This window comes from Rhizophagus irregularis, chromosome 30, assembly GCF_026210795.1.
Source record: "Rhizophagus irregularis chromosome 30, complete sequence".
In the NCBI taxonomy this organism is placed as follows: Eukaryota; Fungi; Glomeromycota; class Glomeromycetes; order Glomerales; family Glomeraceae; genus Rhizophagus; species Rhizophagus irregularis.
Genome location: NC_089458.1, coordinates 2,061,783 through 2,113,279, shown reverse-complemented (window position 1 = coordinate 2,113,279; position 51,497 = coordinate 2,061,783). Strand labels below are relative to the sequence as shown.

Sequence of the window (51,497 nt, the reverse complement as noted above, 5' to 3'; positions counted from 1 at the left end):
CTGGGAACTTAGAATTTTTCAGTGCAAAAAATACTATTTGTCACTCCCTATACATTACATGCTTAATTTCAGCCAAATTTTATAACGCTGGCCAAAATATCCTTTTTTGGAGCTTTAGGTAACGTTATACAATCCAAAAAGGAAATTCTATTTTTCAGCAAAATTCAAGTTTTTGTTACACAAACTTCCAAAAAAGGAACTTTATTTGACGATCTTTTAATTCCGGCCGGAATTATAAAATCACGTGACACTGGCGATGCATCGCCATGGCGATAAAAAACAAAACCCTTATTTATTATATATTTAATTTATAAAACATTATTATATTTATAATTTATTTTATTTTTATTCTTTTTTTAAAAAAAAAAATTAGTAATTATAGGATGATGAATTTTGACAAGTTTATTAGGATGTAATGGTTGAATTTATGCGATTTTGGGCTTGTTGAAAAGCCTTTGATTTGCTCTATCCAATAATATAAAAACTGCATATTTTGGTTGGATGGTTGATGAGAAATTATGTCTCAAAGTTTGGCAATAAATAAAATATTAATACAATTAAAAAAAAATAAAGTTTTAATATAATAAAAAATAAAAGCATTTTTAAAAGTTTATAAATAAAATTTTAATACAATCAATACAATGGATAACAATTGATAAATAATTTTTTTTGAATTAAAAGTTTGATTTGTGTAGAGTTTATATGTAAAAAAAGATGTGTAGAGTTAATAGTAAATGCTTGCTGATCATTTGTGAGTTATATTTATCAGGAAATTTAAAGATTGATAAAATTATATAAATTTATAACTTTTATATAAAGTTAATATAATTTTTTATATAAAATTTATATATTTATAAAAATATATAAATAATAATATTTTTTAATATAAAAGTTACTTATTTTTTTATGTAAAATTGCATATTTATAAACCTATATAAAGATTATAATAATTCATAATTTTATTTTGAAGAATAAGTAGAAAATTACATAATTTTACATAAAAATGTATGTATAAAATTTTGTAAAAATGAGTATAATTTTTAAAATTATTATGCAATATTTTACATATTTTTAACTAGTTATTAATTTATAAAATTATTCTTACCAGCTGATATATCTGTTTACAAAATATGTATTATTATGGTCAAATTATTGAACAATATGTATAGTTTTTATCAGTACTTCAATTGGCACAATATAAAATTCATTAATAAATTTAATATATGAATATCCAAATCTCAAAAACTTGCTTTCAGTTTGGTATTTATAATTATACAAACAATAAACTCTTTCTCACCAAACCAAATTTTTTGATATATATTTTCCATATACTAAAGACACATTTTCGCCTTAGGGCATTGCTGAAAGACCTTTTACACTTCCTCTATACATGTTAAAGAGTTTCTTTCAAGGTTTCAAGCACTTTTTTAGAAATTTAATTACCAACTTTTTTCTTTGCTTGTTGCACTATACTTAAACACTTTTCTTTAACTGATAACTCAAATAAATTTTTTAATATATTACACCTAGTCAAGAAAAAATTTTCTCCCCTCTTCCGATATTATAGCACTATTAAAATCTTGCAAAAAATCGTAAAAAAAAATTTTCTTATTGCTGTCCAATCAGAGAAATTCCACGTGAGAAACTGGATACACGTTGTTCAACAAAGTATACGTTGTAAAATATACTTAAAATTCCACAAACAAAGTTTCCAAACAAAAAAATTTGTATCTCAATTTTACTCAGCCAATTACAAAAAGTCATACCTAGCAAACAGTTCAGGAAAATTTACAGGAAAAATTACTCAATCGCATTCCAAAGATCTGCTTCTTTATAATCGTATCATTAAATATGTTAAATTCTCATACAAAAAATACAGATTTTATTTTAACTATACTTCCCAGCGTAATTAATTTAATTACACCATTATATTCGACACAATTTACGGTTATAGATTTTAAAAAATTAAATTGAATTAGCGTAGTATATCATATGATATACATGTAAGTTTCAAATTTTCTATTTATGATGCTGATCTACTGATCTGATCGGTTGATAAATTCAATCTTTTTTTTTAAATTATTCTTTTTAAATAAAATAATAAAATTACATTTAATATTAAAGATATAACCAAATTAAATTTGAATTTCGGCCAGAAATTCCAGGATTGTAAGTTAGACTGGAGAGTATTTGGTTCTTTAATTTAAGAATATTACTAACGTTCCTATCTAAAGCTGCCGCCCAAAATTAGGGAATTTTACCATTTGCTGAAACCAAAATGGTAAAATTAATTTAGGAAAAATATTTAATTCTGAAATGCCAAAACTATTCCGAAATTCTGATTGGCTGTTATAATATCACGTGACCAAAATTAAAATTTTTACCAAAATTATAACTATATTCTAATACCATAATTCTGGCTTCGTAGCGATCTTCCTGATATGTGTAACTTCGATTTAAGCCTATGTTCACTTTGTGTAACTTATATACTATATAATGAAATTATGCGTCTTTATGCACTAATATTACACAAAATGAATATAGGCTTAAAACGAAGCTAGCTACATGTGTCAGAAAGATCGCTACAGAGCCAGAATTACGGAATTAGAATACAGATAAAATTTTAGCAAATTTATAAAGTCATGTGATTTTATAATAGGCCAATCAGAAGTTTTGGACAATTTCGGAAGTTTTGGAAAGATTTCGGAATTTTGGAAGAATTTCAGATTTCAGAATTAGTTTTGGAAACAAAATTCTGGCTGAAATTATTTTGGAATTAGGAAATAATTTCAGGCGGCAGCTTTATTCCTATCTTTTTTTTTCTTTAGGGACATTCTTCTGGTTGTGGATTCCATTAGGACCCGAATAATACTAATATAACTCACAAATGATCAGCATGCATTTACTATTAACTCTATGCAACTTTTTTTTCATAGTAACGCTACGCAAATCCAAATCTTAGTTCAAAAAAATTTTTGTTACTAATATAATTCATTTCACATTTTTTCTATTAAAATATTAATAAAATCATGCAAACCTCACCATTTTATATTAAAATAGTGTGTTTCGCACTTTTTTCTATTAAAATATTAATAAAATGGTGCGAAAATCACCATTTATTTGTTAAAATGGTGCGTTTCGCACTTTTTCTATTAAAATATTAATAATATCATGCGAAACTCACCTTTTATTTGTTAAAATAGTGCGTTTCGCACTTTTTTATAATAAAATATTAATAAAATGGTGCGAAACTCTGTCAAAATGGTGCGTTTCGCACTTTTTTATATTAAAATATTAATAAAATAGTGCGAAACTCTCCATTTATTTGTCAAAATGGTGCGTTTCGCACTTTTTTATATTAAAATATTAATAAAATGGTGCGAAACTCTCCATTTTTTTGTTAAAATGGTGCGTTTCGCACTTTTTTATATTAAAATATTAATAAAATGTGCGAAACTCCCGATTTTTTTGTTAAAATGGTGTGTTTCGCACTTTTCTATTAAATTATTAATAAAATGGTGCGTTTCGCACTTTTTCTATTAAAATATTAATAAAATGGTACGTTTCGCACTTTTTTATATTAAAATATTAATTAAATGGTGCGAAACTCACCAATTATTTATTAAAATTGTGTGTTTCGCACTTTTTTCTATTAAAATGTTAATAAAATGGTGCGAAATTCACCATTTTTTGTTAAAGTAGTGCATTTCGCACTTTTTTTTTATTAAAAAATATTAAAATAATGCGAAATGCATTACTTTTTGTTACTATATACAATTAATTACCAAAATCCGTAATATTGCAAATTTCATAAATATATTACTGACCCATCCTTAATGGTTTTGCGCAACTTAATTTTTATCAATATTATACAATTGATCAACATATAATGCAATATATTTATAAACTCTACGCAAACGTGATATGTGAGTTATCCCAAAATTGACCGATCTACGCAAACTCAATTTATGGGTTTAAAAAGTAATTTCATATAAACTCTACGCAAACCCATTTGTGAGTTATATCAGTATTATTCGGGGTCCTATTCCATTAGAATGAAGTAAAGACGGCCTTCTGGACTTAGATTTCAGCAAAATTAGGTAAGCTGAGTTTGTTCTTTATTGTTTTATCTGGAAACGTTATTGACATTCTTTTTTTTTATATTTTTTAGGTTTTTGGCCTCTCAGAGTAGTGTAATATATGATAAGAGGAGTTTTAATAGGTGAATGTATGGTTATGAAATGGTATTATGAAACAAACTAACACCATTTTTCTTTTATTTTTTAAATTCTCTTGAAGTTGAATATACGGTAAGCGTTGTTTGGGTAGGTGGTTGTGTCACAGGTCAAAATCGAGGCTATCGGTTGCATATCGGGTACCAGATATATGTAGGATATGTATATGATATGTATACGATATGCAACAATTACACACATATCGGGTACCTGATATCTGTAATGTTTATGCAGAAGTTCGGTGATATATATTATAGATATCGTGCACATATTACACATATATCGGGTAGTATAATATCGGGCGCATATCTTATACATGTCGTATAAATATCATATAGATATTGGTCGGTATAATATCGGACGCGTGTTATATAGATATCGGGTAAATATAGGATACGTATCGTACATTTATCGACAATACGATAGATAATTTTTTCATATAATATTATAATTTAATCTGGGCAAAATTATAATTTCAGATTAATTTTTAATTTTAATTCGGGCTAAAGTAAAATTTTATTACACAAATTTTATTCTTATTTTCAATTAAATTAAAAGTTTTATTGTTTTTTAATTAATAATAAAAAAGATTACAAAAAAATATATTATTCTATATAGCTATATAAATAATTAGATATCTGTTATCTACAAATGGCGCTTATTTTTATCTGTTTAATATTTAAAAAGAAAGAAATAGTATTTTAGTAATAAAGATATTAGTATGAATAATGTATTCGTAAAAGAAAAAGAATAGTATTAAAAAAATGTTAGTAAAAAATGGTTAGTAATAGAAAATGTTATTAGTATGTTTAGTAGTAAAATATATTAGTAAAAACAAACGTTAGTAGGTTAGAAAAAAAGAAAATATAAATAAAAATTAGTAAAAAAATATACCTTTGTATTTATTTCACCTCTTTTTTGAAGTTTGCTGTTTAAAGAGAAAATAGATTTTGTTAATTATTTTTCTTTAATAAATAAAAAAAATAAATATTTAAATTACCTTGATGTGCGTTACTCTCGTATTCTTCTGAAGATATATGATTAGATCTTCTTTTTCTTGAGTTTACTATATATAAACCAAATTAATTTTTGATTAAATTTTTTTAAAAAGAATGCTTAGATTACCTTGATATGTGTTGCTTCCAAATTCTTTTGATTTAGAGTTTTTTTCTTGAATTCGCAGATATAGGATTACCACCTTGACGCACAGTATCAAAAAATGTCCGCCCTTGATGTGGAAGGTACTTAGGAACCACCTCATCTCCCGATTAATGAGACCACTAAAGTCAGAGGAAAGCTAGCCTATCGGGTACAAGTACTCTACAACTTCATCCCTAGGTAGTCAAAAATCTCAGGTGGTTCCAGACGCGTACTACGTGATTAGTCTTTGGACGTATTTGGGTTGGGATTTGATAAGTGAGAAAAAATACTCGCCTTAGCGTTTTGTAAAGAATAATAAAATAATATTTTTAAGTTAGTTCTTTCTTTATTAAATTTTTGAAAAAGTTTTGTTTCTTAAAATCGTAAAAAAATGCTGGTTGCTACAACTGACGGACAACGACAAATTGTCAGGCTACCCCGACAAAGAATAATTGGAAGGCAGTAAAATGTCATAAAATATCCAGCCCTATTTCATAACATTTTCCTCCAGGCTAAAGCAAATATTACAAAAGAAATTGCAAATATATTTAACAAGCAATAGATACATGGCCGTTGAAAAATATATTCACACTTCATATTGTAATACCACAGTCTAACAAAGAAAGACAAGAAATTGCAAATATATTTAACAAGCAATAGATACGTGGCCGTTGAAAAATATATTCACACTTATACCACAAAGAAAGACTCAAACCACTATTGTAAAGAAAAATATGAAAAATACGCGTATATCCTATTTTCATACCTTGCTTAACAGTTCCACTATTTATTTAAAAGAGAATTTTCTCTTTTTTGTATGTGGGTAGGGGTACATTTTTTCCTTTTTTTATTCTTTTCTTTTGTATATAGTAGATGAGTATGTCTTACTATATTAAATATATAAACTAAAGTGCCAAAGTATTGTTAATATTGTAAAAGATAAGTAAAGTATACTTGGATAAAAGAGAAAGAAGAGACGAACCGTAAAGCGTTAATAAAAGATAAGTAAGAAGAGAAAAGTGTATTTTTGAAAATAAACAAAAAAAATCGCGCATTAATTTTAGATATCACATGTAATCAAAGCGATTTTAATTGGTTATTAATATACATGCATAAATGTCATGTGATTTTAGTGACGAAACTGTAAACCTGCGTAATATTACGGTTAAAATATTTCAAAAATTTACGAGACTGTAAACCTGCGTAATATTACGGTTAAAATATTTTGAAAATTTACGAGACTGTAAACCTGCGTAATATTATTACTATTTGATCGTTAAAGCTGCGTATGCAGTAGAACGTATACAAGGGCATGTGATACTATTGAATAATCAAAAATAATATTAACACCTTTTCTTTTAAGTTTGGGAAAGCAGATTTTTTTATTATTTACAATTTTTATGTTAAAAATTAAAGTAAATTCTAATTTTTATTATAACTTAATAAAAAATACACATTTGATACTTGTTCGCTACTATTTTACTATAAAATAGTATCCAGGCTGTACGGCATGAACGTCAGTATCAGTTACAGCCCAAAAAAACGTAAGTCTCCAGCTGATATTTGGTACGGACTGGGCCTAGCTATTCACTTAATAAATAAAAAAATAAAAATAATTATCTTCTTCTACGATACGTAGGTAAGTTTCTCCTTCTCCTACGATTGTCACGCGTAACTAAAATTGATCAAATTTATCAAATTTAAAATGTGAACGTAAAATAGAATGTAATATTAATTATAAAATTTTATTATAATATAATTACCTGGCCTCTTCCAAAATCTTGTTCTAAATTCATAATAATATTTTTGGCCAGTACTCATTCACAGCTACTGCCAAATGTGGCAAAAAACTGGCTTTCTGTACAAGTTACAGCAACAGCTTTTGATCTGGTTTTGGTGAAGTGATGAATTTGAAAAAAAACCAATATTTTTTTGAATTCATTTATAAACATTTTTGGGAGTTTATACAAATCTTTACAAAAAATATTATATATACGTATTATTGTATTACGCTAATTTAAACCTTTACATGTAAAACATTGGAAGATATCAACACTACTTAGATTTGTTGGTAAAATTGGAGTAGACAGTAAAATAATAGATATTATATGAGAAAAATTTCAAATAATAAAAAAAACCAAATAAGAAATATACACAAAATATTAAAGATAATTTCTTTTTTTTTAAATATAATTAAAAAAAAAACTTACTAAATACTCGGCTTAATATTTAACCAAATGGTTTGTTTCTCTATAGGAGAAATAGGTTTTTTATAAGAAATTTTTATATCTTAATAATATATATATATTTATACAATAATATCATTTTGATATTTTTTTGTAAAAATATTATCAATAATACCGGTTGAAGAATATTGTTAATATTGGTCATGAATCGTCACACTATTGACCAACGGTAACGAAGAATCGGCTGATCGGACTAGTCAATTATGGTTTGTGTGCCAAATGATAATCTTTTTTAACTTTTTTCTTTTTTACTTCTTTTTTTTGTAGATATCGGCTTTTTGGATTGGTAATTTGAACGACCAGGATCTTAAACGAACGAACCAAAATAAAGTTCGTTCTTTTTCTTTGTTTTTACTTCCAGGGGAACGTAATTAACGTTCCCTTTTCTTTTTTAGTGACCTGGACGAACGAACAAGCCGAACACCCAGGAACTTGAACGAAACAAAGGTATATTTCGTTCTTTTTTAGTTTTTACTTCAAGGGAACGTAATTAACGTTCCCTTTTCTTTTTTTTAGCGATCTGGACGAACGAACAAAAAAATTGGTGTATGGCAGTCTGCCAGATGATCAGTAATTGAAAGGGACCAATAAATTAATTAGCATAACGAAAACAATTTTTAAGAGCATTGGATATCATTTAAGGATCTTATAGAAAAGGCTTTAATTTTTAGCGGCGCTGAAAATTTTGATGAATAGTCGTGTTATCGAATTATTAAGTATTATTTGATTCTTGCATCAAATCATACTAATTTTATATAATTACAGAGATTTGTTGGGAAGATTTTGAAGCTCCGGAATGGTGCGTACCTATTAAAGCTAATGTATTAACATTTGAATGGGACGTAAGTACCAAAATACAAGATATTCAAAATTTTAGAATTACCACAAATATTTTTTGCTTGTAATTCTTATCAAAGTTACAGTTGCTAATAGAGCTCAAATTATTAATAATTATACATTTTAAAAATATTCCGCATTAAGTTTAGCATTATTTGAAGACTTTTTTATTTGGTAATACCCTCCCTTAACTTTTCCTCGCCACTTTCATAAACGATAATAAACGATTGTGAACAATAATAAGTGATATGATAGATTGAGGGTTGATCGGGTGGTGTGTGTATTAGTGATATTATAATCAATGGTGTATAACAAAAAGCTAACAAATGATAATAAAATGATAATGATAATAAATGATAATAAACAATTGTGAAAAAATGATAGAAAATAAAAACTCATTCATTATTATCATCATCGACTAAAAAAGGAAAAGAAATTAATAAATTTTGTATTTACGACTAAAAAAGAAAAAAAAATTAATAAATTTTGTACTTACCATTTCGATCTTCTGTATTTTGAGTATTCGTATTCGTATTTTGAGTATTCTGGCTTCCACGTGCTATAAAATATTAAGAAAATCAATAAAAATTTATAATTTGATTAAACTTTTATACTTTACATACCATTCCTTCTATTGTTTCGTCTGTGTTGAGTTTTATTAACACCAATTGAAGCCTGTACAAACTGATCATCTAGAAACATATTAAATCATATTAAATAAAACAATTTACCTCTTTAATATAATCATTTTGTTGATTATGTAATGTTGTTAGATTTAAAAGTTAGCTTACCTGGTTTTTCCCAAAACCGTGTATTCAAATGACTTCAAAATAAATGGCACCAGCACGGCTTCTTGCCCCTCTCGGATCGTTTGCAATCACTAATAATTGATCCTAAAGTATTAAGTGTTAAATAAGTATTAAAATTACTATTACAACAAATTTTTATTAATATTTAACTCACGTGATAACTGGTCACTAATCCATTGAATTTTGTTTGGCACTGTTTGCCCGAATAATTGCTTCCACACCTCTCATTTACTTTATTCGCAACGGAATTCCAGAATCTTTTTCTACTTCTTCCTGCAATTTGATAATGGTACTCGAAGTTTCTTGACCTCCGCTGCTCAATCAAAACTGCGATTTGGTCATCCGACCCACTCCACCCGGCCGGAAGAATAAGTTATAGTGTCGAAAATGGAGGTAGTATTGACATTGATGGTATTGGTATCATTGACGGTGGTTGAATCAGTTGAAGATGAGGACATTGTTTGAAATTTTGTTAAAAAATTGTTTAGAATATTTGGAAACATATTTGATAAAAAAAAATATGTATTGATTATAAAAAAAAATATGTATTGATTATTAATTAGTATTGATTATCAAAAAAATGCGAGAAAGTTCTTGTAACAATTCTAATTATGCCATTCAATTATCATGATATTACATCATTTCATTTTTTAATTATTAGTACAATTTTTAATGTAACACCATTTCAAAATGATTTTGTTGATTCATGATATTATATCATAAAATTCACAAAACAGAGAATTCGTAAAACTCCGTCTCTTGTCCATTAAAAGTGATTAAAATGTCGATCTTCCATTGTTTTCCATCGTACAAAAAAAAAAAATTAGCCATTAAAAGTGATTAAAAATTTTGTAAATTAGGCCCGGTATTATTCTTACGTAAAAATTAACATTTATTTATTACGACTTACTAATGCGAAAAAAAATTAATTAATTTTATTAATTTTACATCTTGGATTGATTTAATGTTAATTTTCAAAAGTTGAATTAATGTTGAGCGCGTTAAACGAATTCGTTGAGCAAAAAATTATGCTTATGTAATACGCGATTAATAATTTTTCATTTGATGAAAATCACGAGACATACTATCTTCTTGCTTATATTATACACGATTATCACTAAGCTTGAAATGGAAATCAAATGTGTCATCATTTTCTTTATTTAGTGTGGCATACTACAAGTTAAATCTTCTATTCAAAGGTATAATCGACAAATATTTTTGTTTTCCTACCGTAATATTTCTAAATTTTGTAGCTCGACATAATATCCTATGAACCGCTAACAGGAATCACAACCTTCTTGAAAGTATTCAGCTTTCCATAATTCGGTATTTGATATTTCTGGCTCCATAAAACTATGTTTAAACCGAATACTAAAAGAAGGTGCAGGTTTATACCACTTGATATATGCTAGGAGGTGAGTTTTCGTTCCTTCTGGAAATCTAAGGGAAGCATGCTCGAAATAATATTGGACTTCACCCGGATAAGCGTCAACTGAATCATCATTAGCTGCTTTCCATTTTGCAAATATATTCGCATTTTTTTCATGGCGACCAGAAATCATAGATCCAAATATTTCGGCGCCAATTTGTAGTCTCGCATGCTGATTCATATGCAAATCCATAAATCCTAACACATCTTCTTTTTCCTTTTCATATAATATTGCATACCATTCACATAGAAATCCTCGCAACTCCAAAGGCATAACGACATTGATATATGATGGGTTAAGCATTTGGCTTGAGGTAATGGTTCAGTGCCATATATTTTGGAAACCATAGACGTATTATGTCTCATGAATAGAAAATGCTGCAGTTCCTCCCTTTCTGCTGCGATTGCTAAACTTCTTACAGCTTTTTTTGGTACAAGAAGATGGAGAGATTCATCTAGAAGGCCAGATGTCCATTTACGTGATAAGTGATAATCCACCAAAGTGTTTTTAAGAACAATTTTCATTAATTCGGGTTCTATTTGTCGGTTACTATTAGGATATGATCCTAAATAACAGGAATTTTTTTAATAAAGGTACTAAAGACAATTGAAAGACACTGAAGTAAATTTACCTATATATTCATTAAGTCTTTCAAACGGGAAAAGCCAAAAACTATATATAGGACCATAATCACGACAGCAATCAGGGATATGAAGTGCGAGATGTATATTGCTTGTTATAAATTCTGGTCCATATGTATATTCTATAAGGTAGGCCATATCTTTTAACCTCTCTTGCGCCTCCTTCAAATCATCATCTGTAATAAATCTTGCTACTAAAAGATTACAAGCTCGAACAAAATGCCCTAAGATCTTTCTATCATTATCATCTAGCATATCCCATAATATAGATGTAGAATAAATCATAATAAAGGTCTTCCATTGATCAGCAGTTAAGTTAGAAAACCCATCATTTCCGATTGCAATCTTTGGAGGAATTCTACCAATGTCAGAAGGTAAATCAATATTATCCATTCTGTTTTGTGCTACACGAAGTTGTTCCATAGTTAATTTTTTTTGGTTTACAAAAATGGATTTGATTATCCATTTTGCAACACCGAGAAAAAGACAATGCATAGGATCCACTACAGCAAATCGTATAGGATCCATGTATGAGCGAAGCACTTCAGTCCATCTTATACCACGTACTTTAAAATGCGCTTCTGGTAGGACTTTCGAGCTTACATTGCAACCATTCATGAGCATATTGTCATGCGTAATAAAAGATCTGCAGGCTTTGTTACCCATTCATTATAGTCTTGCATTCCTCCGTAATGAGTTTTTCTAAATTCCTCGCTATAAGTGGTACGTTTATCACACCTATAGCATTTCATTACTGCAGATCCACGACCAAATAACTTTCGTGTAGCTGGAGTATCAGATGATCCAACAATTAACGCAACTTTTATTTCTAAACCATTGGAAAATTGTGAGTTTTTGGTACTTTCCACCCCTTCCAAAGTTCTAATAACTCATCTACAATGTGGAGCTAGATAATGATTAATGCGTTCAACCCTCTTTCTTTTGGTCCTGTAAGAAGCCCAAATATATAATATTTTCGGGCTTATTCCTTTCTGACCTTGGAAGATTGCAAATAGACGCATAAATAGCGCCAGTACTATGCTGCGTGTAGGAGAATGGTTGGAACCAATCAAGATTAAGGAGAAGAAGACTCAGATGGGTTGTGGCAGTGCTTTGTAAAAAGGTACTACTATCAAATGGAAAATTTTTCCATACCTTACCATCGTAAATATCTGAATAGATATTATTTTCATTTCTTTGAGTCTGATAATTTTAACATGTTCTCAAAATCTGGTCGTTGATATAAAATGCTCAATTGCTGACGAATGTTTGGCTTAGGATAAAACATGCGAAGTACGCAATTGTTGCATCTTTATTTTTTTTGAGAATGGAAAGTGGATTATTGCATTGGTGATTACGACTTGATATTGGATTATTTGGATACTCTTTATACGGGCAATTCATTATAGCAACTTTTCCTTCTTCCTTATATGCAATAATATCTTTAACATTATGCAATTTATGGCAATCGGTACATGCAGCTAATTGCATTTTCGGTTGAAAAATGTTTAACCATATTTTTGCCATATATAATGAGGTAGGAAAATTTTCAAATTGCAACTTATCAAAGCGCATAAGAATTATATGAAAAAATTTTATTAAGGATTCGAAGTGCAATATCAGGCAATCGAAATCTTTGTTGAAATTTAAATAGCCATATTATAATCTCAGTATTAATAGAATCACTTAAGCTTTCCACTATAAATGCTTCTTCATTGTCATTGTCAATCTTAGGAGATGCGAAAAAATCTTCTACATCATCATTCTCCTCTCCTTCATCCACATCATCATTCTCTTCCTCATCCATATTATCTACATCATCATTCTCCTCTCCTTCATTCACATCATCATTCTCTTCCTCATCCATATTATTTACATCATCATTCTCCTCTCCCTCATCCACATCATCATTCTCTTCCTCATCCATATTATTTACATCATCATTCTCTTCCCCCTCATTTATATTATCTACATTATAATTCTCACCAAAATAATTGATTTCATCATTATTTTCAATTTTCGATTCAATGTAGTGCTGGAATACGAAAACATGAAGGTTTTGATGAAAATAATGTTATATTTTCTTCAATATATTGGAAAGAAGGACCAGGATGGGAAGATCCTGATCTGGACTAGATGTACCGGAGTAATTATTTCTTTCGCTTTTTTGATATATTCAATTTTATTTCTGTATTTATATATGTATTATTAACAGATGATGTTTTTTCTTCTTATCATGATGGTATTTTCCTGATTTTTCTAGAATCTTTTGATCTCGATTCCCACAAACTATCATCATACGTATGTTTCTCTTGAGTGCGAGAATCAACTTCTGCACCTTTGCAACGAGCACAATTGCAAATATACAAATACTTTTTTTTGGGCTTTATTAAATCAGCCACAAAGGTTTCAGAGGCTTTCAACTTTACGTTTTTTATTACTCTTTATTAATCCAGATACAGAGTTACATTTTTTATTACTCATTTTTATTAAAATGTATAAAGTATATTTTTTATTCTATCACTTTTAATAGTTAGTAATCAAGACGTTCAGAAACGAGCTTTTAATAATTCTTATCATACATAAGAATTGCACAAGAATTTTATGAGCGCGTTACTTTTACCTGGTGAGAATTGCGCAAACGCGTTGCTACCTCTGAGCCCTTGATCTGCATCCTGAAATCTCTGAAATCATTATAAATTTGCACACAAACAACTTTTCTCGCGTTCTGAAATCTCTACTTTATACGGGATTTTTTTATTTTACAAAATAACAAAAAGATTTTATACTTCGTAACAATGAATAGTGATAATGTATCATCTAGTGATGAATCATCCTCCTCCTCCTCCTCCTCCTCTTCTTCTTCTTCCTTTTCTAAAAGTTCTTATAACACGATAAAAGCAAGTATTTGATTATTTTATATATTATTTCTGCTTTTATCCTATTTACATTTATCTATTATTTTACAGAAAGAAGTGTTTATTTGGAGCGACTCCGAGCTAAAAGACGTATACAGTATTAACTATGAGCTCACATGGGCTGAGCAAAAAGATAACATAGTCACCAAGTTGCTTCCACCACTTTACAAACTCGTAAATAAAAAATATAAAGTCTCGAAATAGTGATTTATTAAAGATGTTATATGGACGTTGGCGATCTCGCCATCGCGTTAGTAATATTAGAAAGCAAGGGGAAGCCCAAATAAAACGTAACAAAAGAAGAGCAATGAAGAATTCAAGGATGCAGGATGTAAATTATTTAATTAACAGAAGCTATTAAATTTAGTTTTTTTTTTAAATTAATTATATTGTGCTTTATAATTAACATTGTTAGAAAAAAAAAGAAGAACAAACGCGGCCAATTACCTAATACAAAACAAAGATAAGTACATTTGCCGATATCCTGAAAAGGATCTAGTTCAAATTTTAAAAGATTCAGGCTACCATTCCGAAGAATGGGAGGAAACCGACGAAGATGATGAAGATGATGAAAATGATGAAGAAGAAGTAGTCACAAAAAAATTCGATATATATTTATGAAAGATGGTGGAGATCTCCTGCTGTATGTATATTTTATTATTTTTTATCAAAAGTATAAACACTAATTTATAGTTTAATTTCTTTATTTAAGCTTCAACGTTTATTACATAATCGTATTGATCCAACGGTAGAGTTATTAAGGAAAAAACCACCAAACTTAAAATGTAAAAGAGTTCTAGACAAAACAGAAACAGTTAGTGTGCCACCTGCCGGCGCACCAAGCTGGTGTTTGAATAGAGAAGCACTTGAAAAATTCAACCGTTTAACCAAAAATATCCCGGATTTATGATATGATACTGATGAAAGCATCATTCAAGACAACAATGGTGCCGATGATGATGTTGATAATAACGTCGTAAATAACAAAAATAACAACAAAAGGAAAAAAAGAAAAAATAAATCTAAATCAAAAAATAAAAAATCAAAAAAATAAATTTTACAATTATTACACTTTTGCCTAAATAGGTTTATCGTCAAAAATACTAATCAGACTTTAATAAAAATCAGAATTCAAACATTTTCATTTAATTTTTTTAAAAATTGATTGATTAAATTAAAAATATCATGGTTTGATAAAGCTATAGATTACAGTTTATTTTTATTAATAAACAAGTTACGGTATTGATTACTTTATTACAGTAACAATTTAATTACGGATAAGGTATTTAATAAGATATCAAAAACTGATTAATAAAATTTTCTATATTAACATACGATAAATTAGATTAATAAGCTAAATACGATAATATTATTTTTTCAAAAAAATTAAAATGAAAATATACACAAATTTTTGTTTTTGGTATGTAAGTCAAATTAAATTACTATACGCTTAAATCATAACTCATAACCCAAAGTTGAGGATTAACCGGGTACTTGCTTTAGATTCAGCGACACTTCCCAAGTCAGATGAGGTGCCACAGGTACGCTTTAAGAAAACTCGCTATGATAATAAGGATAAGTATATTCGAAAATACCAGATATGAATAAACATAGGATACGATGAATAATCTCAAATAGAAAAATAAAAAATAAAAAAATAAAATAAAATAAAATAAAAATATAAAAAATAAAATAAAATAAAAAAAATATTTTCAATTAGACAAAGCATCCTCGTTCCTTCCTGGAATTCTCATTTGACTAAATTATTATTGTTTGTAATTTGATCCATTTGAATCCACCATAAATTGCCAGACAGGGCGAACCCTTATTAGACAATTATAGCTTCATCACCAAATGGCTGCGATGTGTTTAATGATATGGCAACCTGTTTAATTCATTTTTAAATGAGCAAACGTGGCCATAAAACTCATTAAAAAGGTAGGCTACAGAGTGCAATGCAACCTACCTAACCTAACAAGTAGGTCTAAGCGGTTAGGGAATAAAATACACCCTAAACCCATGCAGTTGGTATGGAAATAAAAGTTTACAAACGGAAGTTTCAGACTGTGCCTGACGACAAAATGGGTGAGGTGCAATCAGGATTTTTCCTCTAATCCAGCCCGGAATTATAGAGGCAACATTGTTATCGTACAAAGCACATCGACGAAAACGTCTCTCAAAGAAATTAATCAATAAAGAGTATACTTGGGCAATAGCCGATCTTCATCGTCACCCTATAAACTCCAAAAGGACAGGGATCAGCGCAGGCATTTTGGCTTACGTATCTCTTTAAAGATTAATTAAATTGAAAGATAAGATCCAAATTCAATATGACTGAATCGATCGCCTCCGGTTATCAAACTTCCATCAGAAGTGATCGCTAGAATCAAAGATACCAATAATCACCCTTATCAGTAACGATCGAACTAAAGATGTTAGAGAAATAAAATCCGTCATTTATATGGAATTAGTTTGTATTACAATTTTATTACGATTTGGGTAAAAAAAATATCTCCTTAAAATTTATTTTTTTTCAGGTATCCTGGCTATATGGAAAGATTCCTAATATGGTAATAGGACAATACACCTTATACGCCATTTTGCAAATTCAGTGTAATAGTTTACAAAGAAAAAAAGGGGAACGTATTTATTTTTTTGCCATGAGAAATTTAATTACAATAAGTGGATTTCAGAAAATCGCGGTAATTTGAATAATTTGTATATGCTTTTGATAACGGGTTTGAAGTTTAGGTATTCTCTGGCCGCACTCTTGTATTACTATGATCACTGAGAGTTGGCTTATATAATAATCTTATCATTCAATATTTCCTAAAAAAGTAAATAAACATCATCTATTTATAAGTATTCATGATTTGGAAAAACTCCGTATGAAGTTGTGAAGATAAATGATACTTGGATCAAGCACTCCATAGCAATTATCTTTTTTCGTACACTGTATTACATTTTTACAAAATACAAAGCGTACAAAGCCAATACCAAATAGACAGAAATCAGTAGCTGTTTTCTATACTACGATAATATTAAATAAACACACAAATTTTTTTAAAGATCGTACAAATATCGGTGACCGATATATATTAGATAACGGATCGGTGACTAATAGTTTGGATATCGGACACTTGGTAATTTACATTTTTTTAACCATATTTGAAATTTGCGCATTATGTGACAAATCGGGTACCCGATATATTGTTAATATGTAAAAATGCCCGATATGTACCTAATTAGTCACCGATATATAGGTACCCGATATGTGTGAGATAGATCGTTTTTTGACCTGTGTGTAATGGTGTTATGAAACAATAATAATGCTATTTTCTTTTATTTTTTAGATTTTTAGCATTCTCTTGAAGTGGAATATGGTAAGTATTGTTTGGATGGATAGTTGTGTAATGGCTAAAGATGTGTCAGCAATACCCTAATTGCGGATTAATTGCGATTTGCGATATTGCGGAACATTGCAGATTTTGAAGAATAATTATTCACAAATCCGCAATCGCAAATAATCCGCAAATAATCCGCAAATCTGCAAATAATCTCAAAAATTATGATTGACTGTAGATCATTTTCACATGATCATTTTTTTTGTAAAATATTCCCACTGAAGCGAAAAAAAATGTTCTCGCCAGAATACGGGAATATTATTTCCAAAATCCAATTAAAATAATAATAATATATCAGATTATTCAGCCATAATCAATACATTATTTTAACAATTATATATATCATTGTATCAAAACTCATTCTATCAAACGTATCACAATATACAATTACGTATCAAAACAATCGCTATTATTTGATCAATTAAATAAATATCAGTTTTTACAGTTTTTAGTACTCCAATTGCTTTCTTCCCTCTTCATTTTAAAAATAAAAAATAAAGTATCAGCTTTTAAAATATTGAATAAATATATTAGAAATGTCAAAAACACCCTGTTCAGTTCTCAATTCAAAAATTCGTAAAAAAGTTTATTTACCTATCTTACTAAAGCTTAATTTCAACAGCACTTTCTCTTGTTTGGACAAAGATGGATAAAAAAATTGATTCGTGTACTTTTGAGCAAGATAGAGTAAGAATGTTATATAAAAAAAAGAAGGTTGTATATATTTTGATCTGGAGGAATCGTTGTCAAATTTTACATTTATCGATAAGGTATATGATAATTTTGTTCCCTTCCCCTTTATTTTGTTTCTGTCCATTTTTCAGTTTTGGACAACTTTGTCCACTTTTTTTTTTGACTTTGTCCTTTTTTTTTCGTACTGGACAACTTTGTCCATTTTTACTTCAGCTTTTTTTTTTTGTACGGACAACTTTGTTCACTTTTTTTTTCCGTGTTTTGTCCACTTTTTTTTTTCGTAGACAACTTTGTCCACTTTTTTTTCACTTTTTTTTTCATCTCTGGACAACTGTAATTTTAATTTTAATTTTATTTTTGTTTTTTCAGGATAATCTGGCTGAACTTAAGCATTACAAGTCTCTATATGAATTATATAAAAGTAAATATGAATTAGTTTTGAATCATAATGTTAGCTTAGAGGTAAAGTATAAAAATGATATTAATTTTTAATTTATAAAATTTATATCTTACCTTTTCTTTATTAATTTCTAATAATAAAACAAATTGCAAAAGTACTCTACTCCAGTAATGGCAGAAAATACGCGTTCAAGTGACACAGCTGGTACAGCTAATACTGATTCTAATATTGATGAATCCTTAAAACAATTGTTAAATTATTCAATACCCGAACATGCCCCCTTTGAATCTTCAACATCAACTTCTCACTCATCATTATATCGCGAGTCTAATAACTCAGAACTTGCCTGCATTATAAACTGTGATTTGGCAATGAACAATCTCACAACTTTTGATACAGCAGAAAATATTTGGGCAAATTTAAATCTGCGATGTATTGAAAAATTTGGTAACCAAAATCACATAAAAAATAATATACTATTTCAGATATTACGTGGACCAGCATGACATTACCAGCTTATCGCAGCTGGAATGCGATGAAAGATTATTTTTATTATATTGATAACTGGATGACAAAAATTAATAATTTCTGTAAGTCATATTTGTCAATCATAGAATTATTTTTGATTACAAAACTTTATAATAATTTACATCTTAATTTTATAGGTAATAATAATTCTCAGACTGCTGATATTTCAAATTCAGACTCTATAATAGGAGAATCGAAGCTACCATAAAAGTACTGAATTGAATTCACCTCTACGCAAGCGCCACAAGTAACTAATGAAAGTGCCAAATTGAATTCACTTTCGCAATCGCTACCGGTAGCTAATAAAAGTGCCGAATCAAATTCTCCTCCACAAGCGTTACCTGTAGCTAATAAAAGTGATGAACTGAATACGCCTCCAGTAGCTAATGAAAATAATGAATTGAATTCACCTTCACAAGCGTTACCGATGGCTAATAAAAGCGCTGATAATGAAAGTACCAAATTGAATTCATCTATACAAGCTCTGCCGGTAGCAGTACCAGAAAAAGTATCAGTAGAAGCACCGACAACAAAGGCACCAGTAAGATCACCCACATTAAAATTAGCAGAAAAAGTACACGGTGCAGAAGTGTTTGTAGTAGTAGAAATACAAACTTCAAAAATGAAAATGCCGGTGGAATCACAAGCATTAGTTTTAGAAGTGTCAGAAGAATCTCAAGAACTAGTATCTACATCAACATCATTAGTAAAAAAACGTAAACTTAACTGTGTTGAAATTTCCTTGGATGAGGATGTTGATGAAAGTGACCATGATGATAAAACTATTATGAAAGAAAAGTTGAATTCTGCCCAAATGCTTTTGTTTAAAAAGAGAAAGAAACTACGTGATATTTTGTTAGCATCAAATGATGAGTAACTCGTTACCTTAGAACTATCAAAAACTTCAAGATATTCAACGCCTTGGCTGAATTGTCAATGGCTGAAAAAATTACAGTTGTCGACGAAAAGTCCGCTATGGACAGAATTAATCAATGGAAAAAACTGGAGTTATGTTGTGAAAGCCTTGTGATAGCGGCAGAATCTTTCAATTTGCTACATTTAGCATCATTAGTTCAAATTTATAATGATCTTTCAATGCTTGCTGAAAGATTAGAAATTAAAAATACAAAATCCTGGGTGATCTCTTTTATGCGAAGTAAGCTTAATATCGATCAAAAAGCCGAACAAAGAAATAGGTTGGGATGCGACATATTGTGCAAGTTATTTAATGATGGAATAACACCTGCGCAGTTTGCGCAAGCAGGTTGTCGCAAGTATGATTTTTTTGTAAAGCAAAAATATTATGATATATTTTTGTCTCAAATTCCCACTCATCAATCAATTACTTTAAGCCAACCAGATGAACGTATTTCTGAAATTATGTTGAATCAAGATTTCACCATACTAGAAAGAAAAAGTGATGTTGTATTTAAATTGAGTTTAAGCGAAGAATTCAGAGATTTAAGGGAGAAGTTTAAAGGAAGTGAGTATATCGAATGGGCATAATACAGATTATTGTTTTTATTAATTATAATACAGATTATTATTTTTATTATTTAGATTAAATTGCAGAACGTAAAATTAGGTATACGCAGTAGATTATGAAATGCAAATTGCAAAATTTTTATTACAATTAAAAAGTTTTATTTTGGGATTTATAATTCTTTTTTAATATTATGTAAAGTGGACAAAATTGTCCAAAAGATATATTACGTAAGTTGGGATAAATAATTGTACGCAGCATATAAGATATAACAAATGATTTAATTCTAAAAAATAAAAAGATATATTACGCGAGTTGATAAGTGGACAAAATTGTCCAAAAAGGTATATTACGAAATAAGTAGATAAAATTGTCCAAAAAGATATATTACGAAATAAGTGGACAAAATTGTCCAAAAAGATATATTACGCGAGTTGGGATAAATAAGTTGGATAAAATTGATATTTATGCGAGTTGAGATAAATAAGTGGACAAAATTGTCCAAAAAGATAGATCGACTTTATAATATTTAGTATAAAACGTACGTATTTTCAAAGTTCAAACTTTATCTATTTTTTTTTTTTTGAAAATACTTTAACTTACTTTTTCTGGTTAACCAAAATTCATTAATATTCTCAAAATGTAACTATGTAAGTACGTGACTCAACATCCCTGAATACTCCTAAATTTAAAACTGAATTATTGTTGACGAAATATTTCACGCTTATTTTCATCATTTCATTTTTCGTTAGTCATTTATTTTAATATTTTAGGTTCCTAATTTTTCTTTGATAAATGACAAGTTCAGAACCTTCAGAAAATCCAAGAAAAGAACGTCATTTTACGGAGGTGTGGAATGGACATATGATAAAAGGAGTACAGAAGACAAGAGGACACTACACTGCAACATGTAGCTATTGTAACTTTTATTGGAAGGATGGGAAACCTCACGTTTTACATGAGCACTTAGCAAATCATTGCCGAAAATATCCGCAAGAAGTGTCATTACAGTTCGCAAAAATTGTAGGTAATGAAATAGCAGAGAACGAAGATGATGATGAAAGCGACTCAGAATTAACAACTAAAAAACAAAGGCTCAATGATGGCCAAACATCCATCCGATCTTTTTACAAGAATAAAGAGTTAGAAAAAGGATATAGTAGGACCCCGAAAAATACATATGGAAGTCATAAATGATCGGCAAGATTTTGGCCTAAAATAAGCAACTTTTCAGGGCCAGAATTATGATAATGCTGGCCAGTATCAAAACGGACAATAAAATTTAGGCCAGCACTATCTAAAAAAGGCAAGATTTTCATGAAAATTTAGGTTCTTTTTAAGCAAACTCAAATGTGACCTTTTTATGTATTTTTTGGGGTCCTGAACTCCTGATATAGTGATGAAATATATCGTTCAATAACGAAAGCATTCGTAATGTGCAATATTCCTTTTAGCATAATTGAAAATCCTTAGTTTATCGATTTGATCAAAACTTTACAACCAGGATATGATCCTCCCTCAAGGCAAGTTTTGAGTGGTACTTTATTAGAATCTGAAACATCTCGCGTAAATATACGCATTATGAATGAATTAAGTGCTGACAATAACTTTACTATTGGTAAGATTTTTAATTTAAATTAAAATGAAGAAATTTTTGTAAAATATTGACAGTTTTGATATGTATTTATATTCATTAGCGATGGATGGTTGGACCGATCTACATGGGAATAGCCTTTAGGCATTCATGTTAATGACTGGGTCAAGGAAAGAATATCTTTTAGTAAGTCTTGAGGATCTTTTAAATATTCGCCATACAGGAGAGTATTTATCTAACGTTATTGAGGAAGTTATCAATAAAGTGGAAGCCAAAAAGTTTGTTGCTATTGTGTCAGATAATGGCTTGAATGTTGCAGCAGCACGTAAGATAATTGCTAACAATTACCCAAATATCATTAATGTGCGATGTATCGCGCATTGCGTAAACCTGATAAGCACGTCTATTGTAAAAATAGATGAAGTTAAATATATAGTGAGATGTGCAAACATTCTCACAAAATATTTTAAAAATTCTACCCTTGGATCATCATGGCTCAATGAAGCAATCAAAAGTAAAAATATTGAAGGCGGAGGGCTGAAGACTTACGTAGAAACAAGATGGACGACTGTCTATGAATATGTACATTCTGTGTGGAGATTAAAAGATGCTTTACAGCACGTATGTTAATAAGATGAATTATTTTTTTTTTAAAAAAAAAAAATTTAATTTTATTTAAATTAGGTTCTGGAAAATCACGAACACGAAATTTCAAATCAAGCTATTAAAACTATTTTGAAAAAACAAGGGTTTTTTGATGATGTTCACGTAATATCGGATATTTTTAAACCGATAAAAGAAGCAATTCTTATGCTTGAAAGAACGTATACTATTTTTTTTTTTTTTTAAAACTTTATTATAGATGCGATCATGTCTTATTATAATCACGCTTACTTACATATATAAACTTACAAAATATAAGATAAACAAATACATATAAGAATTAAGCATTATGAAACAAGACTACTTTTCATAAAGAACAAGTCGACCTGTCACCTAAACGATCACATCGTTGTTAAAAACCATGATGCGACCACAAATTCAAAGGTGACTGTCATGATCTACCTAAAAATTTGCCCAATGACCACCACGATGGAATGCCAAATCATTCCATTTATTCCAATTACTTTTTAACATATTACAGCCAACATTTTTAACACCCACTTCAGTGCGTTTACTATGTGACTTAGCTTTTTTATCTTTAACGCTAATACCACACCGCTTTTCTTCCTTTATTTGTAACTCATTCCTTGGTTCCCAAATAAGCACTTTGAATTCTAATAAAACTCTCCCAGTTATTTGTTTCAGTACCTTATACAACAATTTTTCTTCAGTTATTTTATAGCACCTTAATAATTCTATTAACTGACAACTAACTTGATTTTTTATTAAAAATGTAAAATTATATAAGCGTCCAATATCCCACATACCAAGCTCATTGAAAGAACGTATACTACATTGGCAGATTGTTACCTTTATCTCCTTAGAATTGCAACCTTTTTTAAACAAATGCCAATGAATGATTACCGCTCATTAAAGAATTCTTGTATTAAAGCCTTTAATGAGTGGTAATATTCAAAATAATTTTAGTTTAATAAAAACTAAATAACTGAAGTAAGTAATCAAATTTCTTTAATAGATACAAAGAATTTGACAAAGATATTTACTTATTGGCTTTCTTTCTCCATCCGCAATATAAAGGTATTACTAATATAAGAAAAAATAATTAAATAAGATAAATAATTTATTCTTTATAAATATTGTAGGAGCGGGTATTCACAATACTCAATTTGAACATATTCAAAAAACTGCGCTTAATATTTGGAAGAATTTGGGTCATAAGAAAACTTCTGGTTTAGAACTTAAGGCACAGCTTCGCAAGTATTTGGACCAAGATAACCCTTATAGCGCACCATATTCAAATAATGATGGGCCTTTTCAGTGGTGAAACTTAATAATTGATGGGCGCAGCTCATTATCTCGTCTTGCAAAAATTGTTTTTTCAATAACGCCACATTCAGCCAGCTGCGAATGCCTTTTTTCAGCCCTTGGATGGATGTTTGGTAAAAGGAGAACAAATTTAAATGTGCAAACCATCGAATGTATGTCCAAAATTTATACTCATAATATTTATTCACTTGCAAATAGTAAAAGATCCTTGAATCACATTGGAAATAGCATATCAAATGACGATGTTCAAAAAATGATAGATAATTTATTTGAAGAGGGAGACATATTAAATGAGAATGAAGATGAAGAGGAGGAATATGAAGAGCCACCCAATATACAAAAAGAAAGTGTTGACGAGATGTTAAATATCAAACAAGTGATAGATTTGGGACCGTGGGTGTATATTGAATCTTCCGAGATTCCATTCATGTTTAATAATAAATATGATAGTGAAAATGACGACGACTGGAATCCAGAAGAGATTGTTTAGTAATAATAAATTGTAATAAAAACAATTTTATTTTGTAATTACTAATAAAATAAAAATAATGATGATCCTCTACTCGATAAATAATAAAAAGTGGACAATTTTGTCCATTTTGAATCATGTTAATTTAAATATAACCAAATTTATTTATATACTAAAAAGTGGACAATTTTGTCCATTTTGTAAACTCATGAATTATGTTAATTTAATCTTTGCAATTAAATATAACGAAATTTATTTATATCTTAAAAAGTGGACAATTTTATCAATTTTGTAAAGTTCATGAATTATGTTAATTTAATCTTCGCAATTAAATATAACGAAATTTATTTATATACTAAAAAGTGGACAATTTTGTCCATTTTGTAAACTCATGAATCGTATTAATTTAATCTTCGCAATTAAATATAACCAAATTTATTTATATCTTAAAAGTGGACAATTTTGTACTTGATTTAAATTTGCGATAATGTAAATTATTTGCGGATTTGTGAATTATTTGCGATACTATACGGATTTGCAGATTATTTGCGGGTTTGCAGGTTATTTGCGATACTATAAATTATTTGCAGGTTTGCAGATTATTTGCGGGTTTGTGAGTTTGCAGGTTATTTGCGGTACTATAAATTATTTGCAGGTTTGCGAATTACTAAGCGCAATTGATTTTCAAAACCCGCAATATTGTGGATTTTGGAAATCAATTGAGGACCCATCTTTAGTAATGGCATTATGAAATAACAACTAACGGCATTCTTCTTGCATTTTTTAGATTTCTGGCTTTCTCTTGAAATGGAGTGTGCAGTATTTTATTTTCAGGTAAAGATGTGTTACTGACTGTTACATATTTTAATCTATAAAGAAACATACTAACTTTTCTTTTCTTTTTTTTTCTTTAGGCTAAGATGAACTGGACTTTGAATGTAAATTAAAGAGAAGGGAACTATTTCTTAATATTTTTTCAGGTTGTTAGACTTTTGAATGAACTAAAACCTTCGAGAGAAGATTGAAGCAGGCAGATGATGGTAAAACCAATAACAAGAAAGGTTGAATTCAAGTCCAGGTACCTGAAGGACATGCGAAGTCAAAAGAAATTTTTGTAGGATATGTAATTCATGTTAAGAAGGCGTAGTAATAAGTAGGAAATTTATAACATTGTTGATAAAATTAGATCCAACTAAATTAGTTATAGAATTTTTACTTATTTTTTACATCCATGTATATATAATTTTTATTTTTATTCTTTATATTTTTTAGTATGGTAGCATATTATAAAGTAAGACGTACTGTTTAGATAATGATGTAGATATTAATGACGTAAAATATTCAATAATCTGCCGAATAATTTAATGGATGATCTGCAACACACTAAATTATCCGGCAGTTATTAAACTTTTAAAGCTTAATTTAGACTTTAGTGTAACTTTATAGACTAAAAGTTTAAATATGACCATTATTAACTGATTGCGTTTATATTTTTCTTTTTTTTTTACTTCATAAAAGTTTTACTGCTTGTATATATATTAATATTCTTCAATATAATCTCTTTAATTTATATATCATAATATATAATAAATTTTTACATGGCTAGTCGAAATCAAGGTCGAGGCAGAGTTAGAGGCCAAAGTTGAAATAAAAATTTCAGTAAAATTCAGTGTAAAAGTCATAGTCAAAGTAAAAATCCTGATTTAATAGAGGTAGTGGATAAAACAATAAATGATGAGACTTTGAATGATAAACATAAAAGGTCAATAGCATCAAGTTCAGATGATAGTAGTAAGGATGAGAAAACCAAAAAGAAAAATCATCATGATTACCATTATTAGAGCGAAATAATACTGGACCTTTTCATTTGTCACTTTCTACTCCTACTTTACAAAAAAATACATTAATTTTCACTCCAAAATCAACTTCTTTTCCTAAGTTACTTTTTTCATCAATTCAATGTAAAAATACTACTAAAAAAACTTTAATTCATTATGTTCTAATGATAAGTTTGAAGAGAATGATGGTAACCAAACTGATGATTCCAACAAATCTTCTCAAGTTTCTGCAAATGAAAAGGATTCAACCTTATTACACACAAATACAAGTATTTTTATTTACAACTCTTTATTTTTTTTATATTTGTGTATATGTATTATATTAGAAATTAATTTTTTTAGCATCAGATTCTCGCATATTAATGAAAATCCTTGAAGTTGTGATGCAGAACCAAAAAGACCTTAAATTTCTATCAACCAAGGTAACGGGATTAGAAAATGATAACAAAACTTTCCAAAAAGAATTAAGTGAAATTAAAGATGCTATTTGGTCAAGTGATAAAAGTTTAAAAGCAGTATCATCAAACAAAAAAGGGCACGGTTGGATTGATGTAAGTAATACTAAATGATTATCATAATGCATATACGTTTTCTCATTAATAAACATTTTATTTGTTAGGTTTATATTTCATATATTACTGAAGACTATACAAATATCCAACAAAAGAACAAGTTAAAAAGGCTTCCTTGCGTATATTGACAAAATTTCAAAAATTAAACTAATAATGATATCTAATGAGTGGGATTTATTATTTGAGAACGGTATACTTTCAGCAGTAAGTTATCTATTTATAAGTTAAGTTGGTCTGAATGAAAATTCAAGTGGAATCAAAATAGAAAAGAAGTCTATTTTAATCAACTTCAGGTATCTTATTTAATATTTTAATAAATATTGTATTTTGAATTTGCGCTTAATTCTTAACTTATTTCATTATTGTTATATTATCATAGAATGGTATGCAGAAAGATTAGGTATAATAGAAAATTATTATATAAGAATATATAGAAAAATGTATAGTGGTGCTAATTAAATTTGTATTTTTAAATAAAATTATTTGCGATTTTATATATTTTTAAATAAAAATATTTATAATTGAAAGTGTAATTTTACGTATTTTAAAATGAAATATTTAGTGATTAAAAGTGTAATTTTGTGTATTTTGAAATAAAATATTTTATAATTAAAAGTGTAAATTTATATTATTTTTAATATATAAATATATACAATATTCTTAAGTTTTGCACAATATTTTACATAATTTTATATTGTTCATGGTCCCTATCACATTAACGTAATTTGCTCCAAAAGCCTATTCAAAAATCGATCCTGCGAATCATATAAAAAGGTGATGTCCTGGTTAATGAACTCTTTTATCTGTCTTGCGCAACTAAAGCAAAAATCAAACGAAAAATAAAACTTACCATTATTAACATCATCAAAATCAACAATCAAACGAACTCGCATATTCCGCCAAGTTATAATAAGGTAGGTTGGCGGTTAGCTTCTTGAAACATGTCATCACGATGTTAATCTATTTTTCCTCCTCTATAGATGTCCCAAAATAAAACGGACATATTACATTTCTTACTATATATCAGCCATTTTGATCTTCGCCGAGAAAATCACTGACCATCATCACGCGTATAATAGGCGCAGTGAAATCACTCACATAAATCTCGTCACATGCCTTAACATCACGCTCATTTGGCGCAGTGTGTCTAATGAATTTGGCGCAATAAAAAAACAGAATTACCTTTATTGTAATGCATTAAGTAATAAATTTCAGGCGGAATTGTTAATAGTAATGGTTAGTGTGAATCGGAAATAATTTTTTTACCTCAGTTGCTAATCTCCAGAACTTATGCCGTAGATTCGAAATTACTTAATTTCGGAGAAGTTTCATTACGGGGAATATTATTCGGGGAATATTATTTTACATAAACTGTGTGTTTGGGAGAGATATAGATAGACAAAAATTCATTTATTTCGAAAATCTAGTGTAGAAAAAGAGTATAGGGATGAGAATCTCATAGTTAGAAATATTAGCAATAGAAACAAATTTGCTATAGAAATTTATCTGAAATCTGAGAGAGCAAAGAAATAATTTGATGCTGGGACTCGCATTAAATGGCCTAATCGCTTCCGGAAATTTTTTTTCTGAAAATGCTCATATTAATTGATATTGTGTTAACTTCTTGAACGTGCAAGTGAATAAATAATAAAGTGTTTTGTTACCAACATCAGGCATTTATTTTTTAATTTCATGGAACGCGAATGCGCTGTAGTATGGGGGTATGTGTGTGTGTAGACTACTGTTTTTTGTTAGCTACAGCAGACGAGTGACGATACACCTCCCGGAGTCGAAAGTCCATAAGCCTTGGAGCCGAAGGTCTGTTGGCGTAGGGAAAGTGTGAAAGACATCGCAACCACAACCACTTCAAGAGCGGAGGTTATCAAGCAAGCAAAAGCCCTCAAGATACAAAAGTTACAGTGCCCCTCGTCAATCTCCTTTCATCGATACACCTCCCGGAGTCGAAAGTCCATAAGCCTTGGAGCCGAAGGTCTGTTGGCGTAGGGAAAGTGTGAAAGACATCGCAACCACAACCACTTCAAGAGCGGAGGTTATCAAGCAAGCAAAAGCCCTCAAGATACAAAAGTTACGTGTCCCTCGACAAAAGGGCTATGTAGCGATGTTCGTTACTGTATTATCGTATTATCTCGTATTTTAATTTAATATACAGTATGGGATCATCTTACCACTCCCTCGGCTATATGTTTATGGTAACACAGGTGACATATTATGCGGGTGACAAATAGAGATCAGACTACAAAAAAATTCAAAGTCGCTGAGATAAATATAAACAACGCGAACGCGGCAGTTACGTGTACGGTGACGGTTAGGCATCACACCTTTCCGATATTTCCGATACAAGTCACATTTCAGAGACCCGGGAAAATTCCATTTTTATAATAAATGAATAAATCAGAATTTTTGCTGTATTATGGAATAAAACGGAATTTTTATGATTTTTAACAATTTTATTCCGGCACGTGACAACTAGCCAATCATTATTGCATATTTTATTGACTATATCGTGATAGAAGTCTAACTAAAAAATGTGATTTTGCAATTTTGTAATATCTATACAGTTTTTGACTAAAAATTATTGTCGTGTCACTAGCGCAACCTAAGTTGGCCTGCATTAAGATGTAGGCCGGCTAGAATTATCAAATGTTTCTTACTATAATTGGTAATTTTTTATCGGAATAAAATCGGAATTTTTTTCGTTATCGTGATAAAAATTTGCGATTTTAATATCGGAATAAATCCGGGTCTCTGTGACACATTTGCTGCCGAGTCATGTGTGTGAATATATTTTTCTTAAATGATCGTCTGAACTTCGAAACGCGTACTGACTACTAAAATTTAACTCTTGACATTCGGATATTGTTAATTGCTACAAGTTATGGATGTAAAGGATTTCGTGGCACCAAAAAGTCATCTGCATGATGTCTATATCACTTAAAGTCCAATGAAAGAGTGGCATAACATAGATTCTTATGTCTGCAAGTTACTGGAGGATAGTCTAGGATTATCAGCAAATGATTGTTTCGCAATTTGTTGTCGGAGCTTGAGTTCGTTATCAAATCAGGTTTCGAATTGGCCAAACAGTGTTTCCAAATACGCCTCCGCGTTACTTTCAAAATGGAAAGGTTCTGAAAAACAACACTGGCTTGATCTCGCAAAAAAAGCCATCCAGCGTAAACGTGACGATGAGAAGATTACAGCTAACAACGCTGAAATTCAACAGAAAGAAATTATTCAGCAACAACGAACCACTGTTTCTGCTATTAACTTAGTTACCAAAGAAATCGATGAACTAGCATCACGTGGACAAGAGACACGAACTCCGGAAAATAAGGTATTTGGTAACGCGTAATAAAAATGTCTACTCACCTTTCGGAGGTACTACAACAAAGCCATCACGCGCAATAAATTAACTTTTTCTTAGATCTGTAACAAAAGTATTAAAGAATCGGAAAACAATTCACCAAATCATGACGAGTTTGATCCATCTGATACAGTTGACGATAACGATGACGACTCTGACTATGCTTATAGTTCGGAATCTTCGTCCTGTGAAGAAACAATGGTTACAAAGTCAGCTCGTAAGTTGAATAGTGACGAAGAAAGTATTAAAGAACCAGGGAGCAATTCACCACTTTACGACGAGTTTATGAAAGAGATGAATAATACCGAAGAAGATTATTCCGATTCCGATGAATCCGTTAATGATAATAATGAAGATGATCCTAATGACCCTGATTATGTTTATAGCCCATCTTCGTCCTGTGAAGAAACAAAGGTCACAAAGTCAGCTCGTAAGTTGAATAGCGACGAAGAAACCCCATCAGCCAAACGGGTGAGATTATGAGACCTTTAAATTACTTCTTGATAGCAAGTCATTTACTAACATACATGTTTGCTGTGAACTTCCAGACAAAATTAAATGAAGATACAACTTCAGATACTGTATCTAGTTTAAATGAGGTTAGAGACAATAAACAATTACTGGACCGTTTTTGTCTTTTCAACCATTTTTTCAAAAGTTAAATTATTTTCAGAGTGTGAATTTTGATTACGGGCTCAGAAATTACGAAGAGGGAATAATTATTGATTCTGAGCTGGCCCTTCAAGAAACAGATGCGTCTCTTTAACGAGGATATTTGGAAGAAATGGACACTAAAATCTGGTGCGGTTATGGCTGATCTTTTGGATAAATTTGCTCGTAAAAAAGGACATCCTCTTAGGTAGATTGTGGATTATTAAGATTATTAACTAGTATTTGTGACTGTGCCAATTCTAATTATTTAATTTTAGACCTGAAGCTTGGAGAATCGTTCGGTGTGGTTATAAAATTGCGAAACCGAAATGGTGTAGCAGCGAGGATTATTCGGAAATCCAAAGATATACAAGACGTGCAACTATTTATAATCGTACGGAAGCAATATCTTGGCTTCAAAGACAAGTATGCCTTTCTTTTTATGCTAGTTCCTTACTTTATTCTTGAAGAATTCTAAAACTTACACTTTTGCAATAGAAGTCACTTGAATCTTTAGGACAAAGCATAGAGGAAATTCGACTTCTGAATAATATTCATGAAACAGTTAAAGATGAAAATGTTAGAAAACTTCTCTTGGAGGGGCTCAAAATACCTTGCGTTATGTTTCCTCTGCAAGATGCTTTCACAAGTTTTTATATTAACATTTTGTCTATATTGTAAGCATCTTTTGTTACAACTTGCCAGTTTTCATCCGCTAAACTTTTTCCTTTTCTCATAGTCATCAAAAAGTGTTTCCGGAGTTTTCTGTGATGCAACAATCAGATGTATCGGAATCAGACTACGGAGGTTACGCTATACATCCTTCAATGCAAGCTGTGATTTTCGGTTTAGAGAAGAGCATACACTATCATGTGTAAGTAGTAGCTTCGATTTTCATTAATTTTCTAGAGATTCTATTGATTGTTACTTACGCATTTGTACTTTTTACATAAGAGGAGAGATAATACTCTCTTCAGTTAAGTCATGTCGCGAGAGACGCAATGCATCACATCATTTGAGCAGAAGGCAGATGGAGTCTTCCTTGTGCGGCTAAAGAAATCTATTATTGAGGTTGGACATTTAGAAATGAGCGGTGGGTACGCACACAAAGATCTTCCTAGATCAACGTGGGACGGATGTTGTAAGTTGCCGATCGGAAATTCTTACATGTTGGAAGAGATTGGAGAGCGATTTCGAGAAGCTTCGACTGAAACATTCTCGAAATTAAGCGTCTTTTCTATACACACCTATGGTGGGTGTTTAAAGCGTGTTTCTTTTAAAGTGCATTGCTTCTATAATTTGTTATTCTAACCTTTGCGTTTCATAGCAAACCGGATTGAATTGTGGAGAATGCATGTTCCGTCCTGCGGAGTCCTACAATACGAACGGACACATAAGACAGTCGTTCCTATCTGCTTTGAGGAGGAGCGAAAGTGCTTCTTTGATTTTGTTATTGTCTTGTGGGATCTCAGGGTAATATATCCTTCTTTCGACTGTTTTGTTCTACTATGCTTTGTCATTAACTTGTCTTCTCAATCCATAGTGTTGGTTGCTGGAAGTTGCCGAAGTTATTTATAAACTACAAGAAGAACACAACGATTCAGATACGAATGTGTCCAATCTTTCTGGTATTCTCCCATCACACCCATTTACTCCGCAAAAAGAAAAACACAAAAAAGGCATCACAGCTACTTATGCAGATAGCGATCCAGGTAGCTTTCCCATTCGATCTAAATTATAATAGCAGAAAAATGTTTGTATTTTTCTTATTTATGTTTTTTTGTACAATATAAAGTCAGTTTTCTGCGTGATTCAATCAAAAGTTGGTAATAAACATTTGAATTGCACAGTACTAAGTATATACCTATTTTTCGTAAAAATAATGAAAATGTATTTTAATAAAGTTTCGTCCACATTGGGCTTTATCTTTTAACGCGTATGCGGTGTAGTGGTGGGTGTAAAATTTGCATAGGAAAAAATAAAAATGGTTATGATTGCATGAAGTGATTAGCGTTCCAAAACAGAACGCGCACGTGATTTTTTCATCATCTCGAACTTACATAGAAAAAATGGTAGCCGGATTAATTTGCAGGGTCGCACGTGACTTTCGGATACTGATTTCCGGTTGTTACATTGTGTACATCATGATTTCAATCAAGGCTTTCGTTAAATTATTTATTCCCTCTACTCCTTTTACTACGCCACAATGTCAAACCAACAAAATAAAACTTGCAAAGGGTGTCATGTTTCTCAAAAATATGAAGAATTTCTAAATGAAAATGGTGTTGTCTTAAAAAAGTGCTTAAAATGCCGAAATAAGCTTAAAATAACTCGATCAAAAAATAAAAAACTTGAGCTGGATAAGATAATTTGCTATACTGATATTACTGAAACCATATATAACTTTCTAATTTCTTTAAATAATACAAATGAATTTTATGAAGGAGAAAATGAGAAATTAAATATGAGTTTTTATATTGAACTTTCGTCTTTTCTTGATTTTATTTTAGAAAAAGATGGATCGTCAAACAAAGAAAATCATGAAATAGAAATGGCCCATCACATAATTACATCTATCTCAGAGGGTGATGAATATTCATGGGTTTACCGGGATAAAAATCAAAAAAAAAAATTCTGTACTCTTAATATATTATTGCAATTGCCGAATTGAACTTGGAAAACGACAGGCCAAACATCCTATAGTAGATAACTGAAACAGAGGGATACACCTACCTTTTAAGAACGATACAATTGTGAAGGAATAATAAATATAGAAATTTTTTCTGAGTCAGATTTAATCATGGTTAAATATTCTCATAAAATATTACATCCATGACCAAATCACATTAAAACTTATCCAGAAATCAAAAAATTTATTTAAGAGAATATTAATTGTTCTGCTTCTGAGATTTGCCACCAGGTTCGTGAATGTCAAATTAATGGATATGAGAGTATAACTATTCAACAAATCTATTATTGGTGGTCAATTGAGTCTCACAAGATATATTGTCGACATTCAGATCCTTTATTATCAACAAAAATTTTATTGGAAGAATCCAACTTGGAAATCATAGTGAATAGTCTTGATTCTTCTTTACCTGCTCTTGGATTTCTGACAACATTATTTGATCGATTGATTTATAATAAATTTGATGCTATTGTAATTGATACAACCTATGGAACTAATAATTTGTCATGGGAATTGTATGCAATCATGGGTGTAATTGATGGCACTGGATTTCCTCTCAGCTATCTCTTAATTTCGGCTGGAAAAAATAGAAATATAACAGAAATCCTTACATATTGGATGCAAGCTTTAAAAGAACGAAATTTAAGATATTTTCCCTTTATTTTAACCGATAAAGATTTTTCAGAAATAAATGCATCAAAAACAGTATGGCCTGAAGCTCATTTACAATTATGTATGTGACATGTACAACGTGCTATTAAACAGCGGTTAGCATCAAATAAAAAAGGTGTATATTATTCTTACAATCCCAAAATTGCACATGAAGAATGTTCATTAATAGATCCTAATTGGGAAATTGTAAATAATTCAAATTCAACCATATTTTGCCTCTTAGATTTGCGAAAAACAGTAATTAAACTTGTAGAAAATCATTCAAGTCGGCATATGTTACTACCAAAATCTAATGGTACCTTCATTATTGATGCAAATGAAATTTGGAAGGAATGTATTAGTGAAATGTTTCAGTTCTGCAAAAACAATAATTTGCTTCAACTGTGGATATACCTCTGGAAAGAGTAGTATACAAAAGAAAAATGGACTTTGTGGGCACGTTCGATTAATGAAAATATTAGCCATATCAAAACAACAATGATCATTGAATCACATTGGCGACATATTAAACATGATTATTTGTATAAATTTTACAAGCCCTGAGTTGATCATTTATGTTACATTCTCATTAAAAAAGTTCTTGTTCAACAATTATATCGGATTCAATTACTTCAACAAGGCCGATATTCAGTACCATGGAGAAAAGAGTTTAAAAAAGAATGGAAACAACATGAAAAAAAAGAAATAAGATCAAATAACAATTATTTTACTGATTCAATAAAATGGATATGTGCATGTCTTGCATACATCCATAGTCATTTTTTTTTATGTAAACATTTGATCAACTCTGTTGAGAAGGCTGATGCAATATTCTTTAAAAAAGTAAGTAAGATGTAATTCATTTTAATATATATATGTGTATGATAGATTATGAATTAAAAATATTATTTTACATTACAGGTACAACGAAATGGAAATTATCCATTAATTTCGTCTTATGAAGGTAAATTTGTGAATGTATTTTGCTTGGAAGATTCCCAAAATCACAAAATAAGCATTCCATTAATCCAAGATTCAATTGTTGAGCATGAAAATGATTATATTATTGAAAGTGATGAAGAAGAAGATATGTATGAAGCAGATTTAACTTATTTGCATGGAATCTTGGACAAAGTAATTATAATTTTATATATAATGAGAATTTTGTATGTAGTTCTAATTGCATATTAATCTTTATTAATTCATATTTTCTAATTGCATTTAAGGCCAAAGAGTTGTTAGAAAATTCACGTAACAAACCAAAAAGACATTTATGGTTGAAAAATGTTTGCCCAAATTTTAGATCATTAGAACGAATGAACAATGACATTATAGCGCTAGAAAATAGAAGAACGATGCCAAAAACATAGCAAAATTTTAATAATAATACAATGTATTGGGAATAATAAATTCTATAAGTGAAATAAAATATATTCAAACTATTTGCATTCTTTTATATTTAAAATTGGAATCATAATTACAAATTATTTATTATAAATTCTATGATTTTTATTGGAAAAAAAAATGTGATTTTACCCAATAATCAGCATCTGAAAGTCACGTGTGGCCCTGCAAATTAATCTGGCTACCATTTTTTCTGGGCGATGCTAGAGTTGTTATCATCTTAGCCTATTCTTAATAAGTTATTATATATTATTTACATATCGTTCATTACCCGAACATATCAAATTTTGTTACACAAAATATTGTATAATTAAAGAATATATAATATGGTATCTTAAAAAGTATGTGTGACTAAAATAATGTAATTTGACACGATTTTATTTTCTAGCTGGAATTAACATAATTTCGGCCAAATTCTACATATCAGCTTTATCGAAAATAATTTCCAATCTAAAAACTACTTTTATATATAATCTTCTGATTGTTATTAATTTTTCAATTTATTTATATTAGAATCTCCAATTATTATTAATTTTTATTATAAAATTTTCTGATTGTCAATTTATTTATTAAACTGAAATACTATATTTTATTTACCAGTAATATAATTGATATTCTAACAATCTAACATAAATCAATTATCCGCTCTAACTCGATTCATTAAAGAATAATTAATAGCCATGCTTATAGATTAACCTGAATAATAATACCAACCGAGTCCGTATACTCAAAAGACCAGAAAATCATTTATAAAAGAAAAAAACTGGACTGTTAATAACAGTTTGTTGAAATGAAAAAAATAAAATAAAATAACTTCCCTCATAAATGAATTAAAAAAACAAAAAAAAATCCCAACATATCAGCTAATTATCGAAATTGGATCAAATTTTAAACCCCAAATCATAATAATTTTGATCAACGTTACACTACACCAATTAGTAAAAAAAAAAATCAAATGATCAAATTTAGCGAACTTACCCTAAAATAAAAAAAAACATATGAAAAAATGCGTCAAACCGATGAGCAGAGCCAAAACCCAATGAGCTCGAGTAGCAGAAGGTAACTGGCGTCTCGCGATTTCAATGTTGACTATTACTAATGGTAACTTTTAAAAATTTATAAAATAATATTTATAAAGTATTTAAAAAGTATTCTTATCGTTATGCTTAACTTTTCAGATTATTGTAGTGGTAATATTAATATGTCAAGCACTATTCCACTCATAACTACATCAGAATTTTCCTATTCCGCTTGTCAAAAAATATTCAAGAAGCAAAGCGGACTTTCACGGCATTTGACTATTGTGAAAAAATATAACATTCCGCGAAATAATTTAGATAATTTGTCAGAAACAAATAATAAGAATTTTTAAAAATATCCTAGTTTATTTAATTCATTGCAAACTTCCAAATGGGTTTAAAAAGGGAGGTCGCCAATTAGTATCTCTTATGCTTTTGTACTGAGCATCAGTTTTTTGATATTTTCAAAGGATATATTCACCATCGTAGCAATAAAAATATTTACAAATGTATTTTCTAAGGCACTATTGGATATCAAACATTAAGTGAAATCTTGAATAATCCATTATGGGGTCAAAGATTTTATGATGAAGAACAATAAACCTACGTTATCTTGTTTGATGATCTGCCTCAACATTTAAAAAATAATCCATTAGCTATTGCAGCTAATTGTGCTGAAGGTATAACCACTAAAAGGTGCAAATTAAAATATAATCCTGGAGAAGTTACTATATATTGAATGGAAGATTAAAGCTAAAAAGAATGCAAAAGAAAATTATTGTGAAGCGGGTTTTATATATATGCATTTTTGGGTAAAACAAATTTAAATAGATATTTTTATAGAATTTTTAAATTGTTTTATTAGTGGAAAATTTATTAAAATTTTTTATCACACGTATGTATATATAATAAATAAAAATTGATTTCTAAATATATTTTAAGTACAACGGCAAAAATAAATTTAAACTTATTATAGAGTGATGCGAATTTTGTCATACTGATTTATAAATAAATACACAATATTTTTTTTTTATCGCAATAATTGCCAAAAAATATTAATATATTTACAAAAATATTCTATATAAAACATTAAAATCTATAAAATATGAATATATTGAGGTTTAGGATATGAAAGAGGAATATTATTTTGAGTATAAAAAAAAAGCCGATTTTCATGTTCCATAATCTCTCGAATAGCTGAAGTTTTATTTTAAAACTTTCCACCATTTTTAAGAGTTTTACGAAAAAATAAGAAACATGATTATGATTTTTCTTTTCGACAGCACTGCACGAAAAAGAATTTAATCCCCACCTTTGATGTTTAAGCATAAATTCCCAAATATGCGACACTAAGATATGAATATAAGGAGTTAAATCTAAGGATCGGTAAAGTCCTTGTACTAAAATAATATTAGTCTCAGGATTCACCACAGTTTTTTTTAAAAATAACTCATACCATTCTTTTGCTTTTAAGCGAAAATAGTGTGAATTTGTTTCTCTTTCTCCCAAAAGGTCATACAATTCAGCAAATCCATTCCATAAGCTTCTAATTAATGCAGCACGTTTTGGATCAAAAAGCTTAGCCAAATTAAATTTTCGAAGAACACAAAGCTTATCATTTCCCATCAAGGAAGTATAACACCAATTATCAGTATTACGAATCTTCCAAAATTCAAAACGGATTTTTAAAATTTCCATCTCTTTAATTATAATATTTCGAGTTATATCATTAAATAATCCCTCATTTTTGATTTCTTGTAGCACTAATTCCCATAAACAAACAGTAATATGCAATATAATATGGAGTTTATCTGGCACATAATGGTCAAGTGGAATCATATTAAAAAGTGGAGGTGAGTGATGACCTGGATATGCTTTTGGATTTTCATTCAAAATACTCATCTTTTTACTAATTATCCATTCAGTTTGCCTATCTCCACGTTGATTCTTAGCTATCTCACACCATGGACAAAAATAATTGGAGTTTGCCACATTAAAACCCAAGCAGGTGGCAAGAAACTTCCAATCAGAGCTAAAATAAAGCTTAAAGTTCCAAACTATATTATCAATGACCATTCTAATACTACTCAGCTCTTGCAATTCTCGAATAAGAGTATCTGCTGCAATTTAGTTTTTAAGGTTGAATAATTTTCAGTTCCTGGAAAAAGAACAACTGTATAATGGTAATTTGGCTCAAAAAGTTTTGCTGAATCATCTAATAATGCTACAGTGATCATAACGTGTTTTACCTTTCATCCAACGTTACGACCATCACCAGAGATACGAAGATGAATAATTGGCGATGCTGGATCTAATTTTTCATTTTGAATATATGCTGGTACTATATATTTAAGAATTTTTTTAATACTCCGATATGCACCTTTACCAATTGCACTGTTAACTTGCTCAACAATTATCGGATCAGTTATATCAGGTTCTTCTGAAAAATCGGGTGTAATAGTAGGAGTTAAGTCAACAAAATTAATTGGTATTAATTGTTCCTATCGTGCATCAATCTCGACGAGTTTGAGAAACAGCATACTTCCAAGGTAATTTTGATTCCATAGCTGCAAAATAGCGATATGCATCGCGTGGAACATTTTCTACATCTTGTATACAAACCACTGATTGCAATTTTTGTTTTTGCTTATTAGGGGTTTTTTCTCCAAATGTTGTATAATAATCCTTATTTTGTACAGTAAATTCCAATGTCTTTAAGACAACGCGGTCTTTAAAATTGTAGTAATTTTGAATTGAATTTTCAAAGTTTATTTGTGCACATTTTGCAAGACCTTTAGTATGTCTGATTTGTGTAGTTTTACTTGATTCATCATGTAGTTTTAGGTTTGCTTTTGCGATTTCTATCAATACATTTTAATTGAAGTCCATAGAGATGAACTCCAGAAACTGCAATTTTCTTATTTGGAGTTATTATCTGATAAAATAATTACATATTAAATCATTTTCTTTGCGAGCTTATACAAAAAATAAAAATATAATTGAATTAAAACTTACATTATGTAATTCAACAGAAGCATCAAATGTATACTTGTGTCCGAAATTATTTTAGTATTACGGAAATACGTAATTACGTAATTCTGTAATTATTAAGTAATTCATTAGAAAAACTCCGTATTCCGTAATTAATTTCGGACTCCGTAATTAATTTCGTATTACGAAAATATTTGGCCAGAATTAGCCTTAATTTTTGCCGATTTATATATAAAAACTTTAATAAATAATAACTCGGCACCCAGTGATCCGTTTTGGATGATCTTACTACCATTTGATTCGTCTCGATAAGGCGATTCTAATGGTAGTAAGATCATTTAAATCCAATCACTAGATCGCGCTCCGATACCAATAACTTTTAAATATTTATAGCATAATAGCTCCGTCAATTTCAATGCTAGAAAGATGATCTTACCGCCATTAGAATCGTCTCGTCATGACGAATCGAATGGTGGTAAATTCATTCAAATCTAATCACTAGATCGTGCTCCGACACAAAAATTCATTAAATGTTTATAGTAAATTAACTCCATCAATATCGGTGCTATAGAAATGAAACACATATTATTAGATTCGTCTCGATGAGACGAATCGAATGGTAGTAAGATCATCAAAATCTGATCACTAGATCCCGAGATATTCGCAATTTCGCACTATTATGCAAATTTCAGAATTTCGGAATACGTAATTAATTACGATTTCGTAATTTCGGATTTCGGATTTGCCAATTGAATTTCGGAAACAACTATAATCAAATGTAGATTGAACTGAAACAACTTGGTGCTGAAAATTATTTCCAAAACAAATTAAGTAATGTGGATTACCTTCTATATAATATATGGAACATTGAATAATTTGACAGTTATTAGACCAGCCCCAGGTAGTTTTAATAATATAATTGTCAGGCACAGGAAAATAATTAGGCGCTTCTGTAAACTTCAATTGCGCAACTGGTGGGTAGACACCTTCTTGAATAACAGTATAGTTAAATTTCCGGTCACCATAATATATTATTTCAGGTGAAGCAAGATAGTTTTCCTGCTCATAAGGTCTTTGCTTAGAATTTGACATTGAAATACAGTAAAACGCGTAAAATAAAAAAGTTGACGTTAAAAAATTGTGCAACAGATCGCTTTAGTACTATGAATAACGGAAAATCTGAAAAATACTGCATAGTAACTTTTGGTGACGCTAAATGTGTCAGATGATTGACCATCATTATTATTGGCTATAAAAATTTGGGGTTATCTCAAAAATTTAGGGTTACGGTGTAGATTAGCGCATATGAGATTCATGTTTAAGAAGACAAATACTCACAAATTTCAAGTTCATTAAGAAGTCAAAGTCAGGTTATGTTAAATTACCAAGTACTGAAATTGAGGTTTACAAAAAAAATCAAGAATTGACTGTCTAAAAAAGGAAAAAAAAGAACAATTAATAATAATGTATTTTAAAATTAAAAAAAATGAAAATATTGTTTCTTTTTTACCTACATGATATTCCATGTTCAAATACCCGAAAAATGTGTCTAAAAAAGGAAAAAAAAAGTCGTTAATGTTCATTAAAATATAAAAAAAATTGAAATATTTTTTTTTTGTTTTTTACTTGCCGATATCCCATGTCTAAATATTCAAAAAATCGTCTGAAAAAAATAAACAAAAAAATGAACAATTAATAATTGTTTAAATATAAAAACTAAAGAAAAAATACATTTTTTATTACACACTGATATAATATCTGGAAAAAAATTGCCTAAAAAAAGAATTGTTAGTAATTCGTTAAATATTAAAGCAAAAAAAGCCTCACAAAATAATTCAAGAATACTAACTAATTTTCAAAAACTTGAAAATAATCTAGCTGAACTAATACCTAAAAAACGAAGTTGTAGCCTGCGTGTTCAAAAAGGCAAAGACCTTGAAGAAAAAAAACTGACTAAAGAAAGAGAAAAACAAAGTAATTAAAAAAATAACCCCCTTACCAAATTCCCATGCATCCAAGTATCCTGAAAAACAAGTTGTCTATAAAAGAAAAAACAAGCTGTTAGTATAAAGTTCGTTAAAATAAAATTAAAAGTAAAAAATAATTTTTTCACCTATTAAGATCTGAGTCTAAACTTTAAAGAGATTGAGAAAACTACCTAAAAAGAAAAAAATGAACTTTTAGAAACAATTCATTAAAAAAAGTTAAAAAAAAAAAATGACTTACCAAAATTTCGTGACCAAGTAGTAAAAACCAAAGAACCAACCATAAAAGGAAAAGGAAAAGAAAAGGAAAAAAAATAGAGAGAAAAAGACAAGAAAAAGGGAAGTAAAAATAAAGAATTATTATAATTGTTCTATAATGAAAAACAAATTTTTTATTAATTTATTACAATGAGTCAATGATAAATTATTAATAAAGCATCTCAAAAATAAATTACAAGCAACCCGTATACATAAAATTTCTATCTAATATATATATATGATTATTTTTCTTTCAAAATACTCTTAAACTCGTTATTTCTTCATCACATCACTGGTTTCTTCTCAACATCTACCCTATCCTTCAATAACCTAATAATAACTTCCATCACTCGCTTCACATTTTTACACAACTCTTTTTATTTCTCTGAATTCTCTTTTAAAGTAGACTCAGTAAATCAGATATTAAAAGGATTTTTACTTGTACAGTATATTTTGTCTGAAGCATAAAGGATGAAATACCAGTCCGTAGCTATTATAACGACTCTATGATAGATATAGTTGAAGTCATCTTTGAATGCATCACCTGACTTACGTTTTCTCTTATTTTTATTTACTTGTAACACACTTTCGCATTGGACCAGATTCTGAGCAAAGCCAATGACCACTTGATATAATTTCCTTTCTGTAATGCAAATAAGTTCCTTAAAAGCCTTGATTGTATAATCGACTCAACCAGAACTCCACTTACTTATAAGATAGGCACCCTGCGGGCTAGCGTAAAAATCATATATAAAATTCTTTGCAGATTCTACTATAAAAGGAAATTTTATGTTACATTATTATGATTTTTTTCCTTTTTAGCTAATTAACCAATAGAATTTAAGAAAAAAGTAAGGTAAAAACTATTAGTAAAAGGCTAATTTTTTATAGTGACCTTTATTATGAGTAAGCATGATTCTACTCAACCGGTATTTTCTTTACCAACAATTTCTAACTGGAAAGCCAAAGTAATTTCTTTATTTGTTATTCTTTTGACAATATAGCAAAGTATGAAAAATAACCAAAATATATTTGCACTGCATGGCTTCATTGCCATCGGCAAGAATAGTCCCCATATTTTCCAACCTGTATTTTATTTCCCTTATACATTGTTCCAATTCCTCATCATCATCTTTGAGTGTATTTGTTTCTAGAAAGTGAAACATTAAAATTAGCCCATTAACTCACATAATAGTTTGTGAATAATAAACTGAGAAGATAGGACTCATTTGATGGAAATTGACAGATTGCATCTATCCCATTACCATCAATCCCATACTTTGCTAATATCTCTTTTAAGTCTTTCTGAGTCTTATACGAGAAAAATAAGCGCTTCTTTCTCTTCTTACACTCCTTAATGAAGTCTGCAAGCCTTGATGCAGATCTCAGTTTTATTTTATGCCGCTTAAGCTTTTTTTCAGTTAACTTGAGAAAGTCACACCCATTAACTTTTTCTTCGCGAATACCTTTCAAGTCATCGTCATTAAGCTCCAAGTTCTCTTCTCTCTTTAAAAATTTGATAAGAGCATCTGTTTTATATTTTTTGATTTCGTCTGCTAAGACTATAATAGAACTTGAGACTTTTTCAGATTTGATAATTAACTTTTGTTGATTATCTGGTTTGCATAATAATAATACAACAAAACATTAATGCTATATAGCAAACAATAAAACCAAACTAACTTCTCAATTAGATTCTTCTTCTCTATCAAATAAATGTTTCCGCTTACTTTATTGACACAAATAGGTTTTCCATATAATAACATAATCTGCATCATCTTCACTCATACTCACAAAATCCATTAGAAGTCCACCCAAGACCTAAAAAAAAAGAACGGTTAGTAAACTGTTCTATAATTATAAAAAAAACAAAAATACAACCAAGATTCATACTTACTTACGAATCTTACATCAGGAAATTTTTTGGGAAGCAGATCTGCGCAGATTTTCAGAAATTATATCTGCACAGATCTTATACCCTGGCGCAAAACATTAGAGAAAAATCCAATAAAAAACTGCGCAGATTTTATAAATAACAAAGTTCTGTGCAGATTTTTAAATAAAAAATCTTCGAAATACCTTAGCAATTTTTTTCAGTAAAAATCTGCGTTACAATAATACAAATTAATTTATTGCATTAATTACTAATTTATTTATATAATCAAAATTACTTTTTTATTATATATTAACAAGTTTACAAATACAATTGAAATCTATTACTAGTCATTGCTATTCATCATCTCTTTACTGCATATTTACATGTTGTTAATGGTTTGGACATTGTTCCAGTTGGTTCAATTCCAACAAACAACTAGCAAAATGAAAAAAAAATCTATATAAAATAAAAAGAAAAACGAACATTAGTATAAAGTTTGTTTAAAAAAGGTAAAAGAATTTCAAAGTAATTACCTCAAAGATTACTTTAAAATCTTATTCAAAAACTTGTCTAGAAGCCGTAGACCTAAAAAAAATTGAACGTTAGTTAACGTTCATCAAATAATTCATTAAAGAAATAAAAACTTTCAAAGGTTTTACCTTTAATATGGGAGCCTGAACTCATTTTTGGCTTCCTTTGCCTAAAAAAAAAAGAAGTACGAATGTTAATTAACGTTTACTAAATAAAAATAAAAAAAAAAGAAAATTTCAAAGGTCTTACCTTCAATATGAAAGCCTGGAACTTGTTTTCAGATTCCTTTACCTAAAAAACAAGAAACACGAACGTTAGTTAACGTTCGTTAATAAAAATATTAAAAAAAATAAAATTTTCGAAAGGTTTACCTTCGAAGTAAAGTCCAGAACTGGTTTCAGCATCTGGGACCTAAAAAAATTAATAAAACGAACGTTAATACCATTCGTTAAATAAAAATTAATATAAAAATTTGAAGGTTTTTATCTTTGAAGTAAATGCCTTAGGGCCTTACAATAAAAAAGAAAATGAACATTAATTAATGTTCGTTAAATAAAAATAAAAAAACCCCACATTTTTTCAAAGTATACCTTCGAAATTCTTTTGTTCAGGAGTCGAAGAGCAAAAATTCTACAAAAAAAACAATTGAAATGTTAGTAAACGTTTTGTAAATTAAAAGCAACAAAAAAAAAATATGAAGAATTTTGGAGTTTTACCTTCGAAATTCTTTCCAGGAAGTATCTGGAATGACGAAGACCTACAAAAAAAAAAGAAACGTTAGGAAACGTTTCGTTAAATAAAAAACATAAAAAAAATTTCAAAGGAATTTTACCTTCGAAATTCCGTCCAGAGCCTCTGGGAAGCCGTCAACCTACAAATAAAAGGAAAAATGAAATATTAATCTATGTTTCATTAAATAAAAAAAAAAACTAATAGAATTTTAAAGTTTTACCTTCAAAATTCCGTCCAGACAGAATTGAAGAGCCAAAAATCTAAAAAAAAAATAAAGAACGTCAGAAACGTTCTTTTATAAAAATAAAAAAAAATAAGTTTCGTAATGAAAAGTTTGTTACAAAACTTACCATGTTGAAGTTTCAGAGATCTTGAGTACCGAAACCTACAAAAAAAAGATAAGAACGTTAGAAACGTTCTTTTATAAAAATAAAAAAAAACATAAGATTCGTAACGAACTTACGAAACTTACTGTTTTAAAGTTTTGGGAACCTTTGGAGTACTGAAATCTACAAAAAAAAAAGAAAACTAAAACATTAACTAACGTTTCGTTTAAATAAAAATAAAAAAAAAACAGAATTTCGAAGTTTACCTTTGAAATACTGTCCAGAAAACATTCAGAAAGCCGTGTTCCTACAAAATACAAAGATGAAATGTTAGAAAATGTTTTATTAAATAAAATAATAACAAAATTTTCGAAGGTTTTACCTTCGTCTGGAATTTGTTTCGGCTTCCTTTACCTAAAAAAAGAAAAATGAAACTTTAAAATCGTTTTATCAATAAATTAATTAAAAGAAATAATTTGAAGGTTTTACCTTCAAATAAAAACCTTCAAATGGGTCCAGAATATACCTTTGGCGTTCTGGACCTAAAAAAAATAAAAATAATGAACGGTTTGTAACGTTCACTAAATATAAATATAAAAAAAAAAATTTTGAAGATTTATCTTCGAAATAAGAGTTCAGAGCCATTCTTCAGCGTCCAGGACCTAAAAATTTGAAAAAATGAACGTAAGTAATGTTCGTTAAAGTTAAAATATAAAAAAAAACGAATATTACTGCTGTTCGTTAAATTAAAAATAAATTTGAAGGTAAACGAAAATAAGTCTGGAGCCGTTCTTCGGTATCTAGGACTTAAAAAGTCAAAAAAATGAACGTTAATAATATTCGTTAAATATAAATAAAAGTCTGGAGCCATTATTTGGCGTCCAGGACCTAAATAAAATATAAAAATGAACGTTTAGCGACATTTGTTAAATATAAATATAAAAAAATCGAAGGTAATGTTTTACCTTCGAAATTAATGTCTGGAGCTATTCTTTAGCGTCCAGAACCTATAAAATATAAAAATGAACGTAAATTAACGTTCGTAGGTATAAATAAAATAAAAAAAATTCGGAGGTAAATTTTACCTTCAAAATAAACGTCTGGAGCTGTTTTTTGGCGCCAGGATCTAAAAACATGAAAAACGAATATTAGCGACGTTTGTTAAACAAAATATAAAAAAATTTCAAAGGTAAAGGTTTTACCTTCGAAATAAGAGTCTAGAGCTGTTCTTTGGTGTCCAGGACAAGAAAATAATAAAACTGAACGTTGGACAATATCTGGTATATAAAAAATATTAGTTTCGAAGCTCTACCTTCAAAATAGAGTTCAGAACTGATACTTTCAGTGTTCTGACTTACAAAAAAAAAATAAAATGAACTTTAGCTAATGTTTCATTAAATTTTTTTTTTTTGAAATGGAGTCCAGGATGTACCTTTTGTGTTCTGGACTAATAAAACTAATAAAACAAACATTTTCTAATGTTCGTTAAATAATATTAATATTAAAGTAATAAATACCTTCGAAATAGAGTACCTTCAGCGTTCTGTAAAATGTATTTTTTAAAAGGAGATAAAGGAGTCTGACATCTTTTTAGTCTGAAACTTCTGCATGTTGCAGATTATGTGCCGAATGTTGGACAAATTTGCCTTAAAGATTCTGAACTTTGCAAATGAATTTTTTTTTAAAAAAAAAATTTCTCTGATAAGCTTCAAAGTTTAAAAAATAATAGAAATATTTTTTCTTTGGAATCTTTAACAGATTATTTCCTAAAAGGTGTTGTAGAAAAAATTATTTTTTTAAAGTCTTGTAAAGTTTTTTTTTTTAAAGAGTATTGTAGAAAAAATCATTTAGGTATTAAATCAAGTTAGAGTTAATCAAAATTTAAATATTAAATTAATGATGAAATTGCAGATCGAACTGATATTTTAATAAAAAAAAAAGCAAAAATCTGCAAAATTGCAGACTTCCGCATAAATTTCACATAAAAAAAAGCAGAAATCTGCAAAATCACAGATTACCGCAGAAATTCATATATAAAAAATCAGAAACTTGCAAAATTGCAGATTATTGCACAACTTTGTAAAAAATAAAAAGCAGAAATCTGCAAAATCGCAGACTTTCGCATAAATTCACAAAAAAAAATGCAGAGATCTGCTAATTTTACAGATCTTTGCAGTTCTGCATCTTAAAAAATTTTCCGATGTAGTTCTTCCATTCATCAGAGACACCCGAGACCTAAAAAAAGAAAATGAACGGTTAGTAATCGTTCACAATCTTAAAAAAAAAAAAGAAAAACAACCAAGATTTGTACTTACTTACAAATCTTGGTTCTTTCATTCGTTAGAAGCTCACCAAAACCTATAAAAAAAATAAAAACAGTTAGTAAACTGTTCCATAATATCAAAAAAAACAAAAAGACCAAAATTTGCAATACTTACGACAAATTTTAGTTCTTTTTCCATTCTTGAAAGCTCACTATATAATAAAAAAAATAAGAACGTTTAGTGAACCATTACACTTTATTAAAAAAAATGAAAAAAATAAGATTCGTAATACTTATGATGAATCTTAGTTCTTTCAGCTTGCTTAATAGTATCCTATGAAAAGAAGAGAAACGTTAAAACGTTTCTTAATTACAATAAACACACCAATACACCTGCTGACCTACTTTCCATTTACCTCTATTCCTGATTACCATTCCGAAAGAAGAGACCATTCCTAAAAAAATAAGAATAAGGTAAGTAAAAAACAATAATAAAATTTTTTTTAAAAAAAAATGAATATACTAACCTTCCGCACTTTTCACATTTTTAGTACGAAATCGTTCCAAGAGGCCATTCCTAATGCATTCGAAAAAAAAGAAAAGTTAATAATATTTATTAGAATATTAAACTTCGGAGCTAATTTCCTAAAAAAAAAATAAAATAAAATAAACTTTATAAAAGTTTTTTAAAAAAGTAAAAGAAGGAACGAGAGAAAGGAGAAGGACAAAGAAAAAAGAAAAAATAAAGAAAAAAGGACGAAGGAAAGTTTAAATTAAACTTTTAATCATACTTAATTACATAGTACATGAGTGATACGTAATGCGATGCGATCAACACTTTACATATTTTTTTATAATATGCTATTCGACCATAATTCAACAATGTTGAATATATACTTAGATCGAATTTTTTTTGAATTTGGTCAAATATAGGCCAAATTTTATTAAAGTCAAATTTTATTATTTCAACTAGTGAATGTTCCGTATATGCGACTCAAAATAACTCGTATAGACTCGTATTACATAAATAATATAGTTAAAATATTATAAAATTTAGCATAGGAATAGATTATGACTATATGGGATAAATTTTAATAATAAAGTGTTTTAAACATCTGACTGGTGTGACTATATAGTAGAATATGACTATAATAGAAGTGACTATAAAGGGAATTAACTGTAGTTTATTTTGTTTTAGAAGTTTAGTTTAGTTACTTTTATAATTATAATAAAAAAAAAGTAATTATAATATTATATAATAATTATAATACTGTATTGTAATTATAATAAAAATGGTATATATATATTATAATAGTTGCAAATATATATATATATATATATATATATAAACTTTTTAAAAATAATTACATATTATATCTTTAATATACTAGTATAATATTAAATTGATGTAATGTGCCATAATATTTGACATGGTTTGAACTTTATGTATAATAGTTATATGATTTGATAAATCTTATTTCTCCTTTTAATATTTAGTTTTCGAAAGTCTATTTCTCCTTTTAAAAATAAGAAAATTGCTAAAGCTCACCAGTGGTGATTGTCCATTAAGATGCACTTTTGGCCTGAATTAAAATTTAATAAAATACTAACCGGCATTACATCATAAATCCACCACTGGTGACTGTCACCACTGGTGATATTTAGCAATACCCTTAAAATAAAATAGTAAATTTTGTAATTAATATTTTTATTATTCTAGTTTTTTTACCATTTGGAAAATTGTATTTAATTAAGCCAAATTAAGTAAATATTATGCTAAAATATAGATATTTAACAAAATAAGTATTATTAATCTTAACAGAAGGGAAAATTAAGCAGGCAAAGAATTGTGTTAATTCTAGTACAATCCAGTTTTGAAGTTTAACTAGGAATTATATAATTCTGCCCACTGGTTAAATGTAGTTATTTTCTAATAAAGTATTAGTAATTAATTAATAATAATATAATATAATAATAATATATTTTATTTTGATTTAAATTAATGAAAGTAATTTAGAAATGTAACTTTAGAAAATATAGGTATTATTCTTGTATCTATAAATAAAAATAATACATTTACAAATTTAATAAATTTAATAAATATAAATTTTATGAAACATTATTATATACACAGTACAAATTTGACAGGTTATACTTGGCTGGATTTTACTTAAATTGGTTAATTAAGTCATACTGTTTATTATCATATGATAAAATTATTAAAGCAAATGGGTAAAACAATGAGTCTTAATAGATAAGAATGTAACTTTCTGAAACTTACAGAACCATATTACAAGACCATAATAAGTCGTAGCGAGAGCAATAACTTAATAAGATAAGGTAATCTCAAAAGATTACACCAATTTTCGGCTTAAATACAATCCCGACGCAAGGAAAAGTTTTAATTATAACAAAAACCAAAAACGGTCTAATACTTTATATCAAAAAATTTGGGTTTAATGAAATTTCCTTAAAAGTATTAAGTATTTCCCTTGCTAACGTACGTTGATCAAATGCATGTTACACGATAATTTCATTATGTTCGGCCAAACAGAGCTTACATTCTTACTGCGTATAAATACTCTATCCCCCCAATGATGATTTAGGTCACTGATGTAATAAATATGAAATATTTTTTTTATTCTAAAATTATGTATCATCCGACATTATTGACGTTATTATGATCAGTGCGAAATTTGCTATAAATCAATTTATTTTTTTCGTATATCATAAAATTATTCTTATGTTGACATTTGACATTTCACGTTGGAAAAGTAATCTAAGAATCAACATCATTCTTTAACACGTGGATAAATTGTAGACTGTAGGTAGTTTGCGCGGGTAAATAGTACTATAGAAGATTTAATGATACACAAAATATATATATTCGGAATATGAAATTCTCGCGTGTCAAATTTTATGTTGTGTCTCATAATGTTTCACTGATAATTATATCGGATATATCGGATATTTTTTTTATATCATTCTCCTCTCTTTTCTTTCTTGTATTTCTCGCTTTACTAGCATATATTAAATTAATTGATTGGTTCTTTTCTTAAATGGTTTAATAAATGTGTGATAAGAAAAAGCAGCGATATTTTTGTATCGTACATATCAATAAAGAAGAAATTAATGTGTCACAAATGAGTATTGGGAAGAGCGGAATGTCAACGTGGTTTTCTTGCGATAGTTTTTTGGGTTTCACATGTTAAATAGATAAGAAAACGATTATAGCTTGTTGATCTTAATATAATTTGTTAATAAAAACTTTACTTCGGCGAAGGAAAGAACCGCTGCATTAAGTTTAGATAAAATTTTTGTCTTGTGGTATTGGCTTGTCGGTTAATTTCCTTCGATTTTCCATAGTAGAGCGAAAAAGAATTAATAAATACATACACTAAATTCTACGCCTAATTTTCTATTATCGCTCCACAATTGGTAATTGCTCCGATTTTTTCATAATAAGATTATTTATCTTCCCCTTTCAGCTTTCTTCTTCTTTTTTCTCCTCTCAAATAAATAAATAAACAAATAATTTCACAAAAAAAAAAA

The 51,497-nt window shown here is 28.9% G+C and overlaps 9 protein-coding genes across 9 annotated transcripts; 6 read left to right on the top strand and 3 right to left on the bottom strand.

The window, feature by feature from the left end:
* Positions 1–18,305: 18,305 nt before the first annotated feature.
* Positions 18,306–20,158, top strand: OCT59_021866 (uncharacterized protein; the record flags this gene model as incomplete). Its single annotated transcript, XM_066146804.1, has 4 exons — positions 18,306–18,347; positions 18,723–18,815; positions 18,909–19,200; positions 19,521–20,158. The coding sequence occupies 4 exons, from the start codon at positions 18,306–18,308 to the stop codon at positions 20,156–20,158; spliced, it is 1,065 nt and encodes a 354-aa protein (XP_066005908.1).
* Positions 20,159–20,217: 59 nt separating this feature from the next.
* On the top strand, positions 20,218–20,787 carry OCT59_021865 (uncharacterized protein; the record flags this gene model as incomplete). Its single annotated transcript, XM_066146803.1, has 1 exon — positions 20,218–20,787. One exon carries the CDS (start codon positions 20,218–20,220, stop codon positions 20,785–20,787), a length of 570 nt encoding a protein of 189 aa, XP_066005907.1.
* A 2,636-nt stretch (positions 20,788–23,423) lies between these two features.
* On the bottom strand, positions 23,424–23,786 carry OCT59_021864 (uncharacterized protein; the record flags this gene model as incomplete). Its single annotated transcript, XM_066146802.1, has 1 exon — positions 23,424–23,786. One exon carries the CDS (start codon positions 23,784–23,786, stop codon positions 23,424–23,426), a length of 363 nt encoding a protein of 120 aa, XP_066005906.1.
* Positions 23,787–23,919: 133 nt separating this feature from the next.
* OCT59_021863 (uncharacterized protein) lies at positions 23,920–24,798 on the top strand (the record flags this gene model as incomplete). Its single annotated transcript, XM_066146801.1, has 3 exons — positions 23,920–23,926; positions 24,125–24,302; positions 24,507–24,798. 3 exons carry the CDS (start codon positions 23,920–23,922, stop codon positions 24,796–24,798), a joined length of 477 nt encoding a protein of 158 aa, XP_066005905.1.
* Positions 24,799–26,977: 2,179 nt separating this feature from the next.
* OCT59_021862 (uncharacterized protein) lies at positions 26,978–27,315 on the top strand (the record flags this gene model as incomplete). The annotated part of the gene is made up of 2 exons (XM_066146800.1): positions 26,978–27,166; positions 27,235–27,315. 2 exons carry the CDS (start codon positions 26,978–26,980, stop codon positions 27,313–27,315), a joined length of 270 nt encoding a protein of 89 aa, XP_066005904.1.
* A 2,834-nt stretch (positions 27,316–30,149) lies between these two features.
* On the top strand, positions 30,150–31,335 carry OCT59_021861 (uncharacterized protein; the record flags this gene model as incomplete). The annotated part of the gene is made up of 4 exons (XM_025333954.2): positions 30,150–30,539; positions 30,630–31,040; positions 31,118–31,168; positions 31,243–31,335. The coding sequence occupies 4 exons, from the start codon at positions 30,150–30,152 to the stop codon at positions 31,333–31,335; spliced, it is 945 nt and encodes a 314-aa protein (XP_025167929.1).
* A 43-nt stretch (positions 31,336–31,378) lies between these two features.
* On the top strand, positions 31,379–33,050 carry OCT59_021860 (uncharacterized protein; the record flags this gene model as incomplete). The annotated part of the gene is made up of 9 exons (XM_066146799.1): positions 31,379–31,428; positions 31,499–31,646; positions 31,719–31,897; positions 31,960–32,094; positions 32,175–32,196; positions 32,277–32,472; positions 32,548–32,693; positions 32,764–32,932; positions 33,016–33,050. 9 exons carry the CDS (start codon positions 31,379–31,381, stop codon positions 33,048–33,050), a joined length of 1,080 nt encoding a protein of 359 aa, XP_066005903.1.
* Positions 33,051–38,304: 5,254 nt separating this feature from the next.
* Positions 38,305–41,066, bottom strand: OCT59_021859 (uncharacterized protein; the record flags this gene model as incomplete). The annotated part of the gene is made up of 7 exons (XM_066146798.1): positions 38,305–38,332; positions 38,440–39,103; positions 39,259–39,423; positions 39,506–39,712; positions 39,855–39,918; positions 39,999–40,031; positions 40,692–41,066. 7 exons carry the CDS (start codon positions 41,064–41,066, stop codon positions 38,305–38,307), a joined length of 1,536 nt encoding a protein of 511 aa, XP_066005902.1.
* Positions 41,067–44,754: 3,688 nt separating this feature from the next.
* OCT59_021858 (uncharacterized protein) lies at positions 44,755–45,709 on the bottom strand (the record flags this gene model as incomplete). The annotated part of the gene is made up of 6 exons (XM_066146796.1): positions 44,755–44,793; positions 44,874–44,915; positions 44,996–45,035; positions 45,341–45,381; positions 45,457–45,495; positions 45,707–45,709. 6 exons carry the CDS (start codon positions 45,707–45,709, stop codon positions 44,755–44,757), a joined length of 204 nt encoding a protein of 67 aa, XP_066005901.1.
* Between the last annotated feature and the right edge of the window lie 5,788 nt (positions 45,710–51,497).